This window comes from Macaca mulatta, chromosome 2, assembly GCF_049350105.2.
Source record: "Macaca mulatta isolate MMU2019108-1 chromosome 2, T2T-MMU8v2.0, whole genome shotgun sequence".
NCBI lineage: Eukaryota > Metazoa > Chordata > Mammalia > Primates > Cercopithecidae > Macaca > Macaca mulatta.
The window spans coordinates 83,557,315-83,629,403 of record NC_133407.1 but is presented as its reverse complement, the minus strand read 5'-3'; the positions used below and the strand labels follow the sequence as shown (position 1 = coordinate 83,629,403).

Below are 72,089 nucleotides of genomic sequence, written 5' to 3'. Positions count from 1 at the left end.
AACTCAGTCTGGCAGAAAATTTCGGTCTGGAAGTTATCTGTGCCAACCTTGGCCTCAAAGAAAAATACTCCACCCTCTTAAAGCTGCTAAGATGGCAAGGGAGGCAGTGCCTCCACTGGCTGTCCAGACCTCTCCAAACAAATGGATTCCTCCACGACCAGCCAGAGCAAACTTCCCACTGTACACCACACATGCATCTCTATGCATAGAGGTCTGTCTTGTGTGCCAGGCAGTCGCTTGTGGTGTGACTTGAAAGGAGCCAGGGAAATCATACCAAACGTTCTCAAACTGCCTGTTTGGGTGCCTAAGATTCAACTAGCATTGGTTCATTCCTTTATAGTAAGAATTATACTCACCCTGAAGTTTTCTTAAAATGCGAACTAAATCTGGGAGGACATTGCATGCGGACCAAGCCTCTTTTGTATAAAACTTGAGGTCTTACTTCTACAGAAGGGGACTCTTAAGGTAATTATTCAAATGAGAAAGAATGACATTCAAGCTCTTTACTGCTGCTACCCATGCTTCCTTATTCTCACTTCTTACAGGGGGTGTGAAATGTTTTCACACAACACAAACTCATTTACCCTTCGGATGAGGCAGAAAGAGAAAGATGGAGTGGCAAAAATCCTAGCTGCATTGCACACTTTCATTGCTGCATGTTCTACTTTCAGGCTATGAGAGAATGGGCTCATCTGGGATTCCTTAGAGCTATATCACCACGACTGGAATTTCAGGCTGTCAAAGGGGTTTCTTCCATTTGTTGGGCAAAACTACTTCTTGTATGGAGGCCCCAGGATATCACCTTTTCAGTTAGAAATAGGATTGCATCTGTGGTTTGAGAAAGTGTCAATTACTCTGCATATTTTAAATGCCCTCTCTTACAATCTATACAATTAAAATACTTTATGCTCTTAAATCTTTCTGGAGATGAGGCCCAGTGCTTCAACCAGAAACCTCAACGGAAACATTTATTGCATTATTTTAAAGAAACACTCATAATTAATTAAATCGGTAACCTTGAATATTCAATTCCTACTAACTTAATTTTAACGATCTCTTCAAAACAATTTATTTTTGTTATCAAGCTTGGTGATCATCTCCTGTGCCTCTTGCCAGGCTCACACTGGCTCGTTCAGAAGGAATTTTTCAGTATGATCCCTGATCTGAGGGGTAAAACATTGAATTGCCTTCAATTTGTAGTTAAAGAGAAAAGTTGCTATCTGCTAGAAGGGTCAATGGGTGCTGCATAAAAAGGGAAAAGGAGAGAGAGAGCTGAGCACTTAGAGGTGAACTGGGGACGCATTCCCTTTGTCAGTCTTGTGTAATTCAGACTTGGGGTTGAGTCCTGCACATATGAGTGTGCTTGCATGTGCACACACCCCAGGGAATCTCAGGCTAGTGAGTCTGATTGGAAATGTTTCATACATATAAGATCAATATATGTTTCAGCTAACAAGTCTGCCAACCTCAGGTTTCTACAGTGTGCCAGGCAGGAATACCTATAATATCATGTCAGAGATAGCAGTGGAACATTTCGAAGAGCATCTAGGACTATTAAGAAAATCTTAGTCCAGTCTGGGTGCTGTGGTTCATGCCTGTAATCCCAGCACTTTGGGAGGCTGAGGTGAGCTGATCACCTGAGGTCAGGTGTTCGAGACCACCCTGACCAACATGGTGAAACCCGTCTCTACTAAAAATGCAAACATTAGCTAAGTGTGGTGGAGGGCGCCTGTAATCCCAGCCTAATCAGGTGGCTGAGGCAGGAGAATCACTTGAACCCGGGAGGTGGAGGTTGCAGTGAGCTGAGATTATGCCACTGCACTCTAGCCTGGGGGACAGAGTGGGACTTCGTCTCAAAAAAAAAACCTCAATCCAAGTAGAGGATGTCTTTAGCATCTTTCATATCACTTTAATCTCCTCTTCTTGTCTGCTGGGGCTTCTTCCTCTCTCCTGAGTTACCTCCTCTGGCCTGCACTGAACTGACTCCCTTCCCAGGTCTGACACCTTCTGATACGTTTCACAATCTTAAGAGATCACTCTCTTTTTCTTGACCTCCTGCTCCTTCCCTTTAAGCCATTCTTACCTCTGTCGAAACTTCTGTTGTAGTTCTTCTTTGCAAGCAACAGTATAGCAACTTGTAATTTACAAAAATATAGATAATTACTTTGACCCCAAACAACCCATCAGGATGATAGAATTATTCCTATTTTAACATAAAGACAAAATGTAAGGCTCAGAGATTCAGTGTCTTGTTCAAGTTGCAGGGTGAGTGACAAATGCCTGTCTTTCTGTTCCACACCTGGGTCTTCTACCATCAACCGTGCAGGTTGCATAACTACCTGGGCCGTGGTCTCTTCTCAGCACCAGTCTACCAGGCTTCCCAGGGCAGGCTAGAGGCTCCAAAAAGGTGCGAGAAAGTGTGTTTCTCGGACTTCACTTTTTTTTTTTTTAAGTAAGAAAAAAGAAAAAAGAAAGGAAAGAAAAAGCAACTTTGGTAAATTTGCAAATGAGGTAATTTTCTTGATGTTATATCCCTTTATTTTCTCATCATGTGACAGCCCTACCCTACTAGAGATGCCCTAGTATCTCCTTAATAATTTTAACTTGACCATATTTATTAGAGGAGGTAGCACCTGGGCCCAAACTGGGTCCCCACTTTGAGAGAAACTCCACGTTGGATGAGTTAATAAGCATGAGAGCGAAGGAGTGTGTCCTTGTGGGTGCAGGTGCCTGGGAGGGATACTGGAGGGGGATGGGGAAGGAATCCCGGGATCTCTTGCAAGTCTGAGTTCCATGGAGAGAAAGAGAGGGCTGGATGCAACCCTGAAGGTGTCTTTTTTTTCAAATGACTTACTGAGACTCATGACACAAGCAGTGCTGGTTCAGGGCCCTCCCTGATGGCGAGGTGTAAGGGAGAGGTGTGGAGATGGGGAAAGAGCCAGGTTTCTGACAGAGGGAGGCTTGAAGGAAACACAGCTCATTTGTGTCTTTGAGGGAAGTGGCAGGAAGGGACATGAAAGCGACTTTCACCCAGGGGAACAGAAGCCGTGGTTCTGAATTCTGGAGTCCTCAGAGGAAAAGGATTGTCAGGAGACTACATGAGATATCCCAGACTCCTGTAAAAATAACGGAGGCACCTTTGAGGTGGGGAAAACACCTAAGTCTTGCACTTATGCAAGAAGGAGTTTGTGAAATATGACCATCAATGGCAACAAGACTTCTACTACTGAAATTAGCAGGCCCTTGGGAGGCTGATAGCTAAATACCGGAAAATCTCAACATAAATGCTGACTAATCTTCCAGTCTTTTTTTTTTTTTTTTTTTTTTTTTTTTTTCAGGTGGAGTCTCATTCTGTTGCCCAGGCTGAAGTGCAGTGGTGTGATCTCGGCTCACTGCCACCTCTGCCCACCGGGTGCAAGCGATTCTCCTGCCTCAGCCTCCCAAGTAGCTGGGATTACAGGTGCCTGCCACTGCGCCCAGCTAATTTTTGTATTTTTAGTAGAGACGGGGTTTCATCATCTTGGCCAGGCTGGTTTGAACTCCTGACCTCAAGTGATCTACCCACCTTGGCCTCCCAAATCTTCCAGTCTTTCATAAGCAATATAACAATTCAACTTTCAAATAACTGTTTTTGAAAAAAAGTATATATTTGTTCTTACAGCATTTACAGGCAAAGTTTCCTTGAGAAGACTGCCCATTGGGTGACACCAGCTTTCTCAGTATCCACTGGGCAAAGATGCTAAGTGGTGTATGGAGATGAGTCAGCCTCTCCAGGCCGCCTTCCCCTGCCTACGCCTAATAACCTCTGACAAAGTCCCTTGTGAAACTGAGGCACTTAGGCAGGAAGTGGGAATTGGCCCATCCCTTAGAGAGTTGAGACAAAGCTGAAAATGAAGGGAAAGTGCATTTTCTATGAGAGTATTTCCTCATTCTTTTTCTCCATGGTGAGTATACATCCAGCCTGAAGACTCAGCTGTGTGAAGGCGCAGAAGCCCTGGGGCTCAGACAATTCTGAATTGAATTCCTATTCTGTACTGCATGAGACCAAGGACAATGGATGGGTAGACAAATGGCACTAACTGTGAAGGACAGGGCCACATTCCAGTTAGGAACTCTGCATTCAGACTGCCCAGGCGTGATTCCCTGCTCTACTACTATAGGGTGACTTGGGGTAAAGTATGCAACCTCGCTGAGCCTCAGCTTTCTTGTCTGTAAAACTGGAAAAGTGGTACTACCTCATAAGGTTGGTATGAGGATGAAATAAGAAAAAAACAGACAAGATCCATAGCTTCTGGTATGTTTCATGCACTCCATAAACATTACCTATTAACTGTGGCTGTTTTTAATGCACTTGTATTTATTTATACCGGAGTTGGCATTATTGTTTTAAGGTTCATTTATTGTCTTTCAGTTAGGAGTTGCTTTTCTCTTTGAGGAGGTGTTCTTATCTCTTACTGATCCAAGACCCCTAACCCTCTTTCCAAACTCATCTTTAGATTAGGGGTATTTGCTTTGTACTTTTTGTTTGAGTGCTTCTATCACAATACTATCCTCAGTGCATTCTAATTGTCTTTTTGTTTGTCTCCTTCACTCAATCAGGAAATGTTTGAGGGCCAGGGTTCTTTCCCCCAGAGCCCAGCACATATTTGGCCTTTGCCAAATGCTTTTAGATAAGTGCAGATGTGGACAGATATCCTTATCTAAAAAAGATTTTGATCCGAAAGAGGAGAGAAGCTTGAAATCCTACCCTACCATAAATATCAGAATATAAGTGCCCTGGGCTAGAGCTGACAAGTGGCCCCAAAACACAAGAGACCATGTTTTCTGCCTCGAACAGCAGTGGTTGACCTGCAAGGCTATCTTCCTGGAGCATGTGGCGATCAGGGTGATGTGGGAAGCGCACCCCTAGCCTCAGTATGGCCTCCTGACAACATAGCTGCAGCCCTGGGGAGTGCCTATGGAAAATGGAGAACTTGGCTGAGGAACGGCAGTCAAGAACCGAACTTGACTCCTCCCTTGGCTATTGATTTTCCCTTCAGATAATCTCCCCAGTCCATACCCTCCATTCTGATCCCGTAACCTTGGCTTCAGTTCAATTTCTTATCAATTCTTGCCTGAACTACTGACTTGACTCACTGGTCTCTTCCATTTCATTCTCCACAGTGCTTCTGGGGTGAGCATTCTACGACAGATTTGTCCTCACTCCCAGTCCCCTCCCCAGCCCGCCCCCAACACCTGCCATTGTTCAAGATCTATCTGCTGCCCTTTGAATAAAGTCTGAATTCCCTAACAGGGCTCACTAATCCCTTCAGGGTGGGCCTCTGCTATCTGCCCATTTCTCATTCTTCTTTCCCCATTCTCGTTCATCTTCCCCCAATTCCCTACCTGTGAAGTTCCTAAACAGGCCCCTCTTCCAAGTCCATGTTTTTGTATCCTCTAGAGTCTTCCTAGTCCCCTCCCTTGTTTGTTAGATACAATGAAGTACCTAGATCCGTGCTGCCCAGATATTTCCGCCACCACAGCAATAATCACATTAGATTGTAACGCACTGATTACTGCATTCATTCATCCAACTTCCATCATTTTTTCATTCAAAGCCTTTATGGTGTACTTCCTGCATACTTTTCTTGATGCTAGGTACACATATATATAAGCAAGCCAGACGAAGTCTCCTGCCATCACGCAGTTTGCATCCCAGTGGGAGAAGACAAATAATAAACACATGAACAATGTATATTCCAATAAAAATGTGATCCAAAAGTCTGAAATCTGAAATGTTCACGAAATTCAAGGTCTTGAATATCTGTGGCTTGCCCACCCCTAAAGTTCCATGACAGGGAAATCTGAAATCTGAAAGTTTCTGAGCACTGGCATGACACTCAAAGGAAGTGCTCATTGGAGCTCATTTTGGTTCTTGGATTAGGGGGATGTTCCACTGGTATAGTGCAAATATTCCAAAATCTGACAAAATCTGAAATCCTAAATCTTTCTGGTCCCCAGCATTCTGAATAAGGGATACTCGATCTGTACAAATTTTTGAAGGAAATAAATAGGTTGAAGTGAAATGTTTAGAGACTGCCATGAGTATGTGGCTGGATGGGAATCAAGGAAGGCCCCTCTGAAGGAGGTGATATTTGAATGGAGTTGAAAAACACAATGAGAGGAAAGCTATACACAGAGCTCGTATGATGCATTTAGGTAAATCTCCAGGGAAGGGCTCAGCTTGGTGTGCTGGAGGAAGGAAAGAGGCCACTCACTCTCCAGGGAGCACATCACGAGTCCCCACTAGTTATAAGCTCTCCCAAACCCGGGAAAGTATCTCATGCCTTACCACATTTCCAGGGTCTAGCCAAGTGCCCAGAAAATAATAGGTGTTAGTAAGTATTTGAATGAGTTGCTATAATTTTAAAGTTATATTTTCCTTGGTATTTAACCATAATAGCTTAAAAAGGGCTTATATGTTTGAGAGTTTATATCCTAGGAATTTCTATCCTAGGAACTTTAATAAAATATTCTTGTCACCATTCCAAGGGACTTGTTCATGGTTTGTTCTCTGGGCTCTGCTCTACTCCCTGTTGGCTGCCATTTTGGAGAAGATTGCTACCTGGTCCACTGCTGCAAGCCTACCACAGTAGGGAATAAAGTCCTGCTGGGCTTAAAATGTACTTTAGTAATGTGGCTAGTTACTAGTTGTTATCAATATAAATATATGAGTACCAACACAGAGAACAAACCAAACTAGAAAACCTCCTGGAAATGGTAAAGGAAGCCATTGGTTCGCAAATGCCTACACAAACAAAAGAAACATTTTGAAGTACGTGGATTTAAGAAAAATAGCACTGTTCTCTCTTAGTCACAGCGTTTTTCAGTTGTCTTCTATTAATCAAATTCCCCATAGTCTTTCCATATTAAGATATTCATACTGCATCATCACTTAAAGAGTCATAGGATCCCTCGATCTCACAAGGTCTTGAATACCTGTGGCTTGCGCATCCCTGAAGTTCCATGGCAGTCAATGTTTTTATTTCCTGAACGGCCTCTCCTTCTGAAGCAAAACTTTTCTAGAAGGAACCAACTTTTACTTCAAATGATGTGATTGTTATTTTTACAAATTCTCTCCAACTGAGCATCTTTCTGGAACAGTTTTCAAACTTATTCCTCAATAATAACTTTTTCTTTTCTTTTCTTTAAAAAAATAATAACTTTTTTTTTCTTCTTTTTTTTTTTGGATACAGAGTTTCACTCTTGTTGCCCAGGCTGGAGTGCAATGGCACAATCTTGGCTCACCGCAACCTCCACCTCCCGAGTTCAAGCGATTCTCCTGCCTCAGCTTCCCAAGTAGCTGGGATTACAGGCATGTACTACCATGCCCGGCTAATTTTTTGTATTTTTAGTAGAGACGGGGTTTCTAAACGTTGATCAGACTGATCTCGAACTCCCGACCTCAGGTGGTCCACCCGCCTTGGCCTCCCAAAGTGCTGGGATTACAGGCATGAGCCACCGCGCCCGGCAATAATAACTTTTTCTCCTTGATGCTTGATGAGAACTTCTCCTGAATTACTGTCATATAAAAGAGATCCATGGTGCTATCAATTGCCTTAACTGATTCCACTTAACCCGTTGAGCCTGATGATGATTGAATCAATGGCTTAATAATGTGCTATTTTTTAAAAGAACAGATTTATCTTTACTTACAGCAAACACATGAAAATAAAAAAAAGGAGGCAATAAGAAACTTTAGACTTTGGAGGTGAGGGACGGTTCTGAGTTTAGCACGTAGCGGTCACTTAGATTTAACTCCAAGCCCAAATGTCACTGGAATGATCTTTGATACATACCATACAGAGAGAGAGAGAACGCTCAGGGCTATCAGAAATAAAAACCAAGAGCAGCTTTCTTTGCCGTGCTGAAGCAGAACTGGCTGGCTGCACAATGGCAAGAGAGGAATGAAGCATTCTAGCCCACTTCCCAAAACAACATCTTGCAACTTTTAGCTCTTGGCATAAATGGCTTTGTTGCCTCCGCTGTCACAGCGACAGTGGGACCCACAGATACGGCAGTGTGCAGTGGCAGTCCAATGGGTGATGACACAACAGGAACAGCAAGAGCAGAAGGAGACTGCTTCATGAGCACATACCACACCTCTCCAGGGCCAACTCGACCTACGTGAGGGGCACAGGCAACTGAGGTCCTTCAGATGCAGGCGGGGTGAGTGAGGGCCCACAGAATTTGGGTTTGAATCATTAATGCGGCTCCATTAGTACCCTCATGGAATAAACACAATCCTGAGTTTTGTGCTGGAGCAAAAGGAAGGAATGCCTAAAGTAAAATTAAAGAACAACATGAGTTTGTGTCTTTTTTTTTTCACTCAACATTGGATAGTTAGATGAAAATATTTTTAGACTATAATCTGGCCATGAGTAATGTACGCTTTTATGTTTGACTGAATAAAAAGCAAATCCAGCTGGTCAACTAGTATTTTCAACTGGTGTCTCCTAGTATCTTCCTTGTAAAGCAACTTAATTACAGAATTTATAGTTACAAGCACATGTCCCTGAGTTTTTCTGGTTTCATACTTCCTACTTCCTAAAAAGTACTTCTAATGTGCTTGTGATGTAGATTTCTTCTTCATGCAGAACATACTTTAATATTCTTGTTTTTGGCAAGATTTTACAGGAACATGTTACTTCCAGGAAGTGACTTTGTAAAAATATTAATAGAAACACCTTTATAGTATTCATAGGTGTTTAGTCTCTAAAATTTTGTCAGATTGGATTTTTAAAAATCCTATAATTGCTAAAATTAGCACATTAAGAAACTCAACTTTTATCCTGTGTACCAAATAAGCACTATGAAAATGCATAGAAAATAAAGGGGATAACTTAAAAATGTAATGTTTATTGATTTTTTTGAATTATAAAAAGAGCATTCGGATTGTAGGATACTTAGAAAAAATTGAAACACATTAATAAGAAAACAAACCACAAACCTGGTAATTCTAACCTATTAGAGACAACCACTGTTATAATTTGGGAGTGTTTCATTTTTTAATTTTTCTATACATATTACATATACATATAATGGAACAGGATAATATTGCATGATGGTTTTGATATCTGGTTGTTTTCCCATTAACTATAATTTCTCAGCTCTTATTTCTGTAGTAGTTTGGAAGGTATAATTACGTATTTTCTTTCAGTGATTATCTTTTTTTTTTTTTTTTTTTTTTTGAGACAGAGTCTCGCTCTGTCGCCCAGGCTGGAGTGCAGTGGCCGGATCTCAGCTCACTGCAAGCTCCGCCTCCCGGGTTCAGGCCATTCTCCTGCTTCAGCCTCCCGAGTAGCTGGGACTACAGGCGCCCACCACCGCGCCCGGCTAATTTTTTGTATTTTTTAGTAGAGACGGGGTTTCACCGTGTTAACCAGGATGGTCTCGATCTCCTGACCTCGTGATCCGCCCGTCTCGGCCTCCCAAAGTGCTGGGATTACAGGCTTGAGCCACCGCGCCCGGCCATCTTTTTGTTATTAAAAGCATTTTGAAATAATTTTATCTGTTTACCAAAGCCAATAATGTAACTGTATCTATTAATTAATGTCTGCATATAATGAGAAACCTTGCAGGCTTTTATTGTCCGGACTGTCTCATCCCACTTCACAATTTTGATTGAAGTAATCTGGGGTATAGACCTAACTTATTATTGTTGTTTTACATTATTAACTTTTCTTCAAGACTTAGTTTTGAAATTTATTTTGTTTTGTGCCTAGATTCACAACGGTTCTTAAGATCTTATTGTAGGTTTAACTAGTTTCCATTTCTTCCTAGTATCTCTTTATGGTATGATGCCGTCATTCTTGAGTTCTTTATCTTGATCTTTCCCTAGTTAGGCTGGATTGTATCACTGAACTCTGAGCATGATACTTTCTGAGCACTGGTTTAAAGAAGAATGTTGGTCTTTCCTACAAACAAGCTTTTGACTAAGAACATAATTTCTGTCTCTCTCTCTCTCTTTTTTTTCTCAAGAGATGGAGTCTCTCTATGTTGTCCAGGCTGCAGTGCAGTGGCCACTCACTGGAATGGTCATTGTGTACTACAGCCTTGAACCCCTGAGCTCAAGCGACCCTCCTGCCCCAGCCTCCTGAGTATCTGGGACTCAAGTGTGTGCCACAGTGTCTAACTGAGAATGTAATTCAAATTCTTTTCCTCCCCCGTGTGGAAGCCAGTTTACTGCTGCTATTTAGTTATCTGGGGGAGAAATCCATAGTTATTCTTCATTTAGGTTAGTGGTTCTCAATTCTGGCTGCACATTCAGATTACTGGGGGAGATTTTTTAGAAATCTCAATGCCCAGGCACCATCCCAGAATAATTAAATCAGAATCTCTAAGGATGGGGTCCAGACATATTATTTTTTTAAATTTAAATTTAATTTAATTTAATTTTTTATTTATTATTATTTTTCAAGACAGAGTCTTGCTGTCACCCAGGTTGGGGTGCAGTGGTGCAATCTCAGCTCACTGGAAACTCCGCCCCGCTGGTTTAAGTAATTCTCCTGCCTCAGCATCCGGAGTAGCTGGGATTACAGGTGTCCGTCACCATACCCAGCTAATTTTTGTATTTTTAGTAGAGACAGGGTTTCAGCATGTTGCCCAGGCTGGTCTCGCACGCCTGACCTCGTGATCTGCCCACCTTGACCTCCCAAAGTGCTGGAATTACAGGCGTGAGCCACCGGGCCCGGTCAGACACGTTACTTTTTAAAGCCTCAACCAATGATTTTAATGCATAGTCAGAGCCATGGAACAGTGCTTAAGAAATAAACTGTGTTTTCCTGCCTGGACTCTGTTTTGTTTTAAAGACAGAGTGAAACTGTCTTTAAAACAAAACAAATTTCTTCTCTCTGTGTCCTCATGTGGTGGAAGGGGGAGGAGTCTTTCTGGGTCCTATTTTATAAAGACACTATTCCTATGATGGTGTTGCCTTCATGACTTACTCCCCTACCAAAGGCTCCACCTCAGAATGCCATAACGTCGGGGGTTAGGGTTCCACAAATGAATTTGGGGAGACAGAAACATTCAGTCTGTAGCACTGGAATTCTTGGATCCTCCCTCATATTTTTTTTTCTGCCCCCCCCCCCCCCGCTTTTTTTTTCTTGAAACAGAATCTCTCTCTGTCACCCAGCTGGAGTGCAGTGACATAAAAATAGCTCACTGCAGCCTTAACCACCTGGGCTCAAGTGATGTTTCCACTTTAGCCTCCCAAGTAGCTAGGACTGCAGGTGTGTACCACCACACCTGGTTAATTTTTCATTTTCCTGTAGGGACTGGGTCACACTACGTTGCCCAGGCTGGTCTCAAACTCCTGTGTTGCCCAGGCTAGTCTCAAACTCCTGGGCTTAAGCAATCTTCCTGCCTTGGCCTCCCAAAGTGCAGAGATTACAAGTGTAAGCCACCATGCCTGGCTTATATTCTTATGTGTTAATTTTATTTTCTGTGGTTGTCAATCTGCTGTCTGTTGCCTTTGACAAGGTTTATAATTCTGTAGTTGTGTTTTCCATATAATCTCTTTCGTATTTCAGGATGTTTCTTTTTTGTGGGCACTTGCTCTAGTTTTACAAATATTTTATAAATTCAAATTTCCTTTGAATTTTGTTGAACATATAAATGAGAAATCTCTTACAATGTCTTGCTATTATTATCAGAACACATTTCTATTGATTAGCCATCAGGTAGTCTTTTGCATTTTACTGTAGTTTCACTTATGTTTAACAGAGGCTTGCCTTGACCACAATTTAGTTAGGCTCCAAACTCTCTTCTCCACCAGGTCCTGACTTTTGGGCTTCCGTGTCTCTCTCTGCATTGTCCAATTTTAGCAAGAATTCTGTTGTCAGTTTATTGAGGATCCTCTATTCTCAATAGGTGATGACCCATGATATCTGATTGGGTTCCTCATCTTCCACCATCTCCCAGGTGATATCTGATCATCTCGGCCTGCCTTTAGCAAGATTCCTGTTAGATTAGTTTTAGTCAGAATGTTCCCTTGCCTCTGATGTTTCCTCTTAGTAATCTTCTACCTACTCACCTGCACCGAGCTCCTTGGCTATACATTCCCACTTTTCCGTGTCATATTCTGATTTGAGCCAAATATCTCTTCCCTACTACAAAACTCCATTGTACAGCGCCCCCTTGAATAGATGATTCCTTATTGTTCTTTAGCAAGTGATATGAATAATTTTTTTCTGTAATATTTTCTCAGTTTGGGTGTTTATAAAGCAGTAAATATTGGTTCTGGGTCTTTTCTGGATTATAGACCCCGTTGAGAATTTGATTAATGGCCACATCGTAACATTTGCATATAGCTTCATCGACAAACCGCTCAAAGCTCTGTGATGTCTACATGAAGGCCCATGGACCCCATGATAGACTCTTGATCTAAATTAACTTCTATCCTTGCTCAATATTGACTTATAATGAAATGGCAGGTGAGAGAGTGGCTCAGAAATTGGACGAGCGTTCCTGCTCACATCTTTCAAGTCCATGGTGTTATCGCCATTGTTCTGGCCTTGGTTTGGTGAAACCCTTCTAAGGTGAAGCATTTTAGTGGTATCCTGACAGGGTGTTTGTTAATTTCCAGTCACTCATTCTTGCTCTGTAGGTGTAATGGACTGTCTAATAGCTAGAAGAAGTCATTTGGATTTTCTAGCAAGTGGTCACATACCTCCATCTTCTAAGTTTTTACTTAGAAATTTAAGTGGCAATGACTATCAAGAAATTTAAGAATGTAACAATTCCATCAAGAAAGGAAGCATCACTCTTTTTCCTCGAGGTGCACAGCCCCCACCTCTAGACCCTGTGATGTCCGTGAGGTGATGTGCTCTTCCGTTCTTTTGCCTTTTTCATTCTGTAGATGCAGCTCTGTTGGATTTAGGGTTCTAATAAAGGAAGGAAGAAGTGTGAGACAAAATTATTTTCCTTCCTTTGCAGGTAAAAAAAATTTTTTTGTGTGCCTGGATTTTTACAGGAGACTTTCTTTTACCTTGAAATGCAGACTTTCATCAGGATATGCCTAGGTGCAGAATTTTCATTCATTATTTTCTTGCTATCTAGAAAGCTATTTTGATCTGCAGAGTAAAAGGTATCTTCGGCTTATAAATGATTTCTTTATTTGTGGTCTTAAGTATTACTTCACTTCCATTTGTTCACTCTCTGTATTCTGCATCACATGTCTCTCCAACTGCATCTCTGTCTTATCTGGCTTCCCTTTTTAAAACAAATTTAATTTTTAATTTTTGTGGGTACATAGTAGGTATATATATTTATGGAGTACATGAGATATTTTGCTACACGTATACAATGCGTAAGAATCACATCCTGGAAAATAGAGAATCCATCATGTCCAACATTTATCCTTTGTGTTGCAAACAATCCGTACTTTTAGTTATTTTAATACGCACAATTAAATTATTATTGACTATAATCACTCTGTTGTGCTATCAAATACTGGATCTTATTTATTGTTAGATTTTTTCGAACCCGTTAGTCATCCCCACTTTCGTCCCACTCCCCTATTACCCTTCTCCAGCCTCTTAGTAACCATTTTTCTACTCTCTATTTTTAGCTCATACAAATAAGTGAGAACATGTGAAGTTCATCTTTCTATGCCTGACTTATTTCACTTAACATAATGACCTCCAGTTCCATCTATGTTGTTGCAAATGATAGAATCTCATTCCTTTTTTCTTTTTTTGGGGGGTGGGTGGGAGACAGATACATATATATTATTAAAGGATTTAAAAAGACTTAAAATTTTTTTATTTCCATGGATTTTTGGGGAACAGGTGATATTTGGTTACATGAGTAAGATCCTTAATGGTGATTTGATGCACCCATCACTCTAGCAATATACACTGAACCCAGTTTGTAGTCTTTTATCCCTCACCCCCTTCCCACCCTTTCCCGCTGAGTCCCCAAAGTCCATTGTATCATTCTAGGTCTTTCATCCTCATAGTTTATCTCCCACTTATGAGCAAGAACATACAATGTTTGGTTTTCCTTTCCTGAGTTACTTCACTTAGAATAATAGTCTCTGGTTCCATCCAGGTTGCTGCAAATGCCATTAATTCATTCCTTTTTATAGCTGAGTAGTATTCCATCCTATATATACACCACAGCTTTTTATCCACTTGTTGATTGATGGGCATTTGGGCTGGTTCCACCTTTTTTTTTTTTTTTGAGATGGAGTCTGGCTCTGACACCAAGGCTGCAGTACAGTGGCATCATCTTGGCTCACTGCAACCTCCACCTCCTGGGTTTAAGTGATTCTCCTGCCTCAGCCTCCCACGTAGGTGGGATTACAGGCACCTGCCACCATGCCCAGATAATTTTTGCATTTTTAATAGAGACGGGGTTTCGCCATGTTGTCCAGGCTGGTCTCAAACTCCTGACCTCAGGTGATCCGCCCACCTCAGCTACCCATAGTGCTGGGATTACAGGCATGAGCCACTGTGCATGGCCTTGGTTCCACATTATTGTAATTGTGAATTGTGCTGCTATAGACATGTATGAGCAAGTATCTTTTTCATATAATGACTTATTTTTCTTTGGGTAGATACCCAGTAGTGGGATTGCCAGATCAAATGGTAGTTCTACTTTTAGCTCTTTAAGGAATCTCCACAGTGTTTTCCATAGTGGTTGCACTAGTTTACATTCCCACCAGCAGTGTAGAAGTGTTCCCTTTCCACCGCATCCATGCCAATATCTATTATCTTTTGATTATTTGATTACAGCCATTTTTGTGGGAGTAAGGTGGTATTGCATTGTGGTTTTGATTTGCATTTCCCTGATCATAAGTGATACTGAGCATTTTTTCATATGTTTCTTGGCCATTTGTATATCTTCTTTTGAGAACTGTCTGTTCATGTCCTTAGCCTGCTTTTTGGTGGGATTGTTTGTTTGTTTTTTTTTCTTGTTAATTTGTTTGAGTTTTTTTGTAGATTCTGGATATTAATCCTTTGTCTGATGTATAGATTATGAAGATTTTCTCCCCTCTGTGGGTTGTTTGTTTATTCTGCTGACTGTTCCTTTTGCTGTGCAAAAGCTCTTTGGTTTAATTAAGTCCAACTTATTTTTGTTTTTGTTGCATTCGCTTTTGGGTTCTTGGCCACAAAATCTTTGCCAAGTCAAAGTCTAGAAGAGTTTTTCCAATGTTATCTTCTAGAATTTTTACAGTTTTAGGTCTTAGATTTAAGTCCTTGATCCATCTTGAGTTGATATTTGTATAAGATGAGAGATGAAGATTCAGTTTTATTCTCCTATATGGGACTTGCCAATTATCCCACTTGTTGAATAGGGTGTCCTTTCCCCACTTTATGCTTTTGTTTCCTTTTTCCAAGATCAGTTGCCTGTAAGTATTTGGGTTTATTTCTGGGTTCTCCATTCTGTTCCATTGGTCTATGTGTCTACTTTTATACCAGTACCATGCTGTTTTGATAACTACAGCTTAATAGTATAGTTTGAAATCAGGTAATGTGATGCCTTCAGATTTGTTCTTTTTGCCAAGTCTTGCTTTGGCTATGCAGGTTTTTTTTTGTTTCCATATGAATTTTAGGATTCTTTTTACAGTTCTGTGAAGAATGGTGGTGGTATTTTCATGGGAATTGCATTAAATTTGTAGATTGCTTTTGGCAATATGGTCATTTTCACAGTATTGATTCTACCTATCCATGAGCATGGGATGTGTTTCCTTTTGTTTGTGTCATCTATTACTTCTTTCAGCACTGCTTTGTAGCTTTCCTTGTATAGGTCAATATACCTCCTTGGTTAGGTATATTCCTAAGTATTTTATTTTTTATTTTTGCAGCTATTGTAGAAGGGATTGAGTTCTTGATTTGTTTCTCAGCTTGGTCACTGTTGCTGTATAGCAGAGCTACTGATTTGTGTACATTAATTTTGTATCCTGAAACTTTGCTGAATTCATTTATCAGTTTAATGAGCTTTTTGGAGGAATCTTTAGGGTTTTCTAAGTGTACAATCATATTATCAGCAAACAGTAACAGTTTAACTTCCTCTTTACCAATTTGGTTGCCATTTATTTCTTTCTCTTGTCTGATTGCTCTGGCTAGCGCTTCCAGTACTATGTTGAATAGAAATGGTGAGAGTGGGCACCCTTGTCCTGTTCCAGTTCTCAGAGGGAATGCTTTCAACTTTTCCCCATTCTGTATTATGTTGGCTGTGGTTTTGTCATAGATGGCTTTTATCACATTGAGATATGTCCCTTATATGCTGATTTTGCTGAGGGTTTTACTCATAAAGGATTTTGTCAAATGCTTTTTCTCCATCTGTTGAGATGATCATGTGATTTTTGTTTTTAATTCTGTTTATGTTGTGTATCACATTTATTGAGTTACATATGTTAAACCGTCCTTTCATCCTCGGTATGAAACCCACTTGATCATGGTGGATTATCTTTTTGATATGCTGTTGGATTCAGTTAGCTAGTATTTTGTTAAGGATTTTTGCATCTATGTTCATTAGGGATATTGGTCTGTAGTTTTCTTTTTTTGTTATATCCTTTCCTGATTTTGGTGTCAGAGTGATACTGGTTTTATAGAATGATCTAGGGAGGATTCTCTCTTTCTCTATCTTGTGGAATAGTGTCAATATGATTGGTACCAATTCTTCTTTGAGTGTGGTAGAATTCAGCTGTAAATCCATTGGTCCTGGAATTTTTTTTGTTGGCAATTTTTTTAGTAACAATTTCAATCTCACTGCTTGTTATTGGTCTGTTCAGGACTTCTGATGCTTTCTGATTTAAGGTAGGAGGATTGTACCTTTCCAGGAATTTATCCATCTCCTCAAGGTTGCCTAGTTTATGCACATAAAGGTGTTCATAGTAGCCTTGAATTATCTTTTGTATTTCTGTGGTGTTGGTTGTAATATCTACTCTTTCGTTTCTAATTGAGCTTATTTGGGTCTTCTCTCTTCTTTTCTTGGTTAATCTTGCTAATGGTCTATCGATTTTACTTATCTTTCCAAAGAACCAGCTTTCCATTTAGTTTATCTTTTGCATTTTTTGTTGTTGTTGTTGTTGTTGTTGTTGTTGTTGTTGTTGTTGTTGTTCATTTCAGCTTCATTTAATTCTGCTCTGGTCTTGGTTATTTCCTTTCTTCTGCTGGGTTTGGGCTTGGTTTTTGTTTCTCTAGTTCCTTGAGGCGTGACCTTAGATAGTCTGTTTGTGCTTTTTCAGACTTTTTGATGATGTAGGCATTTAAGGCTATGAAATTCCCTCTTAGCCCTGTCTTTGCTGTATCCCAGAGGTTTTGATGGGTTGTGTCACTATTATCACTTAAGTTTGAATAATTTTTAAATTTTCATTTTGATTTCATTGTTGACCCAGTGATCATTCAGGAGCAGGTTATTTAATTTCCATGGATTTTGCATGGTTTTGAAGGTTACTTTTGGTGTTGATTTCCAGCTTTAGTCCACTGTGGTCTGAGAGAGTACTTGATATAATTTAAATTTTCTTAAATTTATTGAGACTTGTTTCATGGCCTATCATATGGTCTCTCTTAGAGAAACTTCCATGCACTGATGAACAGAATGTATATTCTGGGGTTGTTGGGGAGAATGTCCTGTAAATATCTGTTAAGTCCATTTGTTCCAGGGTATAGTTTAAATCTATTGCTTCTTTGTTGACTTTCTTCATGAAGACCTGTCTAGTACTGTCAGTAGAATACTGAAGTCTCCCACTGTTATTGTGTTGCTGTCTATCTCATTTCCTAGGTCTAGTAGTAACTATTTTATGTATTTTGGAGCTCCAGTGTTACAAGCATATGTATTTAGGATTGTGATATTTTCCTATTGGGCAAGACCTTTTATCATTATATAATGTCCCTCTTTGTCTTTTTTAACTGCTGTTGCTTTAAAGTTTGTTTTGTCTGATATAAGAATAGCTAATCCTGCTTGCTTTTGGTGTCCATTTGCATGGAATGTCTTTTCCCAACCCTTTACCTTAAGTTTATGAGATAAGTGAGTCTCTTGAAGGCAGCAGATACTTGGTTGGTGAATTCTTATCCATTCTGCAATTCTGTATCTTTTAAGTGGAGCATTTAGACCATTTACATTCAATGTTCATATTAAGATGTGAGATACTATTCCATGCATTGTGCTATTTGTTGTCTATATACCTTGGGGTTTTTGTTGTTGTTGTCGTTGTTGTTTGTGAGGTTTATGCTTTAAAGAGAGTCTGTTTTGATGTGTTTCCAGGATTTGTTTCAGGATTTAGAGCTTCTTTTAGCAGTTCTTGTAGTGCTGGCTTGGTAGTGGCAAATTCTCTCAGCATGTTTGTCTGCAAAAGACTGTTTTCTTCCTTCATTTATGAAGCTTAGTCTTGCTGGATGCAAAATTCTTGGCTGATAATCATTTTGTTTAAGGAGGCTGAAGATAGGGCCCCAATACCTTCTAGCTTGTAGGGTTGCTACTGAGAAATCTGTTGTTAATCTGATAGGTTTTCCTTTATAGGTTACCTGGTGCTTTCGCCTCACAGCTCTTAAGATTCTTTTCTTTGTCTTAACTTTAGATTACCTGATGACAATGTGCCTAGGCAATGATCTTTTTGCGATGAATTTCCCAGGTGCTCTTTGAGCTTCTTCTTTTTTTTTTTTTTTTCCCGAGGTGGAGTTTCACTTTGTTGTTGCCCATAGTCTTTGAGCTTCTTGTACTTGGATGTCTAGGTCTCTAGCAAGGCCAGGGAAGTTTTCCTTGATATTCCCCCAAATATGTCTTCCAAACTTTTAGATATCTCTTCTTCCTCAGGAATGCCAATTATTTTTAGGTTTGGTCATTTAACATAATCCCAGACTTCTTGGAGACTTTGTTCATTTTATTTTATTCTTTTTTTTTTTTTGTCTTTATTGGGTTGAGTTAATTCCAAAACCTTCCCTTTGAGTTCTGAAGTTCTTTCTTCTGCTTGTTTGATTATATTGCTAAGACTTTCCAGAACATTTTGCATTTCTCTAAAAGTGTTCTCTATTTCCTGAAGTTGGGATTGTTTTTTATTTATGCTATCTATTTCACTGAAGATTTCTCCCCTAATTTCTTATATCATTTTTTTTTTATTTCCTTAAATTGGACTTCACCTTTCTCTGGTGCCTCCTTGATTAGCTCTATAATCAACCATCAGAATTCTTTTTTTAGGAAATCAGATATTTCTTCTGGGTTTGAACCCATTGCTGGTGAGCTAGTGTGATTTTTGGGGGGGGGGTTGTTAAAAAACCTTGTTTTGTCATATTACCAGAATTATTTTTCTGATTCCTTCTCATTTGGGTAGGCTATGTCAGAGGGGAGATCTGGGGCTCAAGGCTGCTATTCAGATTCTATTGTCCCACATTGTATTACCTTAATGTCTTCCCTTTTTCCTAGGGATGTAGCTTCCTGAGAGCTGAGCTGTAGTGATTGTTACTTCTTTTCTGGATCTAGGCACCTAGCAGGGCTACCAGGCTCTGAGCTGGCACTGGGGGTTGTCTGCACAGAGTGCTGTGATGTGAACTGGGGGTTGTCTGCACAGAGTGCTGTGATGTCTTCAGGTCTTTCGCCATGGATACCAGCACAGTATTTGGGTCTGTAGGAGCAGTCCGCTTCCTTCAGAAGGTCTGTGGATTCTCTCGGCTCTCCTGCTATATTCCTGCAAGAGTTCTGGAGCAAAAGTTCACAATGCAAGTCCTCACACGCTGCTCTGTCCGTCTGAGCGGGAGCTGCAATCCAGTCATGCCTCCTATTCACCATTTTCCTTCGTTCAATTGATCTCATTCTTTTCTATAGCTGAATAATACTCCATTATGTATATGTACCACATTTTCTTTATCCTTTGATCTGTTGATGGACACTTAGGTTGCTTGCAAATGTTGGCGATTGTGAATAGTGCTGCAATAAACATTGGGAGTGAAGATATCTCTTTGATATACTAATTTTCTTTCTTTGGGTTTTGTTTTCCCTTTCTTTTTCTTTTTACTTTTTTTTTTTTTTTTTGAGATGGATTCGTGCTTTGTTGCCCAGGCTGGAGTGCAGTGGTGTGATCTGGACTCACTGCAACCTCCGCCTCCCGGGTTCAAGTGATTTTCCTGCCTCAGCCTCCCAAGTAGCTGGGATTATAGATGCGCAACACCACACCCAGTTAATTTTTGTATTTTTAGTAGAGACATGGTTTCACCATGTTGGCCAGGCTGGTCTTGAACTCCTGACCTCGTGATCCGCCCGCCTTGGCCTCCCAAAGTGCTGGGATTACAGGCATGAGCCACTGTACCCAGCCTTGTTTTCCCTTTCTTATTTACTACAGGAAAATTAATTAAGATTGCCAACCATATTAATGATTCTGTTTTCTGCCTTGTTAATTCTGTTCTCCACTGCTTCTAGTTCAGCACACAGTCTCAGAATTGCATAATTATTTTGAAAATGTTCTTTCTTTAGTCACGTGGTTCTCCTTTCAGTCACCTGATTTCCCCTTCTAGCTTAGTTAATTCTTTTCTCAACTCTGCCTGTTATTGATTAATTTATCTTTTATCACTTATTTAAGAGTATACATGTATTTTGAAAATTAAGAGCACAATATAGATGCAATAAAAAATTTATGTTTCTAAAGTAGATGTGTTTCTACAGTCTGATCTTCCTCTACCTTTTGCATGCTGTGTTTTCTTTCCTTTATACTACAAATTCTCCTGTGGGGTTATGGCAGAATCTGCTAGTTGTCCCTGTGTGTTCCAGCCTCCCTGGTAGCTAGATGTGCTTATAAAACTAAGTTACAGGGGCTTACGCCTGTAATCCCAACACTTTGGGAGCCTGAGGCGGGCAGATCACTTGAGGTTTAGGAATTCAAGACCAGCCTGACCAAAATGGTGAAACCCAGTCTCTACTAAAAATACAAAAATTAGTTGGGCATGGTGGTTCACACCTGTAATCCCAGCTACTCAAGAGGCTGAGACAGGAGAGTAGCTTGAACCTGGGAGGCAGACATTGCAGTGAGCCAAGGTCATGCCACTGAACTCCAGCCTGGGCGATAGAGTGAGGCTCTTCCTCAAAACAAAAATCAAACAAAACAAAAACTAAGTTCCAGCCAAAGGGATATAAATGGATATGCTACATACAACTTCTGAGGAGTGTCTTTAAATAGAAGGAGGAGTGCCTCTTTGCCATATTTAATTGTAGCTGGAATTCAGATGTAATGACTATAGCTCAAGCAGCCTTCTTCCACAGTGAGGTAGAAGCCAACTGCCAAGGATGGCAGAATAGTAAAATAGAAGCATCCCAGGTCCTTGACACTACTGAGCACTGTAGCAGCCCTCAACTGCCTACTTTTGAACTTCTTTTAGATGACAGTGAACTAAATTTCATCTTGGTTAAGTTAGTATTATTTTGGGTGTTCTGTCACAGCTACACCTAGTCCTAGCTATGTGAGAGTTTTCTGTTTATTTATAATTAAGCAATGAAAATTTGTTCTAGTTATCTCCCCCACAAAAGCAGGTGAAGGGATTTTTAAAAACCTCTTCTTCCTTTTTTGGGGGAATACTTTTAGGGATCCTTTAAATCTGAAAAGGAGGATTGTGACTAGTTTCTTAATGTAACAACTTCAGGGAGTCAGGACCATGTGTAAACCTGGAGAGGCATCTCTTTCCTATATCTCTACCCGTTTTTAGCAAGAGTGTAACTTACATATCATAACTGTTAAGTGTATAGCTTATTGAATTTTAAAATATGTATATATTCATGTAATCACTATCCAGATATAGAAAGAAAATATTTTCTGCAATCCAACAGGGTCTCTCGCCCTCCCATAGTCAAATCCCCATGCTCTTCTGACCTTTGTCACCTCTGTCAGATTATATGTGACAGCTTTAGACTTCATGTAAGGACAATCAGAATGTACCTGTGCACAGAATGTACCTGTGGCAGTCATAGAGGAGTATCGTTCAGATCTCCTTCAAGAGAGAATCTGCTACAAGGGAGTGCATTTGGTTAACAGTCCCCAGATGTGTGAGCTTCAGCAGCTGTCTTGGCTTTTGAGACATGGCAATGCACTCTCTGGGTAGCAGCAGTCAATGATTGAGCATAGATATGGTATAAAGACTTCCCATTTCTGGCCAGTGAGTAATTCCTATATGGATAACTTTGTATTGAAGCTTCTCATTGCACTGGAAAAGACTTACCCAGAGCTTCACTGGAGGCTGAGGCCCTTTCTACCCAATTCTCCATCCTTCACCCTCTGAATGTCAGGCTTAACGGCTTTCCATGTCCACCTATATTCCCAGCAAATCTTTTGCACTTCTAACTCAAACTTGGCATCTGTTTCTTGAAGGACTCAATCATTATCCTAAGTTTTGAGTCTGTTTTCTCTTGCTCAACATTACGTTGATGAAATTCATCCATGGTTTTGCACATGCAGGAAGTCTGTTCTTGTTCTCATGTAATCTAAAAATGGTACACTTAGGCCAGGCGTGGTGGCTCACACCTGTAATCCCAGCACATTGGGAGGTCAAGGTGGGCGGATCACCTGAGGTCAGGAGTTCGAGACCAGCATGGCCAACATAGAGAAACCCCGTCTCTACTAAAAGTACAAAAATCAGCTAGGTGTGGCAGTGTCTGGCTGAGGCACTAGAATCACTTGAACCCAGGAGGCAGAGGTTGCAATGAGCTGAGATGATGCTACTGCATTCCAGTCTGGGCGACAAAGTGAGACTGTCTCTAAAAAAAAAATAAGTATACTTGTTCTACTGTAAGCTTTTGACTTCATAAATAAAGCTCCTGTGACCATGCTTGTACATGTATTTTGATAGATTTAAACACTCATTTTTGTAGGTTATATACCTGAAAGTGAAATTCTGGGTAATAGAGTGTACATATGTTTAGTTCTAGTCAAACATTTTTCCAAAGTTTTTAAAAAATCTGTTTACACTTTTATCAACAATTTTTGAGAATTCCAGTTGCCCTATGTCTTCGTCAGCACTTCTTACTGTCAGCTATTTGTCTTTCCCTGTGACTGGTGCTTATTCACTTATTGGTCATCCATCCATATGCTACCCACTTCTGTAAAGTGTCTGTTAAAGTTTTTTTTTTTTTTAACTCATTTTAAGTGGTTTTTAGTTATAGTCTTACTGATTTGTGGGAATTCTTTATATAGTCTGGGTATGAGTCCGTGGTTGGTTACATCTATTACAAATATCTTCTCCCAGTCTGTGGCTTGCCTTGTCACCCTCCCCATATTGTCTTTTGATAAACATAAATTATTCATTTTAATGAAGTTCAATTTTTTCAATCTTTTATTTTCTGGCTAGTGTTTTCGGTGTCCTATTTGAGAAACTTTGCCTAAACAAAGATCATAAAGACATTATGTTTTCTTCTAGAAGCCTTATTTATTTATGTTTTACGTACAAATATATGGCCCATTTCAAATTAATTCTTATGTATTATGTGAGGAGGGGTCAATTATTTAAAAAAATATATTTATCTAAACTTCATCTTTATAGGGTTTTGTTTTTTTTTTTTTTTTGAGATGGAGTCTCACTCTGTTGCCCAGGTTAGAGTGCAGTGGCATGATCTTGGCTCACTGCAACCTCTGCCTCCTGGGTTGGAGCAATTCTCCTGCCTCAGCTTCCCAAGTAGCTGGGATTACAGATGTATGCCATCACGCCTGGCTAATTTTTGTATTTTTAGTAGAGACAGGGTTTCGCCATGTTGTCCAGGCTGGTCTCGAACTTCTGACCTCGGGTGATCCACCCACCTCAGACTCCCAGAGTGCTGGGATTACAGGCGTGAACCACCATACCTGGCCTATAAGGTTTCTTTTTGTTTTTGGTGAAAGTGCTGGGCTAGTTGACAGATTTTGTGGTGAGCTTCCTATCTAGGGCTTCTAAGGGCCCCCAGGCTCATTTCTGGCATGTGATATAGCTGCCCTGCCCCTACTTCCCAGGCGAGGTCTCTAGCCAGGTGCCCACTGCCTCAGCATTCTTTGATGGCCCGCTACTTGGGGTAGCCACTTAGGCCTTGCCTTCAGGGCCTGCTCCACAGAGACTGAAAAATCTCCAAAGCTTTGGGAAATCATCCAATATTACAACTATTGCCACCATGCATGGGCTTTCTGCTTGAAATATTTACTACTGTTTTCCAACCCTAATACCATCACATTCTCACCATTTTCAAGAGCCGAAGGAATCACTGACGGGCTCCTGCTGTCGGCCCAGGCCTCATCCCTCCAGGTCAAGCTGCTCCTTTGGTGATGGCAAATTGGCCTTTGTTGTCCTTCTTTAATCAGGTCCAAACTGCACAGGATTTAAAAGAAATTCTTTGAAGTTTCTGGCATTTATATGGCTTCCTTCCCTAGCTTCCAGTACTGATTTAAGGTTTTACATATTTTAAATTTTCTAGGTCATTTTGGATGGAACTGGAAGCCAGGTGGTTCAAATATGTGCCCTCAGCCTCCAATATCTCCCTTAAAATGTAGTAAGATGTGTTTTACTTTAAGCCTTATGAGAATTGTGAAGAGAACAATGCTCTGTTAGTTCTAGGAGAAAATATTTATTATTAACAGTAAACATTATTCATTAATATTTTCAATTAGTAGTTAGTACTCATTTATTTATGTATTTATTATATATTTCACTCTAGACTTTTTTCTTTTTTCTACTTTTGAAATGTAGTTGAGATCTTGCTGTAGTGTATCAAATTTTATGTTGCTTGTAAAACTTATTATTGTAAAGTGAACATTTCTCCATGCTATTGATAATTTTTCTTTTAAGTATGTGTTACAATCCGGTTTTTAAAAGTCTTCGTGTATCTGAATACATATCTGCATGTGTTTGTATAGACAAAGGAAAAATTATGGAAAGATACGCACCAGATTGGAAAGAGTCAGGGATATGGATCTAGAAGAGGAGAGGAAGAGTATTACTTTCAGTTCATGAACTTCTATATTGTTTAAATTATTACCACAAAATGTTTTTTAATATAAAAATGCTCTCAATTTCTTGAGTTAATTTCTCAATTTCTTGAGTTAATTCAATTTCTTGATTTAATTTTTAAATTCCATGACTATATCATATTTTATTACCCATTCCATTATGCTGCATGTTTAGGTAGTTTCTATTTTTTTTCGTGACTTAAATGTCTTTATTCTGAAAGCTACACACACACACACACACTCTCACATACACACCACACACACACACACAATTTAGTTTTCTTAGAATTTATTCTTGGAAGTAGAATCACTCCAGTGAGAACATTACAAGACAAATGCTTAATCATCTTCCAAAATAATTTTTCTCCTTTTATTTTACTAGCAGAGCATCTGTTTAAATTATAATTAGATTTGGTAGCTTATAATAGAAAATTAGAACCAACAGCCTCTCAAATACCCAATTACAAAATTTCATATACAGTGCACAAAAAGCCCTTCGCAAAATTGTGAAGTCCAGAGGTAACAATACAGGGGATATGGTGTCCTTTGAAATCAGTAGACACCTAGCTTCTCTTTGTTTCACCATGCTTCCATCCTCAAGGCCACAATATGATTGCTGAACTCTGACCATTGCACCCCCATTCCAGGCTGTTGGAAGGAGAAACGGGGACACCAAAAGAGGAATACCTACTATTTGAGCCTAGTTTCTTAAAGAATCATATTTGGTGGTCCAGCAACATTGACATTTCAGTGGTTTTATCTTAGTCATATGGACATACCTTGCTACAAGAGAGGCTAGGAAATATACCTTCTGGTAGAGTACATTACTTCTTCAAATAAAAAAAGAATTATGTTACTGAGTAAAAAGAGGAGACGGACTTTATACAGAAAACTAACATGTTCTGCCACACCCAGTGGCTACCATCCTGTTCTCACCGTAATTATGTTTTCTGGTTTAAATTGGAGCTATTGTTTGTCATTAGTGAGCTTTTGTATTTATATACCTATATATCACAAGCAGAATTCTCCAGAAAGCAGACTCTGAGATGGAGATATGTAAACAGAAAAGGCCCTGGGACCAATACTTGTGGGGCAAGGAATAAGCAGGACTGGACAACAGAGGACAGAGGAAAATGTTGGGCTGAGGGGCAGTCTCAACAAATGTCTCAACTAAACTATAGGGAACTCTGAAGCTGGGATGTCTCTTCAGAATTGTTCCAAGTTTGACTGAGGAGGTCAGACTTTTATACCCTGCATTGTCCAGTCACTGTATGAAGGTTGACTGGGTAAAGGAAGCATGCTAAGGCAATTCCTGAAGCTGAGGGGCGTAAGTTATTCAGTTCAGAAGGGTAATCTAGGTGGGGAAATTTTATTTCCTTTTGTGATTTGTCTGTTTATTTTCTTTGCTCATTATTATAACAACATTAAACTTTAAAAAGCCAATTTAAAACTTCAGTGTAAGGGCGGGCATGGTGGCTCATGCCTGTATTCCCAACACTTTCGGAGGCCGAGGCAGACTGATCACCTGAGGTCAGGAGTTTGAGACCAGCCTGGCCAACATGGTGAAACCCCGTCTCTACTAAAACTAGAAATATTAGCTGGGTGTGGTGGCGTGCACCTGTAATCCCAGCTACTGGGGAGGCTGAGGCAGAAGAATCACTTGAACCCAGGAGGCAGAGGTTGCAGAGGGGCGAGATTGTGCCACTGCACTCCAGCCTGTGTAACAGAGCGAGACTGAATTAAAAAAAAAAAAAAAAAGTCAGTGTTACTTTTGTTTAAATATTTTGTTATTCTCTGTTCATTAAAATTAGACACTCAAGAATCTCTTACCCAGATTTCACACATTAACATTAATGGTATATTTGCTTCAAATCTCTGTGATCCTCTCTTTAATAAACAAAACAAAACAAAACAAAACCAAATCTTTACCTACACAGCTAAAGTCTCACCTCTGATACTTTCTCACTCTTTCCCCCTCTAGAAATGGCTTTTATTTTACTTGTATCATTCCCATATATGTTTTTATACTTTTAGCACAAATATGTGGCCAATGATTAATTTTTACAACTTAATAGATTATTCACATTTTAATACATAAATAATTTGATTTTTTTTTTTTCTTTTTTGAGACAGTCTCACTCTGTCACCCAGGCTGGAGTGCAGTGGCACGATCTCGGCTCACTGCAATCTCCGCCTCCTGGGTTCAAGCAATTCTCCTGCCTCAGCCCCCCAAGTAGCTGGGAGTACAGGTGCATGCCTCGACACTCTGCTAATTTTTTATTCTTAGTAGAGATGGGGTTTCACCACATCGGTCAGACTGGTCTCAAACTCCTGACCTCAGGTGATCCGCCTGCCTCAGCCTCCCAAAGTGCTGGGATTACAGGCATGAGCCACTGCGCCCAGCCAATTTGATATCTTTTAATGAGAATTCAAAATAAATAGAACATTATATTCATAAATATTATGCCTAAATTTTCTTGCAAATCATAATAAAAAGATATTTTTTCACAAAGCTGCCTTTGTTTATTGCATTCTTATTGTTATCCATATCTCTTTTTATTAGAAAATATTAAAAATCTTCACTTGGCAGAAGCACAAAAAGGAATGGAAGAAATCACTTTACAAGTCAATGAACAAATCATATTCAACCCCTTCCACAAAAATTCTTCTCAGTCAGACCAAGAGAAATTGGAATGAGGTGAAGTTCTGGGAGAACAAATTGTTCTGTATTTGTTGAAAAACAATGCCAAGTCTATGGCAAGGAAAAAAGAGACAATATTCAAATTACTAAAATCAGGAATGAAAAGGGGGACATTAATGTTGACTTTACGTAAGTATAAAGGGATTATAACAGAATACATTGAACACTCTTATGCCAACAAATTAGATAACCTAGATGAAATCAACAAATTCATAGAAAGACACACTTACCAAAATTGACCCAAAGAGAAATAGAAAATCTAAATAGACTTATAACAAGCAAAGAGATTGAATTAGTAATAAAAACGTTCCTCCCAAAACGTCTCAGGGCCAAATGGCTTCACTGGTAAATTCTACCGGATGTTTAAAGAATTAACACAAATCCTTCACAAACTCTTTCAAAAAATAGAGGAGAAGGGAACACTTCCCAATTCATTCTATGAGGCTGATACTATCCTGATACCAAAACTAGGCAAAGATATCACAAGGAAAAAAGGATAAACATATCTTTTATGTATACAGATGCAAACATCCTCAATGATATACTAAGAAACAAAACTCAGCACATTTAAAAAGATGATACAACATGACTAAGTAGGTTTTATCCTAGGGGTGCAAGTTTGGCTCAACCTGTGAAAAGCAATTACTATAATATACCATATTAACAGAAAAAGTCAGATAATAATCACAATAATGAATAAAAGCATTTAATAAAATACCACACATTTCATAATAAAAACTAGGAATGGATGGGAACTTCTTCAACCTTACAAAGGACTTCTACAAAATATCCAAAGCTGACATTGTATGTAATGATGAAAGACTAAAAGCTTTCTTCCTAAGATCAAGAAGAAGATAAAGATATCTGTTTTTGCCAGTTCTATTCAGCATGGTACTTTAGGTTCTATCCAGAGCAATAAAGCAAGAAAAAGAAGGAAAAGAAGGCATTCATTAGAAAAAAGAAGCAAATCCATTTCTAATTGCAGATGACCTCAAATATGGAAAATCCTATAGGATCCACAAAAAAGCTATTAGTATTAATATAAACAAGCAATGTTGTAGATAGAAGATCAATACACAAAAATCAACTGTATTTTTATACACTGGCAATGGACAAAATGAAATGAAATGGAAATACTCAGAAACAAAGTTAACAAAAAACTGCAAGAGTTACATACTGAAAGCTACAGAACATCCTGAAAAAAAAATTTTTTTTAAATCTAAATAAACAGAAAAATATCCCTGTTCCTAGACAGAAAAACTTAATATTGTTATGATAATATCTCCAAATTGATGTACAAATTCAGAGCAACGTCTTTCAAATTCTCAGCTCTCTCTCTCTCTCTCTCTAAGGAAAAGCTGTGTAGTACTGGCATTAGGGTAAACATATAGATCATTGGTATAGGACTGAAGATTCAGAAATAAACTCACATTTATGATCAATTGATTTTTGGCTAGAGTGTCAAGATAATTCAATGGGGGAAAGATAAGTCTTTTCAATAAATGGTGCTGGTGCAACTAGAAATTCATGCACAAAAGAATAAAGTTGGATTCCTAACCTCACACCACATAAAACAATTAACTAAAAATAAATTAAAAATCTAAATGTAAAAGCTAAAACTCTTTAGAAACATAGCTGTAAAGCCAAAAGTGGTGGTGTATGCCTGTAGTCCCAGCTACTCAGGAGATGAGGCAGGAGGATCACTTGAGGCCAGAAGTTTTAGGCTGCAGGACACTTTGATGCTTGCACTTGTGAACAACTACTGTACTCCAATCTGAGCAAAATAGCAAGACCTTGTCAAAAGAAAAGAAAAGAAAACATAGGTGTAAATCTTTGTGACCTTTGATTAGGCAATGGTTTCTTAGATAAAATACCATAAGCATGAACAACCCTGCCCCTTATCCCCAAAAGGCAAGTTGAACTTAATCAAAATAAAAACTCTTGTGCTTCAAAGGACATTATTAAGAAAGTGAGGTCGGGTGTAGTGACTCACACCTGTAATTCCAGTGCTTTGAGAGATGGAGGCAGGAAGATAGCTTAAGTCCAGGAGTTCAAGTCCAGCCTGGGCAATACAGTGAGACTCTGTCTCTACAAGAAAATAAAAAAAACTAACCAAGCATGGTGGCACACCTGTCATCCTAGCTACTCAGGAGGCTGAGGCAGGATTGCTTGAACCCAGGAATTCAAGGATGCAATGAGCTATGATGACACCGCTGTACTCCAATCTGGGTGACAGAGCAAGAACCTGTCTCTAAAATAATAATAATAATAATAATAATAATAATAATAATAATAAAAGTTTAAAAAAAGAAAGTGAGAAGAACATACAGAATGGAAAAAGTATTTGCAAATCATATACATGATAAGAGTCTAGTGTCTAGAATATATAAAGAACTCTTACAACTCAACAAAAAGACAAATAGCCCAATTTAAAAATAAGCACAGCATCTGAATGGATACTTCCCCACAGAAGATATGTAAATGGCCAATAAAGTGTGAAGATGTTCATCATTAGCCCATCAGAGAAATGTAAATCAAACCCTTAATCATATACCACTTGGCAAATGCTATTTGATAGCTATAATAAAAAAGAAAGATACTACGAAGCCTTGGTAAGAATGTGGAGAAATTGGAACCCTCATACACTGCTGGTGCGACTTTAAAATGGTGCAGCTGCTTTGGAAAATAGGTTGAGAATTCCTTAAATGGTTACACATAGAGTTACAATATGATCCAGTAATTCTACTCCTAGGTAAACACCCAAGAGAAATGAAACATATGTTCATCCAGAAACTGGTACACAAATGTTTATAGCAGTATTATTCATAACAGCCCCAAATTGGAAACAACACAAATGTTCATCAACTGATGAATGGATAAACAACATTGATATATTCATACAGTGGAATATCACTCAGTCATAAAAAGGAATGAAGTACTCATAAATGGCTGAGCTTTGAAAACATTATGGTAAGTGAAAGAAGCCAGTCATAAAAGGCTGCATGTTGTGTGATTTCATTTGTATGATATATTTAAAGTAGGCAAATCCCTAGAGATTGAAAGTAGTTTAGTGTTTGCCAAGGGCTTACGGTAGAGGGGGTGGAGAGTGACTGCTATTAGGGATATGGAGTTTCTTTTTGGATCATGAAACTGTTCTGGAATCAGATAATAGTGATGGTTGCATAACTTTGGGAATATGCTAAAAACCACTGAATTTTACATTTTAAAAAGATAAATCTTATGGAATGTGAATTATATCGGAATTCAGATATAGTAGACTCCCTTGACCCTTGAGAGATGTTTCAAGACCTCCAGTGCATGCACGAAACTGCAGATAGTACTGAACCCTATGTATGCTATGCTTTTTCCTATGCATACATACATACCTATGGGAAAGTCTAATTTATAAAGTAGACATAGTAAGAAATTAACAGTAATAAATTAACAATGAAAATAGAATAATAATATACTGTAATAAAAGTTAGGTGAATGTAGTTTTTCTCTCTGAAAATATTGTATGTAATATTTCTGCACTGGGTAACTAAAACACAGAAAGGGAAACTGGATAAGGAGGGAGTATTGTGAAAGCAAGCATCTAGCATCTAGGTGTTGTGAAAGGCATTCAGGAGCATTCTTTCCACAAGAAGCAGTCTTGTAATGCTCTATCCAATAGAATCCCAATTTTATTTAAAAATGGCATAGGAAAAATTAAAACTAGGACATAGTAAACAATGCTCACCTCTAGACTATTAATCATTTCATTTGTCCTTTTCACATTTATTCTTTATAATAGGTCAAGCTTAGATTACACGTCATGTAAAGAAATAGGAAAATAAAAATAAAAACAGACCAATTCCTAAATGTCATTGCTAGGAGCTTTTGCTAGCTGCTGGGAAGGGCAGTGGTAAGAAAATGTTTCACAGACCTTATTCCACTCACAGAGACAAATGGTGCAATAAAAATCCCTACCTAAAAATTCAAGTTGGCCTAAATCTAAACCTGTACATTCAAAGTGTCTGCCAGTATTTTTGTGTAGTTAAGGGTTAAGATCAGGGGTGAATGGGTTTTCTGTTTGAGCAGGACTTGTGATGGGCAGTGTCTTTATCATTAGCAAACCCTTAGGCCATAGTTTGGAAGGTGGAGTTTGAAGAAAGGAAAAGAAGAATGGCATTAGGTAATCATGTAAAGGTCTACTTTATTTTAGGATAAGTCTTTGTAGATTGTCAGAGCTGTTAGGAAGATTTTTCCATTTAATGTGATTTAGTTTAGACAGTATGATCTTTAAGAACTATTTGTCTTTCAGAAGTACGTGGGTGTGTGTTTTACCCACGGGGCACCTGCGTCAAGATCAGAAGATCTAAGTATATTCAGAAAGAGAATGAGGAGTCATGTCTCCACTTGACCCTGGCAGAGGGACCTTGAAAATTTTGGGAACTGGGTCACCAAAGGCCACTCTGGATTCACTTGTAATCTAGAGTGAATAGAAAATTCTGTAATTGCTATTCTAGATAAAATTATTCAGATTTGAGAAATGGATTCTTTTTAGTTATTATGTCCCATGGATTGTTCTGGTTGTTGAGACGAATTCTAGGGCAAGGCATGCCATTGTGGTGGTGAGGAGGTTGGGGTTTAAGTGAATGAAGATTCTCATTGTGAAGAATTGAAATATGACCCTGACTAGGAGAGGAAGGGACTAGAGGAGTTGTTCCAAGCCAAAAAAGCCAGCCCAAGCCGGGCACAGTGGCTCACGCCTGTAGTCCCTGCACTTTGGGAGGCTGAGGTGGGCGGATCATGAGGTCAGGAGATCAAGACCATCTTGGCTAACACGGTGAAACCCCATCTCTACTAAAAATACAAACAATTAGCCAGGCGTGGTGGCGGGCGCCTATAGTCCCAGCTACTCTGGAGACTGAGGCAGGAGAATGGTGTGAACCCGGGAGGCGAAGCTTGCAGTGAGCCAAGATTGCGCCACTGCACTCCAGCCTGGGCGACAGAGCGAGACTCCGTCTCAAAAAAAAAAAAAAAAAAAAAAAAAAAGAATGAAGCTGAGCCACTGGGTAAGTGGCTCAAATCAAGATGGATCAAATCAAGAACCACTGGATCAAATCAAGAACCACTACACGTGGATTCTTGATCAAATCAAGTGGATCAAATCAAGAACCACTACACTCACCACAAACACATACAATAAGCATTTTTAAGCTGTTAGAGCCACGCAATTATTTGTTCCTATGACCTTTGACTTCTGTTGGATCTCCCTGTGCTGGTCCACTCTTCTTTCACCTCTTTCTCTAGGCTTCAACTCTGCCCCTTTATTAGGTCAACATGTGTACTTCCTGCATTATTGTATCATTTATCTTTACCACAAGAAGTATGTAATTTTAATAGAAAAGAGAGTTCTCATTTAACTCTCTAATGACACAATTTTGTGACTATTTAAAGCAAGTCATTTAGCCTTTCTGAACCTTAATTCTCACATCTGTAAAACTGATGACTACTTACGTATTTCCTAGGCTTGCTGAGTAAAGCAATTATAAAACACTCATCAATGTGAAAAATAACGTAGAAAGGTTCTGTTCTCCATGCTTCAAAAACCTTTGCTGCTAAGAAAGCTGCCAATACCTGCTTTGGGCATTGTGGGTGCTGCAGACTAGGAGCTCTAAGGCATGTTCCCCATGCAGAACAACCAGTCCCAGAGAAGATACACTATGGGAGATTCTGCTGGTCTTACAATAGAGGTGGAAGTCTAGAAGAGCCTCTTTCTTCCAAAAGAAAGAAAGAAAGAAAGAAAGAAAGAAAGAAAGAAAGAAAGAAAGAAAGAAAGAAAGAAAGAAAGAAAGAAAGAAAGAAAGAAAGAAAGAAAGAGAGAGAGATAAATTAGTGCAGCCATTATGGAAAACAGTATGGCAGTTCCTCAAAAAACTAAAACCAGAACTACCGCATGATCTAACCATCCCACCACCAAGTGTATTCAAAGAAAAAGAAATCAGTATGTCGAAGAGATCTTTACTCCCATGCTTAGCACAGCACTATTTGCAATAACCAAGATATGAAAACAACCAAAGTGGCCATGATGTATATAACTGATATGGTTTGGGTCTGTGTCCCCGTCCAAATCTCATGTCAAATTGTAATCCCCAATGTTGGAGGTTTGGCCTGGTGGGAGGTGATTAGTTCAGGAGGCTAATTTCCCCCTCAATGTTGCTTTCATGATACGTAAGTGAGCGCTCGTGAGATTTGGTTGTTTAAAAGGGTGTGGCACCTCCCCCATCTCTCTTTTCCATCTGCTCCAACCATGTAAGACATGCCTGCTGCTTCTTCACCTTTCACCATGCTTGTTAAGTTTCCTGAGGCCTCTCCAGCCATGCTTCCTGTATAGCCTGCAGAACTGCAAGCCAATGAAACCTCTTTTCTTTATAAATTGCCCAATCTTAGGTATTGATAGCATGCAAGAATGGACTAATGCAATAATGGAACATTATTCAACCATAGAAAAGAATGAAATATTGTCATTTGTGGCAACATGGATGAACCTGGAGGACATTAAGTGAAAGAATCCAGGCACAGTAAGTCCCACATGTTCTCATTCATCTGCAGAAGCTCAAAAATTTGATCTCATAGAAGTAGAAGTAGAATAGTGGTAACTAGAGGCTGGAAACTAGTGACTGGGAGGGGAGATAGGGAGAGGTGGGTTAATAGGCATAAAATTATAGCTAGACAACAGGATTAAGTTCTAGTGTTCTATTGCACTGTAGGGTGACTATAGTTAACAATAATTTATTACATACTTTCAGATAGCTAGAAGAGAGGGTTTTGTTTTTGTTTTTGTTTTTGTTTTGAGATAGAGTTTCACTCTTGTCACTCAAGCTGGAGTGCAGTGGCGCAATCTTGGCTCACTGCAACCTCCACTTCCTGGGTTGAAGAGATTCTCCTGCCTCAGCCTCCCGAGCAGTTGGCATTACAGGTGCACACAACCACGCCCAGCTAATTTTTGTATATTTAGTAGAGACGAGATTTCACCATGTTGGCCAGGCTGGTCTTGAACTCCTGACCTCAGTTGATCCACCTGCCTCGGCCTTCCAAAGTGCTGGGATTACAGGCGTGAGTCTCTGTGTCTGGCCTAGTAGAGAGGATTTTGGATGTTCCCAACATGGAGAAATAATCAATTTTGAGGTGACGGATATGCTAATTACCCTGATTTGATCATTACATATTGTATACCAGTACTGAAATATCACTTAGGGACAGGTGCAGTGGCTCAAGCCTGTAATCCCAGCACTTTAGGAGGCCGAGGCGGGTGGATCACAAGGTCAGGAGATCCAGAGCATCCTGGCTAACATGGTGAAACCCCATCTCTATTAAAAATACAAAAAAAAATTTGCCAAGCGGTGGTGGGCGCCTGCAGTCCCAGCTACTTGGGGGGCTGAGGCAGGAGAATTGCTTGAACCCGGGAGGCGGAGCTTGCAGTGAGCCGAGATCACGTCACTGCACTCCAGCCTGGGTGACAGAGCAAGACTCCGTCTCAAAAAAAAAAAAAAAAAAAGAAATATCACTCAGTACCCCATAAATATATACAGTTTTATGTCAATTAAAATAATAATAATAATAAAAAGAAAATGGGGGAAAAGAGCTGAGGCCTTGAGGAGCAGGTCACTGGGAGGAGCAGAGCTACCTTGGGGTGGCTGCTGGTGGAAACCAAGATTTGGATCTGGTCTGAGGTGGCGATGTGCAGCCAGGGATTCTGCACTGAGGCAATAGGAACAAATGCCTGACGATAGCCCGAGAACCCCTTTCCTGGAGTAACTGTGTGAGGTTAAAATCAAGGAACAAAAGTGGAAATCAAATCTGTACATTTGTAAATCACAATTTCATGTACTGCATAAACAACTTTTTATTGTTTATTTTAAATGTTCTATAGCGTGTTTGTATACTCAGAAAAAAATGACTTTAAAAAATAATTTGAAAATGAAAGAGATATAATAGCCCTAAACATAGAAATAGTAATATAATGATGGCACTTTAGGAATCATCAAAAAAGATACAATGAAGGCTGAAAATCAATATGAAAAACGGTGTAATGATACCAAAAAAACAAGTGTGTGTATATATTGTACAATTAAAACTATATAAAATATATACAAGAAAACTAGAAGGGAATATATGAAAACACTGATAGTTGTGTTATGAAGGTTTTAAAAATGTTTGAGCAATTTTTAAAATTTTCCCCAATTTTTAAACCTTTAAGATTGTTTTATTAATTCAAATCTTTACAAATATCTCAGGGCTTTTGGGGACAAAGGACAGCTAGAAATAAAACAAACCCAGAATACAAATTATTCACACGGAATGCTGCGACTCTGGGGTGGTGAGATTTAGGGATGGCTTCTACCAAGTGAAAGAAATGTGGGACCATGGATGGAAAATACAGGCTGTTCTCACTTCTTTCCGGGGGCTCACAAAGATGAGATGGGCCTTGTGATCTTCAGAGAGTGAGCTGTGTCTTAAGAGTTACCAGGATTCATGCTGCTCTCCAGATGTATTTACTTTGTGTAATCCTTGAGCCTTCAATAAACACTGGTTTGAACACACTGGTCTTGTTTCTGCTTGTTGTGGGCAAAAAGGGAAGATCATTGTGGCCATCTCACACTTCACTGGGACAGAATGTCGTGCAAGGGAATGGATTAGGAAATGGAGTCAGGGGCTCTGGACTCAGCTCTTCCCTTCCCAGTGAAGAGAGTGTCCTCCTAGTGACGCTCTGGAAGTTTCAGGGCTTTATTTGAGCTCTGGCTGGAGGCATTTCCCATCAGCTGTCAGGTGGCTTAGAGTAGAGGGAGTAGGTGGCTCAGAGCCACAGGACAGCTCGTCTGTGGCTGTTGCCCAAAGCTGCTTTGTGGTTGCTAAGTGGCCAACATTCATTAGCAGTCTTCGATTCTGTCCAGTTACAAAATGACACTCAAGATGCTTAATCTCCTCTTAAAACAGGAGCGCTTTCAAGCTGTGGCTGAAGATTCCATACATCAGGATAGTCTCAGCAATGATTTTTTTTTTTTTCTCTGAGAACCAATCATTAACTAAGTTGCTACCTCTTTAAAAATTTTGATCGACTCCTGCTTCTTCATCCCTGCTGCCGCTGCCTGGGTGCCCCCATGATTTTATGTCTATGTTACTGCAATTGTCTGGGAATTATTTCACTGCCTTTGTTCTTAGGAATCTCACTCCGAAATGACCAGAATGCTTTTAAACATAGATTTGACCATGTTACCCCAATATTTAAAACCCTTCCTTGATTACAGGATGCAGTCCACATGGCCCTTCATTGATTATAGGATACTGTCCACATTTCTTAGTCTGAAACTTTAGATGCTTTAAAATTTCTCCCCATTCACATTTCCAATCTCATTTTTTTTAAACCACTGGTAATATGTTCTAACTACACAATACTACTTAAAAGTCCTTTTTTCTTACTGTCTTTTTTCTTTCTTTACTTCCTTTTTTGCTCTGTCCTTTCTCTTCATCTTATTTCTTAAAACAACAGGAACAACAACAAAAATCTCCATAAACATGGGAAATAAAAATGAAAGAAAAATTTACAATCTAATGACCTCAACAAATAATTACTTTAATATATTAGATAGTAGTCTATTATTTCTTCTGCGCACACTAATTCTGGGTTCTAAACATTTTAATTATTCTTCTTTCGAAGAAGTGGAGGTTCAGAGAAATCCAGACAAATTTTCTTCATTTTTTTATGTCACTCCTCATCTCTTGTTTTAATCACAGGTTAGGAGGTATAAAATTTAGTCCTTAAATGCAGAAAAGCAAAATACCTACTGCACTTTCCTCTGACTCCATACATTGATTCCTGTTCCAAATTCCATTCTTGCCAAGCCTCCCCCACTTTTCCCTGAGTTGCATCAAATCCTCACCGTCCTCTAGCCACAGCGGCATCGGCTGAGACCTTCATCCTGATTGTTCCTTAGGTGCTGTTTAGTGCCAGCCACTGAAGAAAACCCCCTTGTTTCCACCCACGCGGCCCCATCTGGTTTCAGGGCCTCCTCTGTGCTATTTTGGGGTGTGAGGAGATCATTTTTCAACGCCCACAGTGTGCGGGGGCTGGGAACTCTGCATCCTCCCCAATACTTTTATTTCTTCTCAGAGGGGTCTTGCCTCCTTTCCCAAGCTCAGCCTGTGGAGTAAAGCGCAGACCCATCTCTCGGGTACCTAACGACGCCCCCGCCCTCTCTGCTTCTCCAACTCTCCTTTTCCAATCTTTTTCTAGTTTGAGTCTCCTAAGGAGACTAGGAGTTCTCCTAAGGAGCTAGACTTAAAAAACGTAGAAATCTGAAAAGATTCCTTTTTGGTGCTTGTTGCCATCCTGAGTTCTTCCTGAGATGAAGGTCTAATCTGGTGTTTGAATGAAGGCAAAGGTCAAGGCAGAAAACGAAACACTGGGGAGGCCTTTAATATTTCTAAAATACTCTTTTGACACAATAGCAGAGAGAAAATTTTGCTTTCTGCTTTTTTTAGTTGACCAAAAGTATCACCAAATATTATTACTTAGCCTTTAAAATAACTTTTAATACTTGCCTAATCATACATTGCCTAAATTCCAAGAGGCATGGGTTTTTTTTTTTTTTTTTTTTTTTGTGAAAGACTCTTGTTCCGTCGCCCAGGCTGGAGTGCAGTGGTGTGATCTCGGTTCACTGCAACCTCCACCTCCCTGGTTCAAGTGATTCTTCTGCCTCACCCTCCTAAGTAGCTGGGATTACAGGCATGCACCTCCATGCCCAGCTAATTTTTGTATTTTTATTAGAGATTGGGTTTTGCCATGTTGGCTAGGCTGGTCTTGAACTCCTAACCTCAAGTGATCCACGCGCCTCGGCCTACCAAAGTGCTGGAACTATAGGTGTGAGCCACTATGCCCGGCTTTGTTGTGTTTTTTGGTTGTGAGGAATGTTGAAGCTCACTGTGAGGGAGCCAGAGGTGTAGAGAGGACTCTGGGAGAGGGAATTTGTATCAAAGGTGACTTCAGGGTCCTCAGTTTCTGGCTATCACTGCCAGCAATGAAACGATAGAAACATGAACGTAAATTAGACACATTTATTTGAGTTTCTGTCTGTGTTTATATTAAACAAAGAAGTTCTATGGTTGTGGGCTCCCCAAGAGCCTGATGCTTTCTGAAAGATCGAATATGTACCTCATATCTTTTGGTTGTTGTTGCCATTGTTGTTATTGAGACAGTCTCACTGTGTCGCCCAGGCTGGAGTGCAGTGGTACAATCATAGCTCGCTGCAGCCTCAACCTCCCAGATTCAAGTGACCCTCCTGCCTCAGCCTCCCTAGTAGCTAGAACCACAGGCATGTGCCACCACTCCCAGCTAATTTTTTTTTTTTTGAATTATTATTTGCAGAGACAAGGTCCATTATATTGCCCAGGCTGGTCTCAAAATCCTGGGCTCAAGTGATCCTCCCACCTTGGCCTCCCAAAATGCTGGAATTACAGGTATGAGCCACCAGGCTCAGCCTACCCCATGTCTTAGAGCAGTTCACAATTGGGTAGGTAACACCAAATAAGAGCATCATAGATATATGGAGAGCTTGAGAAAATAAGTAAAAAGGCTGTTTGCTATTTAAAAATTGAGTCTGCTGGCCTTGATATAATATCCAGTACACTAGACTCTGATCCAATGGTTCAAGTTCAAATTTACTTAATTTTGTTTGCATATAACATGACATATTGCAAAGTACTTTCACATCTACAATTTCTACATAGAATGAAACCCAAGGTGGCAAATTTGTTGGAAGAGAGATGAGAAGATCAAGTGAATTATTTTGAAGCAGGCTTTGCATAACAAACACAAGACTTTTTCCTTAGATTGTGTATTTGGGCCAATGGACATTGATCTCCAGCCACCCTAGGGCACAGCTACTGAAGGTAGGTACAGGCTTGGGTGGTCTGACAGTCCTTGTTATGTGATCTTGAGCAACTTACATAACTTCTTTAGGTGTTAATTTTCTCATTTGAAATATGAATAACCATATCTACCTATTAAGGTTATGATAAGGATTTGAGACAATGTAAAGTGCCTGGCACACAGTAGGTATTCAGTAAAAAGTAGCTATTATTCGTAAATATTATTCCCACAAAAGCATTTATGAGCACAAACAGGATAATTATGGAGGAAAGATGAAACTAAGAAAACAAAACAAAACTAACACCAACAACAAATTACTCAGCCTGTGATGATTGTCCTTTTGGGAGTTTTAAAAAGCTGATCATTGCTTGATTTCATGATATTATCCTTCCCCAGGCCCCACAAAGTATTATATGACATGTTTATTAGTTTAAGTGGTTTTGCTTCTTGAGACTTTAGAATTTTGTAACACCCTTTATGCTACTGAAGATTCTCTGGGGAGTTACAAAACCAGTATCGAGATTTCCTTTTAAAATATTAACAAAAAAGTAAATAAATTCTCTCTCTCTAACACAGGCAGAGCCAAGATAACATCTAATAAAGGGCTGGCTTCATACCTAGGCTGACAACAGAATGCTATTTAACCACCTTGTCCCTTCCCTCTGTCTTGCTTCCCCTCGCCCTTCCCATAAATAAGCACTGGAAATTAAAAAGCTGCAATTCTACCCCAAAGTAATTACCTTGGTGCATAGATAGGACATTCCAAAGGGCAGAGAAGAGCATGTACTAACGATAAGAAAAGAAGAAAAACCAGAGAGTGAGGACCAGTGCGCATAGGATTCAAGGAGTAGCTCTGGACAAGAGCAAATAGGATGAAAACCCTAAAGAGGATTTGGGAGGTGGAACACGGCCAAGGAGAAACGACTACAATATATACAACCCAGTTTACCCTCCTGATGCTCATACAGCAATTGGGTTCAATAGTGTCCTGAAAAAAAAAAAAAAAGCTTCTCCTCCCAAATCTCTCCAAAAGCATAAATGCTAACTGCAGAAAGGTCAATGAACTCTTACCTGAGAATATTCTAACCACGCTTAGAAATCAGTATTTCTTAGGAAACTTGAGTTCTTAGCCTAGTTCTGCTATTAATGATTTGGGAGAGTCTGAGGAAATTACTCTACCTATTTTGACCCCAGTGACCTCATTCGTATTCTTCTGTTGAACAAGTATTTGTGTAGCAACTACCAGAAGCCAGGTATTATGATACATGTTGATGGCAAAATGGAGAATGAGAGCGGCATGTTTTTTGACCTTATGGAATTCACTGTGTAGTGGAAGTAGACTAAACACAAACACAATGAATCCAATGAAAGGTGAAGAAAGAACATTAGGCTGAAGCTGCATGATGGCCAGGGGCACTGAGGCTGGCAAGACAGGTCAGCCTGAGGACTGACACGGGAGGGGCCCCAGGGAGAGCAGGCTGAGGCAAAGCCTGAAAGGCCACATGCTGCAGGGCTGTGGAGGCATAAGGAAGGCCAAACCATGGGTTTCATTTGAAACGCAATGGGAAGGCCCTGGAAAAACAAAAGCAGAGGTAGGATGGTTTATAAATATGTATGGTTTATAAATATGTCACATTCCTAGCAGTTTGAAAATTCTATTATTCTGACTATCCATCCTAAACACTTATGGCCCAAGTAGTCTCTTTAATGTAAGAGAAATTTCTCCAACCTGAAGAATAGTCTTTGGATTAGAAAATCTCTAGGTACCCTGTGACCTCTCCTCTCACCTTCTACATTCACCTGGCATGTTTATCTCTCTCTCTTTGTGACCATTCCCAGGTCTGCAATTTCTTGGCATCTTCCTTCAAGCCCCACGTCCAAGTATATTTCTCAAACCTTATTGACATTTGATGAACTGCGTTCCAACTTGCCTTCAATTCCCTGTAAACCTGGAGTGTCACCTGACTGAAGCCTCTAGCTTTAGCATGCTAAGCCATGAGAATTCCATGAAATCATTTACTTTCCCATAAAATCTGCTTGAGAACTGTTTAATAAGCTCCTTGTCAAGGAAGAGAGAAGGAACTCAACAAACATTTGTATTGTACCCTGCATCTCCCACAAAGATAAAGTTGTTGTCTCCAAATTACGGCCTCTGTAGACATCCTAAACCCTTTAGGCTTAAGTGTTTTAGGATATCCAGTGAGAATTCAACAAACACCACATGGCGGGGAACCATAACCACAATGTCTGCTTTTCAGCACTTTAACTCGTGGGATCTGAGGAAAGAACTGGCCTTTCAAGACTCCATTTCTCACAGAAGTACAGTCATTTCTGCCTCATGTGTTAATTTAGTTTGGCAATATATTGCAGCTATTGTGCAGCTTTTGTGTTTTATCGTTTGACAGAAGAAGGGACAGCTCTAATACCTTTGAATTTTGTATGGGTTGTGGGTGCCCAAAGCCGACATTTTCCAGCAGCTGGTAAACAGCTTTAAGATTGAGAATCTCTTCGTTTTGCTCTCATTTGCCTGGAGGGTCGTAAATGTCAGAGTCTTGTAACTTACGCACAAATAAAGCCCACTGGTAAGTCTGTAAAAGCAGTCTGGACACATGCACACAGTGAGCATATGAAGACACTTCATTATTTCTTTTCCTGGTGGCAGTGCAAGGAAAGAGCATGGAAGAGATACCCGCCCAGCTTCCAGATGAACTGCATGTTTAAAGCTTAGTTGAAAGATGTACTTAGCATTCAACTGAAACATGCAAGTCTGATGAAAGAGCTATTTTCATCAGGTTTTTCTATAGTTTAAACAATTTGGAATAAAATGATTGGATTGTTAGATCAGAAAGAAGGGCAATTACAATGCACAGACCATTTTCTAAGAATAGTTGTACTTATTAAGAATTTAAAAACAACCTCTTTCGTTGCCTTTTACGTTTATTCTCATCTTTTTAAAAAACTCTCACTCTACCTCTTTTTGTAGGATTATGTCTAACTACTGGTTATTTTTTAAAATTTCAGTTTCTTCAGAATTATCTGTTCATTTGTTTTCCAGAATGTTAAGTCCTCCTGGCAAAGTCTTACAATCTATTTTCCTTGAACCTATAAGAACCTTGTTAACTGTGTGATATGCAGCAAACCAAACATTTGTGTAGTATCTGTCTGCCTAGGAGATAAAGCTGTTCTTGCAATTAAAGTCCTGGAAGACATCAATAACCCCCTTTTGCTTTAGGCATTTCAGGAGAATTGCCAAGAGAGAAAGAGGGAGGGGAGACAGAGCTGGAGAGGGGGAGAGAGAGGGGAGACTGAGAGAGAGGATCAACTCTAGATGTATGAAGAACCTCAACCTCGATCTCTTGCAGTAAGAAAATGAATATACTAGGGCAAATAAACATCTTGAAGAAAAGACTTCATAGCAAATTGTTTTTTTTTAGGTTTTTAAAATAAAGTTACTGCTTGATCTAATGCAATAATCTTGATTTTTCTATTTTAGTTCAATGTATAGCTGTGTGTTGAATTTTTCTAAGAGAATAAAAACTGCTCATTAATTCCAGTAAATTCATTGAAAGAAAAGTTAATTATAATAATGTCCTTAGTTTTCCCCAAAGATTATGGATATGATGGGGCCTAATTCCAAATTTTTTTATAGACCACTTTTCCAAATGCCACAAATCCAAATAAAGTTCAATTTTAAAGGCTTCCATACATTACAGAGTTTTCTTCAAAAGTTTTCTCCAGAGTCGAGCCAATTTGTAAACTGTCCTCAAAGCCACAGTGACCTACTTTGATGATTGAAATGCTTTGTTTGAAAAGCAAAAGATATATTTTATGAAAATGCTTACATTAAAGAACACAATTATTACAACAAAATGATTATCAAAATGACTGCTCTATTGTTCAGTGAATTATAGTTTTCTGTTATTCTAGAAATGAATGTTAGTTCCTTCATTTTCTAAATTAGAACCTTCTGTATGCATAATGTATGTTCGTGGTAACTGGTGTGCATGTGTGTGTCTGTTTCCCACCGTTCCCCTTACTTCAATACCCAGTAAGTTGACACGACTGCTATTTGTGAATATAACATATCAGGAATCTAAAAGAGTCAACACGAGCTCTTTAGCACCTCAACTTACATTTTGGGTAATTTCCTATGCGAGTCCTTAATGAAAGGCATTCTCTTCGTTCCTTCCCTTTTCTCTCCTCTCCTGTTCTCCCTTGATGTCCCTGGGATAGCACTGGTGAAGACACTGCAATGTACGCAGCTAGTTTCTGCTGACCTGCAGCCTGCTCTTGAATTGGAAATTAGGTCTTCAACATGAGGCTGTCAGCATTTTACCAAAATACTTCATTGATGTGTAATAACACATTTAATAACACATTTAACAAATGGCAAAAAAATCAATCATGATCTGAGAGATTTAGGTCTCATTTCTGAATAGAGTAAGTTGAAGATTTCCCAGAGTTGTTTTCTTCTAATAGCATCAAAGCTATATTGGGATTGGCCCAGAAAGCTGTTAAGTTGTTGCAGGGGTCTGATGTCAAACTTGTTTCAGAGGAGCTAACCTAAGTGGCTTCTTGAGCTCCTTTTTTATCGGATTCTGGAATCTGGAGACCTAGAAGCCCTGGAATTTTTCAGAAGCAGTCACAAGAATTTCTGAGTTTTTGCATCCAAGGACTATTGAAAGTGACAGGTATTCCAGTTCCTAAGCAGACCAGGGCTAAAGGAAAGAAGGAAGGAAAAGAGGGAGAGAGAGACAAAGGGGGTAGAAAAGGGAGGGAGGGAGGAAGAAAGAAAGGAGGGAGAGAGGGAAGGAGGAAGGGGCAGATGAGGGAGGAAAAACAGCAAAAACCTAAATTTGTTTAATATTTAAAGGTTAAACTTGTGGCACGTTTACCTCTGAACATTTTCTCTCCCACACACACACGCACAGTGTATGCATGTGTGTGTGTGTGTGTGTGTGTGTGTGTGTGTGTGTGTGACAGAGAGAGAGAGAGAGAAAGAGAATGGGTACAGTTTGTTTATACTTTGATTTTCCTTGCTTCACCCAGCCATCTTCAAATTCGTTCTTCTCTTCTCACAAACATTTCTCCTACTCTTAACCACCTCTTTACCATTCCATTCCCCACTCTGCCACACTGCTTGCTCCAGTCCACCAAGATCCTGTGTTTATCCTGCTTGTTCAGTCTTCCCTGACCACCCTAGCCCAGAGATGTTTGTCCCCTTGGTCTCCCACTTACAGTCTGAACTAGCCATTTGGCCCGTATCAATGACAACCTGGTGGTGTCACTTATCTCGTCTCATGTATGTGTCTTATCTGTCCAGTTAGATTCAGAACTCTTAAGAGCAAGAATTATTATCTTTCTTTTTTTTTCTTTTTTTTCTTTTTAAAAATTGTATTGCACATAAGAGCTTACACATAGTGGTAGGTGGTCAATAAACATTAGTTGATTAATTGATCAATTAAACAGTTGAGAATATAATGTTTCATCAAGGCTACCTTGTTGGTTAAATAACTTGTCAGTTTAACAACCTTCATAAGCAAGAAAATTTTATTTGTGAACTAAACTTCAAGGTTCAAATTTGTGAAACTTCAGGATAGAAACAGAGGATAATTCTTCCTCTGTTCTTGTAGCAATGCCTTACATTTATTAAAATATCTACCCTAGCTGTAGTATCCATTTCGAGTTAGAATTTTTGAGGAGATATGTGTTGGGCTATATAAAAAGAAAGAAAAGAATCAGTTACTGGTGTAGCATTATTGTGATTTCACAGCCCCTTTCAATACATCAAATTTCTTCTCCAAATTTCTCCCTAGAAGTGCAATTTTCACAGTAGCCAAAGATCTACTTAAGACTAATTTCCCTTCCTGCTGTATTTTTGTCCAGATTGTACTGTTCAATTTAGATTGGAAGTCAGGGGGCATTTCTTTGTTGTTTCCTGGACAGGACTGAAAATAGAGTTTGTCACAACAAGAAGTAATTACAGAGCACTTAATATTTGTAAAGTGCTTTCCAATCTTGTACCAGTTTGTCTTTGAAGCAGTATTGTTGATGTGGGCTACTTATCTCCTGAATTTCCAGATGGAGAAAGGGGCAGAGAGGTTAAGTGGCTTGCCTGAAATTTAATAGTATGTTACTTGTAATGCTCCAGTATTCAGTATTAATGCTTCACAAGTCTTGAGTGAAAAAGGTTATCCATATTTTCTTTCTAATTTTGAAGGCAAATATAATTCTAGGGCTACCCATTAGCCGCTGTTTTGCAGGATAGTAGAAGTATTTGGTTTGTGATTTTTAGGCCTTAAGAGATTAGAAGATACTTTAACAAAATAAAATTAATTAAAGAAGTTTTAAGTAACTTAGTGCATGAAAAAAATCATTTTGTGGTATAGAGGTGCATAAAAAACTATATAGGATTTTTCACCACAGCAGCCAAGTAGTTGAAACATCAATTTAAAAGCTAACAATAAAGCTCTCTCTCACCAAATAGCTTTTAGGCAATAAGACTTCTATTCTACTTGCGATAATTTTATGCATTGAGAGAAGGGGTTAGGGCCATCCTGCGAGTGTGAGGTGAAGGGTGTTGGTGCAGGTAGCCTGCTCTCACTGGATCTCAGCTTTCAGATGCCAACTTCCAGACCTGTCGCTGCTAAACTCAGTGAGTGGTTTAGAGCCTTAGATTTTTTCCTCTCTAGATTTATCGTAGACGTTTCATTGCCCACAATCACAGAAAGCCATCTTGGTATTATATTTTACTCTGACGGTTTCTTGTGTTGTGATTGGTTTCTTTCTTTGGAGATGGGGTTCAAAGGGAGGAGGGGAGCTGTTAATAAATGCACTATTACCCAGGTTAATTACTACCTTTGCTCATATATGTCCAGTTTTCAGTTTGAAACAAGATTAAATGCCTCTAATTTAAACATCATTGAGGAAGCGTTCTATGAAGCCCCTAAACAATATTTAAATTCTTGTCCCACAAGCCAAGTAGGGCCAAGGAATCTCACCCCTTTCAAGCCCATTAGCCAAGAATAACTTTTACCACGGTTTAAGGAAATCCCCTCTTTGATGGGGCTCTGGAAAAGTTGAATGAATAGTTACTGTTATCCTTACTTTATATATCAAGACACGTTTTTGAAGGAAGAGAGATTTGCATACCCATTAAGGTCTCCACAGCTCAGATATTCTTGGCCCCATCTTTGAAACTGATCATCAAGTAGATGTTGGTAATCCTGATATATTTTGGTGGGCATGTGGGGATCAAATCAAGTAAGCTATAAAATCTTTCAGAAGTGACTACTCAGAAAAAAAAATAAAAGTAAGTTCTCTCATTTGAAGTGGTCAGTCTTTTTCACTCTCTGAGAAAAGCCTTTCTGCCTACCTTAGCTAAATAAGTTCACAGTAATCCCTAGAATTTATATAGAATAAAATGTAAAAGGTGTTGTCTTTAGTTCTTATGACAGCTACATTTATCTTCTGTCTGTATAAAGCCGAGTCTTTAGAAATATGGCCTTTGGCTCCTCTTAATATATCAATTAAAGTTGAAAAGATTTTATAATCTTAATATTGACTTATTTTTAATGAACTAAAATTCTTCTTCTTTTTTTCTACTATATCATTAAAGGCCTATTAAATTAGAGAGGATTTTTGCCCAAATGAAAAATTCATCTTGGAAGTGACACCCCAAAGCAATCTCACTACGAAAATCCAAGAATGTAACCACGGAACACATTTCTCTTTAATTTCACAGCTGGCATGTTTATTACCTATTTATTTAACTCTGTGCATCTCTGGAAAAGCCTTAACATTAAAGATGTTATTCAGTTTTCGAAGTGTGCTTTTGGGGACAAAGGGGCAGAGCAAGAAGTTGGAATAGAAGGCCCCGCCAATCATCTCCCTGCCCTCCCTCCTCCCAGGAACACCAAATTCAACAACTATAAAAAGCTCCTTTGTAAGACTTACCAAAAATCAGGTGATTACTCACAGTACTTGGTTTTAACTTCATAACTTTGAAAGAGGCACTGAAGAGAATGGGAAAGACCCTATTGAATTGTTGACACCACCCCTACCCCATCCCTCTACAGTGGCTGCATGGCGTAGAGAAACCTGTGTGCTTGAAAGAAAGAGACTGCAGTGATCATGAGACTATACATTGAACTCAGTGGTGCCCTGTTACAGCAGAAAGCAAAACCAATCTGAACTCACCTGATACCTGACCATGGAGGGAGTATTTAAACAAGCCCTAGCCAGAGAGGAATCATCTACCCCAATGGTTGGAACTGGAGTTCTAGCAAGCCTTGCTACCATGGGCTGAAGTGCTTTGGGGCCCTAAATAAGTTTGAAAGACAGTCTAGGCTACAAGTACTGCAAGTTCTAGTGCTGAGCTGGCTCAGAGCCAGTGGATTTGGGGGCACATGACTTACCGAGACACCATCTGGGGAAGCTAAGGAAGTGCTCATACTGCTACTCCCCCAACCCCAGGTGAAACAGCTCTCAGTTCCAAAAGAGACGTCTTCTTTCCACTTGAAGAGAAGAGAGGGAAAAGTATAGAGGACTTTTGTCTTGCATCTTGGATACAGCTCAGCCACAGTAGGATAGGGCATTGATCAGAGTCATGAGGCCCCATTTCCAGGCCCTAGCTCCTGGATGACATTTCTAGACATACCCTGGGCCAGAAGGGAACTCACTGCCTTGAAGGGAAGGACCCAGTCCTTGCAGGATCTATCACCTAATAACTAAAGAGGTCTTGGGCCCTGAATGGGCCTTGGGTGAGACTATGAGATGTTCTGGTTACCCAGCACATTTGCAGCTCCAGTAGCTATGGGGTGAGAATCCTTCTGCTTGAGAAAAGCAGAGGAAAAAGTAAATGAGACTTTGTCTCACACCTTAGGTACCAGCTTGACCACAGTATAATAGAGCACCAAGTGGGCTGTTGGAGTCCCTCATTCCAGGCCTTGGCTCTTGGATGACATTTTTGGACCTGTGCTGGGCCAGAGGGTAGCCCACTGCCCTGAAGGATGAGTCCCAGGCCAGGCAACATTCACCACAAGCTGACTAAAGAGCCCTTGGACCTTCAGTGAACATTGCTGGTAGCTTGGCAGTACTCCCCATGGAACTGTGGTGGTGGCGGCCATGGGGTAAGCCTCCTCTACCTGTGGAAAAGGGCAGGGAAGAGTGGGAAGGACTGTGACTTGTGGTTTGAAGGCTAGCTCAACTGCAACACAATAGAGCACCAGGTAGAATTCTAAGGTTGTTGACTCCAGACCCTAGCTCCTGGACAGAATCTCTGGGCCTGCTCAGGGCCTGAAGGAACGAGCCTGACTGACTTCACTACCTGCTGATTGCCGAGCACTAGGGCCTTGAGTGAACATAGGTGAAAGCCAGGTAGTGGTGACAGCAGGCCTTGGGTGAGGCTCAGCGCAGTCCCAGTGACCACAGGGATGCTTATGTCATCCCACTCCCAGCTCCAGATGGCTCAGTATACAGAGAGACACTCCTTTTTTTTTGCGGGGTGGGGGGTGTGGGAGAAAGGGAAGACTACAAGTGTCTCTATCTGGTAATTCAGAGAATTTTTCTGAATTATCCAAGACATCAAGGCAATACATCTATGAGTCTGCAAGAACCACAGCATTACTGGGCTTGAGTTACCCCCTAATGCAAACACTGCTTAGATCACAATATTCAAGTCCTGTTGAGTACCTGGAAAGTCTTCCTAAGAAGGATGGGAACAAACAAGCCCAGACTGTGAAGACTGCAATAAACACCTAACTCTTCAGTGCCTCTTCAATGCCCAGATGAACATCAGCAAACATCACGACCATCCAGGAAAACATGACCTCACTAAACGAACTAATTAAGGCACCAGGGACCATTCCTGGAGAAACAACAGAGAATTGAAAATAGGTGTGTTGAGCAAAGTCAAAGAAATTCAAGATAACACAGAGAAGAAATTCAGAGTTCTATCAGAGAAATTCAACAAAGAGATTGAAATTATTAAAAAGGATCAGGCAGAAATTCTGGAGTTGAAAATGCAATTGAAACACTGAAGAATGCATCAGAGTCTCTTAATAGCAGAATTGATCAAGCAGAAGAAAGAATTGGTGAGCTTGAAGATAGGTTATTTAAAAATACAGTGAGAGGAGACAAAAGAAAAAAGAATAAAAAGAATGAAGCACACCTACAAGATCCAGGAAATAACCTCAAAAGCACAATTTTAAGAGTTTTTGGCCATAAAGAGGAAGTGGAGAAAGAGATAGGGGTAGAAAGTTTATTTAAAAGGATAATAACAGAGAACTTCCTAAACCTAGAGAAAGACCTAGAGAAACCTAAAGAAAAACCTCACCCAAGCAGATCTAACCCAAATAAGCCTACCTCAAAACATTTAATAATGAAGCTCCCAAACCTCAGGGATAAAGAAAGGATCCTTAAAGCAGCAAGAGAAAATAAACAAATAACATACAATGGAGCTCCAATATATTTGACAGCAGACTTTTCAGTGGAAACCTTGCAGGCCAGGAGAGAGTAGCATGACATACTTACAATGCTGACAGAAAAAACTTTTACCCTAGAATAGTATATACAATGAAAATATCCTTCAAATGTGAAGGAGAAATAAGGACATTTCTAGAAAAACAAAAGCAGAGGGATTTAATCAACACCAGACCTGTCCTATGAGAAATGCTAAAGGGAATACTCCACTCAAAAAGAAAAGAACATTAATGAGTGATAAGTAATTACCTGAAGGTACAAAACTCACTGGCAATAGTAACTACTCAGAAATACACAGAATATTATAACACTGAAACTGAAGTATGTAAACTACTCTTAAGCAGGAAGTCTAAAAGGTGAACTAATCAAAAATATTAACTACAATGACTTTTCAAGACATAGTACAATAAGAATACATAGAAACAACAAAAAGTTAAAAAGTGAGGGGGTGAATTTGAAGTATAGAGTTTTTATTAGTTCTTATTTTGCTTATTTTTTTGTTTATGCAAACAGTGTTATGTTATTATCAGCTTGAAATATTGGATTATAAGATAGTATTTGCAAGCCTCATGGTAACCTCAAGTCAAAAAACATACAACAAATACACACACACAAAAAGCAAGAAATTAAATCATACCAGCAGAGAAAATCACCTTCACTAAAAGGAAGACAGGAAAGAAAGAAAGAAGAAAGAGAAGACTGCAAAACAACCAGAAAACAGATAACGAAATGGCAGGAATAAGTACTTTCTTATCAATAATAACATTAATGTAAATGGACTAAGCTCTCCAATCAAAAGATGTGAAATGGCTGAATGGATTAAAAAAAGACCCAGTGATCTGTTGCCTACAAGATACACACTTCACCTAAAAAGACATACACAGACTAAAAATAAAGGGATGGAAAAAGATACTCCATGCCAATGGAGACCAAAAAAAGAACAAGAGTAGCTATACATATATCAGACAAAACAGACTTCAAGACAAAAACTATACAGACAGACGGAAAAGATAAATGATGAAGAGGTCAATTCAGCAAGAGGATATAACAATTTTAAATATCAAGTGTCCAGATACATAAAGCAAATATTATTAGAGCTAAAGAAAGAGATAGACTCCAATACAGTAATAACTAGAAACTTCAACGTCCCACTTTCAGCATTGGACAGATCCTGCAGACAGAAAACCAACAAAGAAACATTGGACTTAATCTGCACCTAATCTGTGCTACAGACCAAATGGACCTAATAGATGTTTACATAACATTTCATCCAATGGCTACAGCATACACATTCTTTTTCTCAGCATATGGATAATTCTCAAGGATAGACTGTATGTTAGGTCACAAAACAAGTCTTAAAATATTTTAAAATATTGAAATAATATTAAGCATTTTCTCTGACTACAATGAAATAAAACTAGAAATCAATAACAAGAGGAATTTTGGAGACTATACAAACACATGAACAGTAAACATTAGCCTCCTGAATGATCTGTGGGTCAATGAAGAAATTAAGAGGGAAATTAAAAAATTTCCTAAAACAAATGATAATGGCAATATGACACACCAAAACCTGTAGGATAGAGCAAAAGCAGTACTAAGGGGGAATTTTGTAGCTATAAATGCCTACATCAAAAAAGAAGAAAAACTTCAAATAAACAACCTAATGATGCATCCCAAAGAACTAGAAAGGCAAGAGCAAACCAAATCCAAAATTAGTAGAATAAAATAAGTAATAAAGATAAGAGGTTAGATAAATGAAATTGAAATGAATACAATACAAAAGATCAATGAAACAAAAGTTGGTTTTTGGAAAAGATACACAAAATTGCCATATCTATAGCCAGACTAACTAAGAAAAAAAGAGAGAAGACCCAAATAATTAAAATCAGAAATGAAAAAGGAGACATTACAACTGATACTGCAGAAATTCACAAGATCATTAGTGGCTACTATGAGCAACTATATGCCAATAAGTTGGAAAATCTAGAAGTAATGGATAAATTCTTGGATACATACAGCCTACCAACACTGAATCATGAAGAAATCCAAAACTCGACCAGATCAACAACAAAAAACAAGATTGAAGACATAACAAAACTTTCCCAGCAAAGAAAAGCCTACACCGCAATGGCTTCACTGCTGAATTCCACCAAACATTTAAAGAAGAACTAATACCAATCCTATTCAAACTATTCTGAAAAGTCAAACTTATTCTATGAGGCCAGTATTACCCTTATACAAAAAGCAGAAAAAGACACATTACAAAAGGAAATTGCAGGCTAGTATCTCTGATGAATATTGATGCAAAAACCTCAATAAAATACTAACAAACTATAGCAAACTGAATTTAACAACACATGAAAAAGATCATATATTATGACCAAGTGGAATTCTTCCCACTTGGATGCAAGGATGTTTCATCATACACAAATCAATCAATGTGATATATCATATCCCAGAATGAAGGACAAAAACCATATGATCAATGATCATTTCAATGTATGCTAAAAAAGCATGTGATAAAATTCAACATCTCTTTATTATGAAAACCTTCAACAAAACTGGATATAGAAGGAATATACGTCAACATAATAAAAGCCTTATATGAGGCCCCATAACTAGTATCTTACTGAATGGGAAAGAACTGATGGCCTTTCCTCTAAGATCTAGAACACAAGGATGCCTACTTTCTCCTACTGTTATTCAACACAGTACTGGAAGTCCTTGCTAGAGCGATTAGACAAGAGAAATAAATCAAAAGCATCCAAATTGAAAAATAAGTCAAATTATCTTTATTTGTAGATGATATAATCTTATATTTGGAATAACCTAGAGACTCCGTCAAAAAACGATTAGAACTGATAAATTCAGTAACATTGCAGGATACAAAATTAACACACAAGAATCAGTAGCATTTTTGTAAACTACCAATAAGTTTTTTATAAGTTAACAGCAAACAATCTGAAAAAGAAATCAAAAAAGTAATTTCATTTACAATAGCTACAAATAAAAATAAAATATCTAGGAATTAATCAAAGAGGTGAAAGATCTCCATAATAAAAACTATAAAACACTGAAGTAAGAAATTGAAGAGGACACCAAAAATTGGAAAGAAATTTTATGTTCATGGATTGGAATAATCAATATTGTTAAAACGTTCATACTATCCAAAGCACTCTATAGATTCAATGCAATTCCTATCAAAATACCATTGAAATTCTTCACAGAAGTAAAAAAAATCATAAAATTTATATGGAACCATGAAAGACCCAGAATAGCCAACCATATTCTAAGCAAAAAGAACACATTACCTGACTTCAGATTATACCACAGAGCTATAGTAAGCAAAGCAACGTGGTACTGACATAAAAACAGACACATAAACCAGTGGAACAGAATAAAGAGCCCAGAAATTAACCTATATATCTGCAATGAACTCAATATTTGACAAAGGTGCCAAGAACATACACTCAGGAAATCATGCTAGGAAAACTGGATATTCATATGCGGAAGAATGAAGCTAGACCCCATATCCTGTGCCGTATATAAAAATCAAATCAAGATGGATTGAAGACTTAAATCTAAGACCTCAAAGTATAAAACTACTAAATGAAAACACTGGGGGGAGTCTCCAGGACATAAGAGTGGGCAAAGATTTCTTGAGTAATACCCTACAAGCACAGGCAACCAAAGCAAACATGGATAAATGGGATCACATCAAGTTAAAAGCTTCTGCACAGCAAGGGAAATAATCAGTAAAGTGAGGAGACAACCCACAGAATGGGAGAAAAAATCTGTAAACCACCTATCAGACAAGAAATTAATAACCAGAATGCATGAGGAGCTCAAACAGCGCTATAGGAAAAAATATAATAATCTGATTTTAAAATGGGCAAAAAATCTTAATAGACACTTCTCAAGAGAAGATGTACAAATGGCAAACAGATATAGGAAAAGGTGCTCAACATCACTGATCATCAGAAAAATGAAAATCAAAACTTCAATGAGCTATCATTGCACACCAATTAAAAGGGCTCCTATCCAAAGATGGGCAATAACAAATGCTGGCAAGGATTTGGAAAAAAGGGAACAATTGTACACTGTTGGTAGGAATGTAAATTAGTACAGCCACTACGAAGAACAGCTGGAAGTTCCTCAAAAGCTAAAACTGAGCTACAATATGATCCAGCAATCACACTCCTAAGTATATACCCAAAAGAAAGGAAATCAATATATCAAAGAGATATCTGTACTCCCCTGTTTTTTGCAGCACTGTTTACAATAGCCAAGATTTGGAAGCAACCTAAGTGTCTACCAATGAATAAAGAAAATATGGTGCATATATACAATGGAATACTATGCAGCCATAAAAAAGAATGAGATCCTGTCATTTTCAAAAACATGGTTGGAACTGTAAGTCATTGTGTTAAGTGAAATAAGTCAGGCACAGAAAATCAAACTTCACATATTCTCACTTACTTGTGGGATCTAAAAATCAAAACAATTGAACTCATTGGAAGTTCAATTGCAAATGGTAGTGGGGGGATTGGGGGTAGTTGAGGAAAGCTAATGGGTACAATATAGAGTTAGAAAACATGAATATGACCTATTATTTGCTAGCACAACACGGTGACTATAGTAAAATGATTTAATCATCTATTTTTTAATAACTAAAATAATATAATCAGCTCATTTGAAACACAAAGGATAGATAAAAGGTGATGGATACCCCATTTATTTTGATGTGATTATTAAGAATTGCATGCCTGTATCAAAATATCTCATATCACCCATAAATATATATATCCACTGTGTACCCACAAAAATTAAAAAAACTCTAATTAAAAACAAACAAAAAATGAAGTGTGCCTTCTGGCTGTGAGAAAGAATCTTGAAAACTCATGGTGGGGCATTTGGGTATGTGAATATCAAGAAAAACCAGATAAAAACCAACATTTTCACCCTTTTGTGTAAGTTTTTTTTTTAAAGATTCTTTTTATGGAAGATCCTTAGAAAAGGGTTATTTAGTTGTGCTGCTGCCTTAGTAGTAGAAAATAACAATTGATGACAGTTGTTAGGTGCTGTTTGTGAAAGGCAGTGAGACAATTACTTTAAATGCAGCACTCTAAACAAGAACCCTATGATAATACTAATAAAAAGCCTATGATAATACTAGGGTATTGTTAGCCTATGTGAGCAGAAGAATGTGACTGAAGCTTCAGATAGTAAGGGATTTGCCTGTGGTCACATCACTCATAGGAAACAGAAGTGGAGCCAGAACTTGGGAATTTTTATCCAAAGCCAGGCCCTTAGATCTTCTAGCTACATCTAGCTGCTTTTTGTGCTCATATAAACACTACCCTGATTTTTATTACCGGGGTAGTGTTTATTTAAAAAATAGTCCACAAAATAACATGGAATAAAATTTAATTTAAACAAAACTTAATTTATATAATTTAATATATGTATGGTGGTGGGCTGAAAAGACCAAAGACAGACATTCCTTATTTTGGTGGACAAAAATTATTTCCTCAGAATTTTGAAATTTCTGGTTAGGGAGGAGATTTCAATCTGAGAGTCTTTAACAGTGGCAATAAGGATGCATAGTGGTCTCTTCCCACCTCTACCAGTAAAGTTATTTCAGGAAACCATGAGGGGTTTTTAGTGGTGGATTCCACCTTACAGTTAGTGGTTTGGGAACCTAGAAAATAATATAACCTCAGGGAATTTCAGATTTGGGAATTAATTTATTTATTTAATGGATCAAATTACACTGAGTTTCAATGCACATATACATTAGATACATATGTAAAAAATGAACCTTGATCCCTACCTCACACCATACTAAAAAAGTAATTCTAGATGGATTATAGAACTAAATGTGAAATGAAAAGCAATAAAACTTATAGAACAGAGCATAGGAAATTATCTTGGTAACTTTTGAGTTGAAAAAGATTTTTTAAACAGGATACAAAAAATACTCACAGTAAAGGAAGATTGACATACTGAACTTTAGTAAAATTAAAAACTTCTGTCATTCAAGACATTAATAAGTGATTTCGAAGGCAAGTCACAAAATGGGAGGATATATTTGCAATGCTTAGAACTCACAAAGGACTCATAGCCAGAATATTTAAGGAACTTCTATATGTCAATAAGAAAAAGACATTTCAGTAGAAAATGTGCAAAAGACTTAGCAGGGAAGCTATAAAGGAAGATATCCAGTAGCTAATAAATATTAAAACTTATCAGGGAAATGCAAATGTGATTTCACTGTATCCTCATCAGAATGACTAATATTAAAACGACTGACCATAACAAGGCATGGCAAGGATGTAGAGTAACTTACACTTCTGGTGAGATTGTAAGTTGGTACCCTTGCTTTAGAGAACAGTTTGGCAGTATCTCCTAAACTAGAACATACATATATGCTATGCCAAATGATTTCAATTCTAGGTATGTAACTAATAGAAATGCATTAATATGTTTTTTTAAAAAAAAACATGTTCATAGCAGCATTATTCACACTATCCCCAAACAACCCATTGTTCATCAACAGGAAAATGGAGAAATGAATTATTGTATATTCAGACAATGGTATACAATGGAGCAATGAAAAGAAGTGTACTGCAGATACATGCAGCAAAATGGATGAATCACCATAAATGTAATGCTGCTTGAGAAAGGTCACACACAAAAGAATACATACTATAAGGTTTCATTTATATGAAGTCTAAAGATAGGCAAAAGTCCAAAGATACCTTCTAATGGTAACAGTAATAAAAATTGGGGTAGTGTTTATATGAGCACAGTGTAATTTCACCTAGTCTGACTATATTTATATTTTTATACAATGTAAAAAATGTCACCTTCCCTCTGAAGTTTTACCTGATATTTTCCTTCTGTAATTACAAGGATATATTATTTGTGTTTCTATTTAGCATTTACATAATTCTATCTTGCTTCATGATTAGCTTTTTAAAGAATGTCTGCTTTTCAAAAGAAGACATACATGGAGCCAACAAGCATATGAAGAAAAGTACAATATCACTGATCATTAGAGAAATGCAAATTATAACCACAATGAGACACCATGTCACACTAGTCAGAATGGCTGTAATTAAAAAGTCAAAAGAAGATGACAGATGCTGGAGAGGTTGTGGAGAAAAGGGAACACTTATACACTGTTGGTGGTAATGTAAATTAGTTCAACCATTGTGGAAAGCAGTGTGGTGATTCCTCAAAGAGCTGAAGACAGAACTACCGTTTGATCCAGCAATCCCATTATTGGGTATATACTCACAGGAATATAAATCATTCTACCATAAGGACAAATGCAACAAATGTTCATTGCAGCACTATTCACAATAGCAAAGACTTGGAATCAACCTAAATGCCCATCAGTGACAGACTGGTTAAAGGCAATGTGGTACATATACACCATGGAATACTATACAGCCATAACAAAGAATGAGATCATATCTTTCGTGGGAACATAGATGGAGCTGGAGGCTCTTTTCCTAAGCAAACTAACCTGGGAACAGAAAACCAAATGCCACATGTTCTCACTAAAAGTGGGAGCTAAATGATGAGAACTTATGAACACAAAGAAGGAAACAACAGACACTGGTGTCTACTTGAGGATGGAGGGTGGGAGGAGGGAGAGGAGCAGAAAAGATAACTATTGCAAACTGGGTTTAATACCTGGGTCATGAAATAATCTGTACAACAAACCCCTGTGACACGAGTTTACCTATGTAATAAACCTTCACATGTACCCCCGAACCTAAAATAAAAGTTAAAAAAAAAGTCTGTTTTGTTCTTCTATTACTAACTCCATTCCGTTATGTACATATGTACTCACACACTATCCCCTTTTCAATAAATACGTTCAGATAGTGATAAAGAAGACAAAGTTGAGAGTATGTAAGAATAGTACCAATAAAGTTTTAAAATTAATCTTTTTAGTGAGTATAGCATACATTAGTCCCTCCTTATCCATAGGGGATATATTCCAAGACCCCAGTGGGTGCCTGAAACCACAGATAGTACCAAACCATATATAGACTATGTTTTTTCATGCACACATACCTGTGATAAAGGCTCATTTGTAAATTAGGCACAGTAAGAGATTAACAACTATAACTAATCATAAAATATAACAATTATAACAATATACTGTAATAAAAGTTATGTGAACCTGATCCCTTATTTGTTCCGTGTCTCAGAATTTTATTTTGTACTGCACTGTGGGTAACTGAAACCATGGAAAGCAAAACCAGAGGTAAGAAGGGCACTTCTTTATGCATAAAAATGCATAAATCCTAGGTGTAAAGATCAATTAATTTTCACAAATTGAACAACCCCAATGAAATAAATACACAGATTAAGATATCAAACTTTTGCAGTACCCCAGCCATTACAGATCCAAAAGTAACAGACATTTCCAAATTACAAATTATTGGGGCTATTTTTCAGAAGTAAGACAGACCCCCACCCAGACTTTGATTCCAGTATCAAGATTGACGACACCGCACACATTCAAAGAAGTGATGAGAAGGTTTATTGCATAGTGAGACTTTCTGGGGAGAATATGGTAGGCCTCCCACGCTGTTCTGAAAATGGTTTGGAGAGAGCAAGAAAATGAGACCGGCCTAAAGCGGTTGGGGTGGGACCAGGGTGAGTGTTTCTTCATGCAGAAAGGTGTTTGCAGGGTCTCAACCACACACTGTTATCAAAGAAGGGAGCACCAAGATTTTTTAATCAATTTGGTCAGATGTGTGGCAGAAGGGAAGAAGGAAGGGCATGATTTTAAAAATATCCATAATCGAACATCAAAACATAGAATCAGACTTTTCAATCTTTATTAATTTATTTTTTTTTAATTTCATTTCATTTTATTTTGAGACAGGGTCTCCCTCTGTCTCCCAGGCCAGAGTGCAGTGGCACGATCATGGCTCACTGCAGCCTCAACCTCCTGGGCTGAAGCGATCCTCCTGCCTCAGCCTCCCAAGTACCTGGGACCACAGGCGCATGCCACCACGTGGGGCTAATTTTTGTATTTTTTGTAGAGACAGAGTTTTGCCATATTGCCCAGGCTGGTCTCGGACTCTTGGGTTAAAGCAATCTGCTCATCTCAGCCTCCCAAAATGTTGGCATTACAGGCATGAGCCACTGTGCCCAACTAGAGTTTTTATTACACAAATACAACCAACGTTAATTTCTTGCTCATGCTTCATGTCCAAGATGGTTTGGGTGGGGGCTCTGGTCCATATCATCTTTACTCTAGATTGTCAGAGAAACTATTCTCTGGAGTATTGCTGACTTTCTAGCAGAGAAAAATGAAAAAATAGCCAGTTTCATGAAAGATCTTAAAGCTTCTGCCCAGAAGTGACATGCGTCAATTGTACTTATATTTATTCACCAAAGCAAGCCACATAACTCTGCTGGATACAACAAGGGAAGAAGTATGTGATCCACCATGTGTTTAGGAGGAGCACCATGGTGGAAAGATTATCCTAACACAAAAATATAAAAATAAAATATAAAATAGAAGGAAGAGCACCAGAAAAAACAATGAACAACACTGTTGTCTACCCCAGGTTGACATTAAAGGTAGAGTAAGGCATTGACAGGTGAAGGAAATAACACTGTTGAAATGGAAGGATTAACATGAGTAAAGAAAGATGTGAAGGGTACGTGGTATGGCCCAACCAGAGTACCTAAAATGGACACATGGAAATGAGCTTAGAAAGCCTTGAACATTGAGTATTTTGAATTTATAACATGCGATGGCAGAAATAATTTTTAGAGTATTAAAAAGTGTTTTCAGTAAGGTGATTTAGATATAGTAAATAAGAAATTGGAATTCTATTATAATAGAGGAGAGCGAATGGAGGTCTAAACTAGACAGTGGCAGTGGGGATGAAAAAGTGGAGGCTGCACCTCTGGAGGTCCAACGGATATGAGATGAGAATAAATAGTGATAATTATTCCATTTTCCTCTGCCTTGGTTGACTGGAAGAATGATGGTGACATGTCACAGGGCACAAAGAACCAACTGGGGTAAATTGATGTTTGCTTCTGAAAATGCTGAGTTTAAGGTGAAGGAAGTACAAGGAATAGAGACTCAAAAACTATTGTATAACACCTAAGAACAGAACCAAAACTGGAGTCATAGATGCTAAAATCAACATCCAATAGGTGACTTTTGAAGCCATGGAACTGGATGAGGTTGCCCAATGAGAGAGACTACAAAGTTAGAAGAAAAAAAAACTGGCTAGGTACGGAGGCTCACGCCTGTAACTCCAGCACTTTGGGAGGCTGAGGTGGGCGGATTACCTGAGGTCAGGAGTTCAAGACCAGCCTGACCAACATGGAGAAATCCTGTCTCTACTAAAAATACAAAAAATTAGCCTGACCTGGTTGTGCATACCTGTAATTTCAGCTCTCGGGAGGCTGAGGTAGGAGAATTGCTTGAAGCCAAGAGGCAGAAGTTGCAGTGAGCTGACATCGCACCATTGCACTCCAGCCTGGGCAACAAGAGCAAAACTCCATCTCAAAAAAAAAGAGAAAAATGTTGAAGATGGAACTTCGGTGAACACCTACATCTGGGGACCATGCTGATCATATAAAAGCTAATAAAGAAAACAAAGAAGAGTCTGTCTGAGACAGGAAAAGAGCACAAGCTTCAGGAGGAGAGATTCAAGGGGAAAAAAAAAAAAAAAAAAAAAAAGGAGTGGTTCACAGTGGCAAATGCTGCCAAAGGGACACATAGGAGGAACTGTGTCCGAATGTAAGATGAGACCTGCCAGTGGTCCTCTGACCTTATATGCATTGAATCAGCCTGAGAAAGGGGCCAACACAGAGGAAAACAGCTGAGTGAGACAGAATCTAGAGAGAAAAGCACACATCCCTGCCTCTAGCTGGGCTTGAAGCAAGATCTGAGTGTGCACTTTTCCGTTATGTGACCAAATCAACTCCCTCTATTAAAACTAGTCAGAGTTTAGTATTCCATCATTTGCAACTAAGAGTCCTAATACATAACATCACTTAAAGCCATGTACACATCCTTCTATATCATAGGTGGGATTTTAAAGAGCTAACATTTATTGAAATCTGTGAAGTCGCGACAATGAGAAGGAAATTCAGAATAGCATTGAATTGAACATTTGTCTTTCCTTAAATTATTAATGGTTTCACTATATGAATAGGAAAAATGTTGCAATAAGGTAAACATCAACTTTTGAATCATCAGTGTACAGTCTTCTTTGAGATACAGTTATGGAGATAATTAGTTGTTGTTTTCCTCAGCCTTTAAAAAAAAATGGCATTGCCACAAACGAAAGGATCGTATCTTTGATCTTTTTAAAGGAAAAAATTTTCATCTTTATGATATAACTGCAAGGTCCCAAGATCTAAAAGGATCTTTACCCATACGGGCTGCATGGGCTGGTCTTCCTTATTTGTTTTTGGATTAGTTTCCAATTGACATCAAACACAGCAGCAAGACCCTTTTCTCTTTTGTGTTACAAGCTGCATCAATTTGTGAATTGTAAATACCCAAACTCTCTCCTGAAGATTTAGCTTAACTAAATTGTCCTCGGGCAAGAGATGAGGAATTCATCCTCTACTTGCAGGATTAAGAAAAAAATTAGCTTTCAAAAGGAGCAGGAAGAAGCTTGTCCACAATAAATCACTAGCAAGCAAGTGTTCTGAAGGGGGAAAGGTTGATATTAATAGAGACAGCATTTTTCTTTCAGTAGAAAAGTTCTTTCAGTGAATTTGGGACTGACAGCCTTCAAAACTAAGGAAGTTAAGGATTAGAATGGCACAAATTTAAGAAGAAATATTACTGTGTTTTATATACTTGAAGATGTTTTGTCCTCTAATTGGGAGGTAGTTACATTCAAATGTCCAAATTGTCTACAGCATTTGTAAACTCCACATATCTAAGGCCACAGTTCACTTTTTATTATATGTAAAGGAGTTTGACTGATCCATTTAATTATCAATGGGAATAAAAGTATCAATGGGAATACAAATGTGGCTTGATAAAGAGATGGTCTTTAGACTCGGCATATAATTATACAGAAAATTTCTTAATGCATTATCATATATTAGAGAGAAAAAGGCAATGGCCCGGGGGCCAGAAGACTGGTTGCTTGCTACCAAATTAGAAACTTGGATAAATTAGCTAATCTCTCAGGATCTCAATTTCCTCATCTGTTACAGGTTATTCGGGAGGATTCTATTGAGACTTTGGCTGATATTTTAGCTACTATTGCTATGTAACAAATTATCACAAATTTACTGGCATAAAACAACATTTTATCATACAAATGCGTTCTATGGGTCTGATATTCAGGCAGGGCTCAGCTGGGCAATTTTTTTGCTTCTTGGGGCAATTGCCAAGGTCTTCTCAGTTGGCAGATGAGATGGTCCAAAGAGTTCAAGACAGCTTCACTCACCTTTCTTGGCAGAGATGAGCTCAGTCTGTCAACTGGAGTGCCTGTACATGGCTTCTTTAGCATCGTGACCTCTCTGACTTGCAGATTTTAGGGTGGTCATACCTGTTACATTGCAGCTGACTTCTCCCACAGCAAGCACCCCAAAAGAACCACATGGTTCCAACACAGCAACCTTAGAAGTCACACACCATTCTTGCTGCTCTCTGTTCATTGCAAGGCTGCTCAGATTTAAGGGCAAAGAATATCAATTCGAACTTTTGATGAGAACAACATCAAAGAATTTTACATCCACAGTTTAAAACCACCACACCTACTGATAAGGTTCCAGAGGTTATATCTCATCATCATTCTCCGACACACTGTGTCCACTCCTGTATTTCATTCGTTCATTCATTCATTTATCAAGTGTTTTACTTCATACTCTGGGTCAGGAATAGTGGGTAGCCTATCAAAAAATTGACTAGCAAAGCAGAAACATAATCTCTGCTCTCATATAGTTTATGGTCCAATGTAGGACACGTATATTAATCAAACACAGGCAAATATACAATTATAAAATCTACTACAAGCCACAAAGGAAAAGTACAGGGATCCCTGGGTACACAGCAGAGAGACCTGGCTCAATTGAGGTAAAGGGGAGGCTTGCCTGTGGAAGGAATGTCCACTTTGAAGTATAAAGAATGGATTGGAGCTGGGTAGGTGAAGAGTATCAATATTGGCCCTAAATCTTGGTCTCCTAATTTAGAAGAACCCATTGTTTCCACCCGACTTCTTAGCAGTCATTCATTTCAGAAGGTATTGATATTTGATACTGAATATGTAGCCTCTGATTATTTGTTTTTGCCTTCTTGGACCTCTACTAGCTCCCTACTGTCAGCTGAAGAAAATCAGTAGGTTTAGTATGGCACTGAAAGCCCTTCATTTGCCGGCTGCGTCCTAACTTCTAGCCTCATTTCCTCCATCCATTTTGGATTCCATGCTCCAGCTACACCAGCCTGCTTGCTATTCTCAGAGCATGCATTAATTTTCATGCCTCTGCACTTTTATTCTCACTGACCTCTCTTTCTGAGATGTGTTTCCTCTTTGTCTCCACCATTAAAATGCTATAATCTTTGCAGGTCTTGATCAAGTGCCACTCCATTGTGAAGGCTTTCCTGATTCCAGGGCATAATTACTCTATCCTCAGCGTGTTCTCTATAGCTCTTTACTGATACATCTTTTCAATTCTGCTTCGCTGTCTGTTTCTTCACTCCTACCAGATTTAAAATCCTTGAAGACAGGAACTGTGTATGAAATAGGCCTTGGCCCTGCAAAGTGCCTATCACAGTGTTTTCCACATAGTAAGTGTTCAATACTTGTTTGGAGAATGAAGGAATGAATGAATCATGTATACTTGGCCCTCCCTTTTTACTTTCTACTTTCATGGATTCAATCAGGGGTTCTACTTTCATGGATTCAATCAACCACAGATCAAAATATTTTTTAAAGCAAATGAAAAAAATACAACAATTAAAAATAACAGAAATAATATAGTATAACAATTATTTACATAGCATTTACATTGTATTAAGTATTTTAAGTAACCTAGAGATAATTTAAAGTACAAAGGAGGATGTACCAAGGTTATAGCATATACCACTTTTATATAAGGAACTTGAGCATCTTCTGATTTTGGTATATGTGGGGTCCTAATCCTGCCCCCTTACTGAGGCACAACTGTATATCATTTTGAAGATTACAGGGCTATCAAGCGCAGGGCCATTTGCTATCTTTTTGCATGCTCAGCACTTAATGTCGTGGATGGTGTCCAATATTAATATTCACTGTAAATAAGCTGGTAGTATTTCATATGTGCATATTTTAAAGACCACTGAACTTACTAGATATTTTTTACACAATACTGCTTACATTTTTATGCACTTCCACTAAATTAAGAAACTCTTTGGGTCAGGAATTGTGCCTTCTCTGTATTTGCACCTTTATTCTCCCAGATATTTGTTTTACATATAAATTACTGATGTAAAATAAAAATATTTGTTAGCTGTTTCTTAGATTCAAAAGTTACTCAGATACTCTCACATTTATTGATACATATCACTGTGCTAAGCAATATGGGAATATGGTTCATATATGCATACATAGTAGAATTGTGTAAACATAGTTTGTTATGGATTTGGATATGCTCTGACGGAAGTGATATATTTTGGGAAGTAATGACCACATCCAGCTATCCAGCAAGTCTTTGATATAACTCAATAATACTTAAGTAGGTCTCAATCTTGTCCTTCAGTATTGCCATTATACAAGTGTTTTTGCTGTCTTTATTTGCATATTGTTTTTATTGTATTTGAAGAGGATGGTAAGGGGAACTCTGGGTGGAGTGGTAGAGCCAGAAGGCTGAAAAGAGAATTGAGAGTCATAAAATCTAGACAATTAGAGTCAGAGGGGCTAGAAGATGACAGTAGTGGGTCCAACCTCCCTATTCCACAGATGAGAAAACAGGATCAAGTTCACGCGCTTGCCTTTGTACCCCATGGTGCTCAATCTTTGGGAGCCCGCAATCAAAAAGAAGACCTCACAGGTGAAAGGAAGCAGTTTTCCGGCTGTTTTCTTTGAAGGGTCTCTTCTGTTTGCACTGTTCCAGAACACACCTGTTGGATTCCTGTCAGAGCTTAGCAAGTGCATGCTTATTTATACCACCAATGACATCATTCATTCATCTTGGAAGCCACAGTGCTCTCCCCCACAGGTTCTCAGCAGTTACTAAGATGTCCCCTGATTTCATTGACCTCTGTGTGTCTTCAATCCTTGACCTTTAAGGCTCCCTGGTGCCAGAATGTCTGCAGCTGTAGGATCAAAGACCTTTGGGGGAAAAATCCATTCTCAAAAGAGAGGAAGATGGGGTGAGTTATTAGGAAAACCAGCTACATGCCCCAGAGCCTTTGTTCATCTGGAAAATGCCTGAACTGTATTCTGAGTATAAACATCAAGCCCTAAGACTGAAACACAACACAAGTCAGAAACAGAGTTGATATTAAAGCTCAGGTCTCCTGCCTGCCAATCCAGAGCCACATTCTGTCTGTCTTCTAAAAAAACTTGATGTGTCTCATACAAAGTACGTGCTCAATAAATATCTTTGAACTAGATGAATGAATGAGGTGGCATATAATAACAGATACAAATACAGCAAAATTTTCAAGATAAAAGCAAAAGACAAAGCGGTAATTTAAAAGTAAAAGACAAGGTTAGACCTTTTAGTGTACGTCCTAGAATTAAATCTAAATTCGGTTTCCAGCTTCCTGGCAAGCAAAGCAAAAAGGGCAATGCACTGGACTTGACCAAGATCTCATTGCATAAGAGACACAGCACTCCAGAGAATCACAGGTTTTCCTCACTTTTCTATCTCTGGGAGAAATGAGTCTTGTGGGAAAACTTCTTACTATACCAAAGTGTTGTTTATGTTTTAAGAACATGTGAAGATTCTTCCTTGGTGTACAGCCAAACTGCTTCTTTGCAGCAATTTAGTCCCCTTCCCAAGTGTTGGTTGTTCAAAGAGAATAAGTCCATTTTGGTTACCATTCCCCTGCAACTGCTGTTTCCAAACCTCAGCCAAGATCCATTGTTTAAGTGGAACCTCAGAACATTCTCAAAATATTTGGTAAGCACTCTCTAGTTATAGATGTCCTTCCTCTGCTAGTCTTACAAAGCTAGATGCTAGGATATTTTTGCAGTCTATTATACTTAGCACAGTTTATAATCCTTGGCTCTGTTATCTCAGGCACCCCCTTAAGAATCCCTTAACAAATAAAGTAACCTGAGCAGAATAAAGTCCTGTTGATTGATCTGAGCTTTGCAGTGCACTCAGCCCAATCTCACTTTGCAGCTCTCTACTCTGGCTCCCTCCTGCCCAGGCCATCCATTCAGTTTAGGCATTCTCTGCTATTTATGGCCAAGCTCCATATTTTTCCTCCTGTTTTTCACTATGTCTATGATAGTGTCCATCTTCGTATCTGAAATCATAATTCAACTTTGAGCATATTTTCCTGATGAAGTTTGCCAAACAAAGCACGTGAAAGCTTGTACACATTACATTCACTTGAAACAGTGACATGTATTTCTTTTAGTCCCAGAATGTTATACATTCAATTAACTGGCTCCTTTGTTTTATGGGTGAGAGAATGGAAACCTGAAAAAGTAAAATGATTTGCTTTTCAGTCCTTATCCTGGTAAGTATTTAACCTGTTCAAACTACTTTGTAATGTTTACTTTTATAATATCTTTATTTTGTGGACTGGGAGATTTCATTTCCCAATTCATTGCATCTTGACCCCTGGCTGGCATCCTGCATATTCTTGTTTTTTGGGGTTTTTTTTCTTTTTTTTTCTTTTTTTTGAGACAGAGTTTTGCTCTTGTCGCCCAGGCTGAAGTGTAGTGGTGTGATCTCGGCTCACTGCAACCTCTGCCTCCCGGGTTCAAGTGATTCTCCTGCCTCAGCCTCCTGAGTAGCTGTGATTACAGGTGCCCGTCACTATGCCTGGCTAATTTTTGTATTTTTAGTAGAGACAGGTCTTCACCATGTTGGCCAGGCTGGTCTCGAACTCCTGACTTCAGGTAATCCACCCACTTTGGCCTCTCAAAGTGCTGGAATTACAGGCATGAGCCACTGTGCCCGGCATGCATATTCTTAATTCTTAATTCTTAATATATTAATGAACTAAGTGAAATTAAAATTATTTTATATTCTATTTCAACCTAAGAAAAAGTGAATGAATTAATCAATTAGGGTCACTTTAAAGTAAAAATGAAATATATAAAATACTTTGGTCACTTGGGTATTTCAAGGCAGAATTGATAACCTAAATTTTTTCATTTTTCTAAATCATTTTTATCATTATAACATGTCAATTATGAATACCTTTCTTCACCTACCAATTCTGACAACTTTTTCTATTGAAAATATCTATTTTTTTAATGCTATGATTTAAAAAAATCATCATAAAGACTCTATCCTCATAGGTAAATTATGTCTTCTAGGATGCCGAATGGGCAATGCAAGTCTTATTTTTATGAAGTAGATTTATAGAATAGAAAAATAATGCAGTCTTTGTAGGAGCTTCTACAAACAGGAGATGTGAGAAGCATTCAAAACAAAGATGGGGTCATCTTTAAAAATATAGGAAGTTTTGATCTTTCTCCTTGCCTAGAGCAAGGTGAAAGGGTAGAGTCTTAAACTAAGTCTGATCTGTATATTTAAGTTAAACAACACTTTCAACGTGTATGGGCAAGCAGCAGCATTATTCAAATGGTAAAAAATACAGGCTCCAGATTTTGTAACTATACGAATATATCATTCAAAATAAATACCTTTTTCTCCCTCCTAGGTTTAACTATAAGAAAATGAATCCTTAAAAAGGAATGATTCGATGGTGTAAGAATGCAAATTTGGCAAAGTAATAAAACGCTAGTAATTCTGGACATTTTACATTCCTGCCTATAACTGAAAGTTCTGTACTTCTTTCTAGGGTTGGTATGCTTCCCAGCCTTATAACCACTGATACTTTTGACAGATCTTGGAAAGAGTGACTCATTTATGAAGACGCACAACGTTTAAGAAAACAACCACAGGATAATGAGGGAAAGGTGTGACGACTAGGCTTGTGTTTTGACTAATCTTGGGGAAATGTATAAGCCTTCCAGATATTTGCTAATTTCTCCAGGAGAGAGCATATTTCTCACTGCAAGGTCCATCCAGTTACTGTGAAATGATTTATAGAAGCACTCTTGATTCGTGAGGGCTGACACCTAGCCACTCAACTGCCATAGAGAGCTTAAATCTGTTTGGCAAACCTAGCACAATGACTAGAAACATTGCTTAGATATATAAATCTATCAAAGACATTAGGAATTTACATTTCTGAAGTCATAACCGTTTGATTTTTTTTGCAATAGAAACTTCTCACCCCTGCTTGCTCTCGTTCACTGAAGCAAAAGTGTCTCAGTATTTTGTTTTGAAATGGAAAAAAAGTGTTAAGGAGTTGTTCTCTTCTGTCATGTTTGCAGTTATTGCTTGATGGATTCTGCTAACTCCCAGGAGAATCCAAGTGGGAGGACAAGTAGAAGGAACAAAGAGTCCAAAGGCTGGAGCCCTCAGTTCATTGTTTATGGAACATTCCTGCAGTCCGCAGAAGGGGCACGGTAAGTGGACTAGACACCCAGTTTCAGGCAGCACTCATCTGGCACCCAGACGCTGGAACAGAGGTATGAAGCAGAAGCCCGGTTATCTAAACCCAGTGATAAAGGCAGAGATGGAGAAGCAAGAGTGGTTTGATGTAGAAGTCTCAGCATGTTGACTTGAGCCCTTAAACTCTTCTGGCTTTGATTCAGGTCTGTAAACTGGTTGTTAAGGGCTGGGGCAGGTCCATCTGCATATGGAGTCCAAGTCAAGGTCTACCATATGGGAGGCCAGTAGTGTCACTACAATTGTGCGATTTGCACAAAAGCACCTGGCCAGGCTGAAACCTAGCCCAGAGCTCCTGTTCTCCACATCACGTGCTTCACACAGCCTGTGTTGTCTTATCAACAACACCTTTTCATAAATCTGAAAAGATTCCCTATGTGCCCGGAGTGACCTGCCAGGAGGCTCATTTTGGCCCAGGACTCACAATCAGGCAGCTCCCCAAATTTGTACTTCTGGAGATAACCCCAAGATATGTTATTCCTACAATCAAAGATATACTTAGGATTGAAAGCAGGAGACTGGTTCATTGTTCGCTGAAACCTATGCCCTGTTGTAAGACCACCTATCACTTGTGGTGTAACATTTGTGTGAATCAGAAAAAGGCAGATACAGCCCTGCACCAGGTTTGGCAATCGTGAGCCAGATTTTAATCCCCACTCTTCCCCTTGGTCAACCTGCACAGTCATACCTGGTGACTCTGCCTATATGTCACTTTAAAAAAATAAATCTGAAAACTATTTTGTAAATTGCGAACTTGTATCATATATATTTTTTGTTGTGGAGTGTTAATTGCTTTAATAATGAAAAATCCTTTTTATAACTATGTTTTAGCATACCTTCATTTAAAAATATACCAGGACTATAAAAAAAAAATGGAAGTGGACTTGGTCTCTCTCTCTCTCTCTCTCTCTCTCTCTCTTTCTCTTTCACTTCACCTTTGAGAAGGCCCAGCCAAGGAAGAGCAAGGAAGGAGGTTGGAGCTGGAGGCTTGCAGGCTTGACACCTTCCACTCCAAATACTGGACCTAACGGAGGCTGCCTGTCATCTCTAATAACTTTTCCTCCAGGAAATGTCATTGCTTCATTGCATTGCAAGAAAATGATGTCATAGTATAGGACCCTGATCCGTTTCCTGACTTTTAACCTGAGTCTCATAACCTTTTTCAGCTGTACTGAACCCAGAGAAAATGAAACACATCGAAATGCGAAGGCCAGCACATCTCATAAAGGCCTTTGAGGCCCCAGGGTGGGGCTAACTTATGCATATATATTAATGATCAAAATACAGTCTTGTTTGGGTGTCACATCCTGGATATGGCATGGACCCAGTACCTAGGAAATGGAAAGGAAATAGGCTTCAGGATGTGTCTGTAATTTCTTGGCAGAAACCCTTCCTTTTCCTATATTGGGTTTAATTAGTAGTGACAATGTTAAATTTAATTAGGATGGCTTGCATGTTTTTTCTTCTGATGGTGGTTTTTGTTGTTAAACTCCATGTGAAAATTAAGAATGGCCCCTGAACTGATATTTGAAATCTTACATACTGCATTTGTGTCTCCACATCTTAGGACTGGTTACAAACCCAGCCCAAATGACATTATGGAGCTATTTCCTGGAATGTCAAGGGCTGAAATTGCCCTGTCAAGAATGAGTCTGTTCTTTCAGGGATTTCAGAAAGCAAGGGCTCAGATTGCATTCTTGCTCTGTTATTATAAGTTTTTCCTGGCAGGAAACCACTGGGTCTCAGATAATTTGCATATATCCAATGAGAGTGATCTACTGTTCTATGGAGGTTTTCAAGATTGCATGACAACACCGTGGAAGAATCTCATATGGGGAAAGGGGATTTTTTCCCCCTTTCCCTAAGCCCCATTTTAAATAGTTTCCTTCCCACAAGCTGATGTGTCCACATTCAAAGAGTTATAAGTAACCCAGCCCATTTTCCTGCCTTGGCCTCTGCCACTAGTTCTATAATATCAACAGCCACACAAAACTGGAAGCAAGTTGTTTAAAGTAAAGGTGCTTATTCCTTCCAGTCTGTAAAACAGACTTTTGTGGCATATGAAGGCAAGAAATAATCTTTTAGTTCTTCCAGGCAAGGGCATAGCTAAATGACTCCTCGTTTCTTTTTTTTTTTTTTTTTTTTGAGACGGAGTCTCGCTCTGTCACCCAGGCTGGAGTGCAGTGGCCGGATCTCAGCTCACTGCAAGCTCCACCTCCCAGGTTCACGCCATTCTCCTGCCTCAGCCTCCCGAGTAGCTGGGACTACAGGCGCCTGCCACCTCGCCCGGCTAAGTTTTTTTTGTATTTTTAGTAGAGACGGGGTTTCACTGTGTTAGCCAGCATGGTCTCGATCTCCTGACCTTGTGATCTGCCCGTCTCGGCCTCCCAAAGTGCTGGGATTACAGGCTTGAGCCACCGCGCCCGGCGACTCCTCATTTCTTGTTAACTGTAAGGGCAAGAAATACTCCCACATATTTAGTGATATCTGAATATAATTTTTAATGTTATACATGGGATTTCAATTAACCTAAAAGACATGGTACTGGACTACTTCGCTTGGTACCATAAAAATTTTGTATCTGTTTGGAATCCTCAGAACTGTGTACAAAAAGATTAAAATGTTCAGATAATGTACTGACACATTTGAAGTCCCTACTTGTGTAATCACCAGACCCAGGACTAGATATTTTATTACTCCATTAAAATGACAAATAAACATGTGTTGACTGAAGAGCCAGGGGCTGGGAGGCACTTACAGGACTTCCAGACACCAACAACAGGACTTCCTTTTATGTCACAGGAACCCAGTGGAGAATGACTTAAGTAACTGCATCATGCTCATATTATTTGAGCATTCCTTCCCATTATTGGGTGCCCTGGTTATTTATTTGCTTACATTTGCTTTCTTATTTACTTCCCACTCTGTTCTGAAGAAATTTAAGGTGACCGCTGGGCATTTTATCAAGAGTTGGAGCTCTGGCCACTATGGCATCAATTGTAGGACCAGCTGTGTGCCTTTGAACATATCACTTAGCCTCTCTGAATATCGGATTTTTCATCTGTAAAATGAAGGTATTTAACAGTTTTGTTTCTAGAGTGTTATACATAAATGTTTTTCTCAACTTGTTAATTATCAAATGAATGGACTCTATGTAGACTGTTATTCAAAGGCATCCAATAAATGCGTAGCATGACTCTATAACACTACACGCCAATTTTGAATGCTTATGGTATGTTGGACTTTCTGCTCTGTGCTTTACCTATGGGGTATCACTGAATTCTCTCAGCACACCTGTGAATTAGCTACCCCCATCAGCTCCATCTGACCAGGAGAAAACTGAGGGG

The 72,089-nt window shown here is 38.9% G+C and overlaps 1 long non-coding RNA gene across 1 annotated transcript; it reads left to right on the top strand.

The window, feature by feature from the left end:
* Positions 1-37,568: 37,568 nt before the first annotated feature.
* LOC106997000 (uncharacterized) lies at positions 37,569-68,609 on the top strand. The gene is made up of 3 exons (XR_001443104.3): positions 37,569-37,852; positions 39,046-39,137; positions 68,565-68,609. It is a non-coding gene; the product is annotated as an uncharacterized LOC106997000 (long non-coding RNA).
* Positions 68,610-72,089: the final 3,480 nt, after the last annotated feature.